Source organism: Silene latifolia, chromosome X (genome assembly GCF_048544455.1).
Source record: "Silene latifolia isolate original U9 population chromosome X, ASM4854445v1, whole genome shotgun sequence".
Classification (NCBI taxonomy): Eukaryota; Viridiplantae; Streptophyta; class Magnoliopsida; order Caryophyllales; family Caryophyllaceae; genus Silene; species Silene latifolia.
Window position 1 is genome coordinate 45,100,288 of NC_133537.1, and position 72,089 is coordinate 45,172,376.

Sequence of the window (72,089 nt, forward strand, 5' to 3'; positions counted from 1 at the left end):
AGTCAAATGGCATTCCTACCCAGTTCTCAAATTAGCTTTCTCATTTTGATATAACCTCATGTCCTCCTTATTAGACTTAAAATCCCCTTCTCCATTTGGCCTTAACACTACGCCTTTGTAGCATCAAGATTGAGCATTCGATTTGTTCGCATTTTAATTTCCACACTTGACCTCAAAGGTTTACGAACATCACGCGGAACCCATATCAAAACTACCCTCTCGATCTCTAGAAATTGTGCCTCATCAATACCAACGTAACTACCCAATTATGCCCCAATTCTTTTAATATTTGCCTCGTCGAATGATAATTGATTAATCGAGGTTGAGAAATGAGAGAAGGATTAATCTTATTGATCAGAAGGTCAAAGTATATATACAGCTTACAAGATCTTAACATCTCAACTGTATGCTATAAACAAGGAAAAGATAAGCTAAATATATGCACTACTTATTATACAAGAAAGCTATATACTTGAGACGATAATATCTTAGGATATTATACGGATATTATTCTCTTACTCCCCCTCAAGTTGAAGCACTTGGTAAACCAAGTCCCAACTTGTACTGCAAATGGTCGAATGCTTCACCTCCGAGTGCTTTAGTGAATAAATCAACGATTTGTTCCTTGCTTCGAAGATGAAAAGTATTGATAGTATTATTGATGAGATGTTGTCGAACGAAATGGCAATCAATTTCTATGTGTTTTGTTCTATCATGAAACACCGGGTTTTTTTGCAATATGAAGAGCTGCTTGATTGTCGCAATATAAGTGCATGGGTTTCGAGTGAAACACACCTAGTGAAGTAAGAAATGCCTTGAGCCAAATCAGCTCACTCGTTGCCCCTGCCATTACACGATACTCAGCTTCCGCCATAGACTTTGCGACCGTCGCCTGTTTTTTTGCTTTCCACGACACTGGTGACTCTCCAAGCGACACAAAATACCCACTTAATGACTTTCTCGTTAAAGGACAACTTGCGTAATCCGAGTCACAATATCCCTTTATTTGCAAATCTGCGTCATTCTTCATAATGATGCCCTTACTCAAATTCATTTTAATGTAGCGAACAACGCGCAGTGCCGCCTCCCAATGTTCTTTCCGTGGTTCATTGACAAACTGGGATAGCGTGTGTACTACATAGACAAGGTTAGGACGCGTAATGGTAAGGTAAACTAGCCTGCCTACTAGCCTTCGATACTTCATAACATCGGCTAAAACGTCCCCTCTTGCCAGGGCAAGACGATGGTGTTGCGACATTGAAGTGTATACCGGTTTTACTCCTTGCATTCCCGTCTCATCTATGATTCATAATGCATACTTTCTTTGATTGAGAAACAACTCCTGTGAACTGTGTGCCACTTCAATCCCCAAGAAGTACTTAAGTCGCCCCCAAGTCTTTAATTCCAAAACTCTTATCGAGAAAGTCTTTGAATTTTCCACAAGCATTCTTATTATTGCTCACAACTATCATGTCGTCTACATATACTAGGACTCCGATGAAAACTCCATCCTTATTATATGTAAATAACGAATAATCCGCCAATGACTGTACAAAACCGTACCTCTTTAAAGAAGATGTCAGTTTTGCGAACCAATTCCGTCCTGCTTGCTTGAGGCCGTATATGGACTTGAGTAGTTTGCAGACCTTGTTTTCCCCGGTTCTTTCATAACCTTGAGGTATTTTCATGTATACTTCCTCGTCCAATCCCCGTGCAAGAACGCATTATTAACGTCCAACTGTTCGATGTTCCACCTCTTGACCACTGCTACTGCTAGCATACATCGAACACTCGTCATTTTAGCAACCGGTGCATATGTCTCATGGAAATCCACTCCTTCAATTTGTGTAAATCCTTGAGCGGCGAGCCTTGCTTTGTATCGCTCAATGGTTCCACCAGCTTTGTATTTCACTTTGTATACCCACTTGCATCCAATGGGTTTTTTGTCTTTTGGTAATTGGACAATTCGCCAGGTTCCATTATTTTCCAACGCCTCAATTTCTTTGCTCATCGCTTCGTGCCATTTCTGATATTTCGCTGCTTCATTATAGGTACGAGGCTCTCGTATCTCATGAATGGCAGCCAAAAAAATTCTGTGGGAGGAAGAAAAACAATTGGTAATAACATAATTTGCTAAAGGATAGCGAGTACCTGGCTTAGCTGACTTCGATTAGACGTGGTGAGCATTATTGACGGGTTTTAAAACTCTCGTTGATCTGCACACGTAATCCTTTTTCCACGCAGGTTCAAATTTCTCCCTCGCTCCTCGTCCCAGCTTTCTTCTTCTTCTACCGCCTGTGTTTCTCCATCCACGGTTTGACTCACCAATTCTCCATCCTTGATATCAGTCTCCAATTCTACCACTTCCGTCTCCTCTGCCTTTTCATCATCACTAGTAATGGACATATCATCGCTCCCCCTGTCTCCTTGCAACGATGTCTGCCTTTTATCTTTACCACCTATTTCATGTGCCTCTATATCCAGAATGTCTACATGCTCATAATTAAGTGGCTGTGATTTTTTATTCTCAACGGGCTTTGACAATGGAAATTCGTTTTCGAAGAAATTGACGTCCCTTGAAACAAACATCCGTTTTTCAAAAAGTCGTACACCTTCCATCCCTTCTTGCTATGGGGGTATCCTAGAAAAATACACCGCTTCCCTCGCTTTCCGAACTTATCCCGAGGCTTGTCTTTGCTATGAGCATAACATAGGCAGCCGAAGACGTTTAGATTGGTCAAATCGGGCTCCTTGTTTACAACATTTCGTAGGGTGTCTTTCCTCGAAGTAGAGGTGTCGGGGTCCTATTTATTAAGTAAGCTGCGGTTAAGGCACATTCCCCCCAAAAATGGATTGGTAAGTCAGCCTAAAACCTTAAAGCTCGAGCCTTTTCGAGTATGTGTCGATGTTTCCATTCTACCCTTCCGTTTTGTTGTGGTGTGTCAACGTTAGTGGTTTGAAAAATTATTCTGTTCTTTTCTTAATAGTATTTCATGGGCCCATATAATAACTTCGTTCCAATGTCACTTTGAATAATTTTAACGGTTTTTTCAAACTGAGTTTTTACCATTTGGCAAAACGTTCTCATGAACTCTCCCGCTTCACTCTTGCTTTTCATGAGGTACACCCACACTGCCCTACTATGGTCATCGACAATAATTAAAAAATAATGAGCTCGAGATAAACTAGCCACCCGATATTGACCCCAAATGTCGCAATGAATTAAACCAAATAAGACTCTACATCATTTATTATTAAAGCTGAAATGGGGAACGAGTTTGTTTAGCCCGACAACACGGGTCACATGCATGACTAGAATTCCAATTTAATTTGCAACCAACTAAAGGAGAAAATTGAGACAGTATACTACTTGATGGATGTCCGAGTCTATTATGCCAAAGTCGAGTCTCCTTGGTCAATGATGCTTTCCTAACCAATTCGGCTTTCTCTGGCTGAAAGTGATAAACACCATCATGGTGCTCACCCCGTCCAATCTCCGTCCTCGTAACCCGGTCCAGCATAACACAATAGTCGGGATAGAATGTTATTAGACAATTATTTTCCTGTATTAGTTGCTTTACTGATATTAAATCACATGTTAACGAAGGGACGAATAACACGTCCTTAAGCACGAATTTTGAGCTTAATGTGACTTCCCCATGCTCCATCGCTTCTATACGTCGACCATCAGGGAGCCCTACCACAGACGGTGCTTCTGTCCAAACATTACTAAGACATTCCCGTCTCCCCGTCATGTAGTGCGAAGCTCCACTATCAATTAGCCATTCATTAACAAAGCTAGCTTTCATACCTGAAAGTTTTTCACTACCTTCCGGACTTGCGCTCAAAAGGGTACGGAGTCTCTCGATCTCATCGCTGGTGAAGGGTAAATTCTGTTTAGTCCCCTCTGTTTCCTTCGATCCTGATGAGTTGCTCACGGCATTGGCCTGAAAGGTTGCTTGCTGCCCACGTCCCCTTGAGTGCCCTCTACCACGTCCACGGCCATTTCCTCTACGGCCACGCTCTCGTTCACGGCTTTTTACCACTTCATACCCGTGCTTCTCATAGCAATTTTCTTCGACATGGTAATACTTACCACAGTGACTACACTGGGGTGGTGGTAATTCCTCCTCGTCTGATGCCTGCTTGTGAAAGGTACCCCTGCCTCTGCTCGCTCCATAGGATTTCATCGCCATGGCTACCTCGTTCCTCTCTTCTTTAACCCGTGTAATATTTGTGTGTCTTTCCTCTCGCAGTACCAAAGCATACGCCCTAGTGAGAGACGTAATTGGGTCCTCCATCAGCAGGTTTGTGCGCAAACCACCGTATAAAACCGTGTCCAATCCCATCAAGAACTGGTGAACCTTTTCTTCTTCACGCTCCTTGATTATCATTGCTCCTGCTCCACAAGTACACTTTGGGATCTTGCTGTAATTTGCAAGTTCGTCCCAAATCGTCTTCAACTTGGTGTAATATTCAACCACCGATTGTCGACCTTGTTTGCATTCATTGAGTTCGCCCTTCAATTGGTGTACTCTCTGGGCGTTTCCAGCCGAATAACGATCCCTCAATTCTTCCCAAACCTCTGCAACTGTAACCGAGAAAGTGATACTCGAATGTAGTTTCGGGTCAATCACATTCTGTAGCCATGCTTTCAACATCGCGTTACATTGTCGCCAAGTCAATAGTTCAATGTTGTCTTCTCCGTCAACAACTTCCGGCTTTTTGACCTCCCCTTCAATGAAACCTAATTTGTTCTTCGCATCTAGTCTATTCTTAACGGCATCAGCCCATAAGTCGTAGTTGTCACTGTTAAAGATGGTTTGCGTAAGCATAAGATTAGGGTTGTCCGATGGATGAAGGTAGAGAGGCGATGTAACTGGAATGAGATGTCGTTCATTGCCTTTGCTGCTGCCTATAGACTTTGCCTCGTCTCCTGGCATCTTGTATTTGTAGTTGGGTTATTGGAAAAAAAACGTGGATCACTGCCTGCTCACGATACCATGATAATTGATTAATCGAGGTTGAGAAATGAGAGAAGGATTAATCTTATTGATGATTAACCAGAAGGTCAAAGTATATATACAGCTTACAAGATCTTAACATCTCAACCGTATGCTATAAACAAGGAAAAGATAAGCTAAATATATGCACTACTTATTATACAAGAAAGCTGAATACTTGAGACGATAATATCTTACGATATTATACGAATATTATTCTCTTATCGAACGTCTCTTAATTAGTAATTCATATATTCTAGCCCAAATAGGGAGGTGACATAGAGTTGTATATTTCATTTTGTCGTCATTATTGGGTTCGTTTAAACATCAAACGAATTTCTCAAAGTGTCATGGTTCTGTAACACCCCCATACTCCAAGTGCCTTACCAGGACCACTCAGGTATAAGGATACTACCATCTCGGTTACCCGAGGCATGATAATCATAAGACAATGAAGAAACATACTTTATTAAATAAGTTTAAGTGATTACATTACAAAACCAACTGTAAGCAAAATACAACTGTTCTCAAACTATAAACCAACTGAAAGGAACTGTTCTAATAAACACAGCGGAAGACTAAAGACTCTGATATGTGATGACTCCATCCCCAGCTAGATCCCACGCGTATCCAAGATATACCGCAAGCAATCGCTCACCACCCCGAATGGATCACCACAGTTTTTAAAACATTTAAACGGGTCAGTACTAATCACACAACTTATATATATATATCAACAAAGATAAGATACACAGTCGGCTTAACCGTCACACATACACACAACAACTACTCAATCCCATCAATCTCAATCACCGACGTCCACTTTGGACCAGCCCCGCCGATGGGGGACCGCAGCCGTTCCCACCTAAGCCCCGCTCATCATACCGAGCGATAACCCTGTCCCATTAATGTGCACATCCCCTTCCGTGGCGGGTTCCACGAAGGGCGAAACTAGGGCGTGAAGTCACTCCCGCAAGTGACCCCACTCAGCCGAGAACGCATCTCGAGAACCATCAACAGCAATCACAACCACAAACACAGTACAATCATTATATCAAACAACCAAATACAGCACATCACCAATATCCCATTATGGGACTAATACTGAGTAGGAAATCCTACCTGGAAAGCATAATTATCAGACGGTCTCTACAGCTGTATCAAAAAGGCTCTTCTACAAAACCTCCTCCTATCATACAAACATACAAACACTACCGAATCACAATCTACACAAAAACCCCCAAATCCCTAAATTAGGGTTTAACCAAATCAAAGGAAATACAATAAAAAGGGTACATAGATCTTACCCTCGACGCAAGGAACTCAACGGTACGAACAACGACAAGAATCGACCGTCGAACTCCGGAATTGCTAAGAATGCGATTAAGAAGATGGACTTGTTTGCTTTCTCTCTTAAACAGGAATTTAGGTTTTGTAAAAGTGGTTTAGAATAATGACGACGAAGCTTAAATACCTTAATCGCATAATTAACAAAACCCGAGAAAACTCCCCGTAAAACCGGACACTCGATCGAGTACCCAAGGTACTCGATCGAGTACCCCCCTACTCGATCGAGTGCCTAAGGCTACTTGATAGAGTACCCCCTTACTCTATCGAGTACCTAAGGCTACTTGATAGAGTACCCCCTTACTCTATCGAGTACCTAAGGCTACTTGATAGAGTACCCCCTTACTCTATCGAGTACCTAAGGCTACTTGATAGAGTACCCTACAGGTCAGAAACTTTTCTAAAACGCAACTTACCCTTGCTCGACAGAGTAAGGCCTACTCGATAGAGTACCCCAAGACTTATAAATACGGAGTATTACAGGTTCCCCTTGAGTACTCGAATTTTATTTGGCACTAGCTATGTTACTCAGACACGGGAGAGGTGTATCGTATCCGATACGTATCGGTGTATCGGATACGCGATTGTAAAAATTCATTAATACGGGGATACGGTAAAATAAGTATTTTGACCAATTTTACAATACGGATACGACACCGCATCTCTAAATATTAAAGGAGATTTAATGCCACATGTTTTTTTTTACGAAAAAACTTGTTATTATATGTTTAATTATTATTATATGTTAATTTGTGAGAGAGAGTAAGTTATGAGTAGTTTAGTAGAGACAGGTGTATGGCAAATAGGCGTACAGCACAGCACCACTTGCAAGTTTAAATCAAAAAGTCAAAGAAAGAGAAAAGTAGAATTATAAAATATTATTGGTAAAAAAAGACCCCCCCCTTTAAATGAAAACCCTAATTATTTGAGAGCCGCTGTCGTTCACAAACAAGTCACAACTTTTACAGTAACTCTCCTTCCATTTATGCGCCTCCACTCTTTCCCTTCGCCGGCGACCGCCCTCTATCTGAGAGAAGTCCGACGATGTTATCTAGGTTTGGATGATTATTTATGAGAAAAGCAATAACCCAAGTAAGAGTGTCACATCATCTTCTATACCGTACCGGTGTCGTGTCCTTTTCCGGCATATCTGACACGTATCACGTGTCGTATAACGTATCTTATCGTATCGACACGTGATACCCTGGTGAGGTGCCGTTTCGGAGTATCTCTGGGCACTAGTAAAAAGAAAAGCAAAAATCAATCTTGTTACCCATCATCTTTCCCTAGTCTTCTATACCCTTACCATAGTATTGATGGTCGCCTTAATGTCGGTGGTTTTCGACAACCATATTTTACCCACGAGCATAGATTTTACTTCGCCTGAGGAATCCTTATATACATCCCAACTATCTACATCTCAACTAAAGATTTCAGGCTCCGGGTCATCACCACTATCTCCTCACCCTAACATTAACATTGACTGGATTCTCCCATGGCAAAAACCCCACCTAAGAGCAACAAACTAAGAGCAAATAACTCTAAATAAACTCTATCCTGCGAAAAAAAAATAATAAAAAAAAATGTAACAAGCAAATAAACTATGAGCAAAAAATAAAATAGAACTAAGAGATATGTATCTCCACTGCAAGACGAAGGAATCAGTCTCGAGCAAAGTTGGAAAAGACAAACAAGTAGCCTAGACGATGGGGAACCCAAGGAAAGGCACCAGCGGCGGCCCATGAGTTTGGGAGGCCCTGTTCCGAATATTAAGTTGAGGCCCCAAAATTATTAATCGCTATTTATTTGAGGTTTTAAACGAAAATTATTAAATCACTTTTCACCAAGCTAATTGATCATCGCAGTACATTTTTACGAAGTAAACTAAAAAATAAAAATTTGAGAAGAAAAAAAAAGGAAAAGTTAAGATATAAGGAGTATGAAAAGAAGGAAATGCTAAGATTTATTTTAGGCATGTGTAAAACAAAAGTTATATAAATAAGACGGTTTCACATCGTGAAATGGTTCGCTTTTGTAAAATAACTATTCTTTTATTTATAATAAATGCCTCGTTTTTCTGTATAACGAAACAGTCTCATGCAATAATTAACATAAAGTGTAAATATAAATAAAAAGTTTAAAGATCAAGATTGTACTCGAGTAAAATAACAAAAGAAACAAGAAAAGTGAAAAAGTGTACAATAAAACTAGTCTTAAACTCGCGTACTACGCGGGGCTGTTTTTAAAAATTGTAATATAATTAGTTATTAACATTTCGATCGACCCACCCATTTTTATCAAGGTCTAAACATGTAGACCTTGACCAGGTACCCTAAACAACTCAAACTCGCAATGATTCGAAAATTTACAGTCAAGGTATCACCTCGAAACTAAATTTATGTTAACTATATTTTCATTTTTTTTAAAATAAAAAGGACAAAAAATGACATGATATCGAGAGATATTTTAAAAAAAAATTCAAAAATAATAATTGTTAAAAAATTTAATATGATTAAATATTAATTTCAATTACAATTTAATATTAAATGTAGACCTCGTAAAAGCAACCTGACCCGAAAAAACTGACCCGAGACCCGAAATTGACCAGAACTACATCACTCAAATGTGTCCCGAAACCCAGATTGACCCGAGCTTTATTGACCCGTAACTGACCCGACCCGAAAATGATCCGATCTAAAGCCACTTAACCCGAATATGACCTGACTGAACATAACCCTAATTGAACCGAAAAGACTTGAAATGACTTTTTCTCTCTTATTCATTGACCTAGACCCGACTCGAAATAGACCTGACCAACAAAACAGAAACATACCCGAAACCCGAAGTGACCGACCCGACCCGAATTAACCCAAAATCAATGAGAGGCCTAAACTGCCCCGACCCAAACTGGCCCGACCCGATTAACCCGTCTACAAGGCCAAGTTAAAAGAAATGCGTTATAAACCATTTCTAACATGTATACTACTAATCCCGACACAATTCGAAACCTGTGTAATTTGAAGTAGGCGTGTTAGAGAGGCCCGCTTTTGTCGTTTCATATAAATTAGAATGTTTTTTTCTTAAAACAAAACAAAACCAAACCAAACCAAAAAAAAAAAAAAAAAAAAAAAAAAAAATCTAACCAAAAATAAATTCATGTACTTAATTAAAAATTGTGATTAAATATCTTCCATTAGAACTAATTACAAAATTTTGTAGGGCATAAGCATTATAAAACGCCATGCCTATAATATTTCATACCTTTATAAATTAAAGAATTCATTTCCTTCCATTCTTTCACCTAAATTATCGCTATCCATGTATTTGCTGAGGTCTTCTTTGTTGGACCATCTTTTCGACTTCATTCCTTTTGATGTTGTTATAACTCTTAGGGTGGATAATCATGGCAATATAAAATTGTAAGAAAGCTTTTGGTATTTGTTCAACATGATTGCCGTAAATGACTAAATGGTAGTACGAAGTAGTGAAGTACAAACAGAGTAGTACTGTAGTAAGATTAGTATATTTAAGATTTACTCCGTAAAATTTAAGAATGTGAGTTATAAGTGATTATGTGAACATAAAAATATTTGGGACTATAAATAAATGCATAAAATGAAAAATATATTGCAAAATATTACAATGTAATATAAAAGGTGATTCACCTTATTCTGATGATATTTCGTTTTTAAATTTCTAGTAAGTTTTGTTTCATCTTGAAAATATTTTGTATTAATAGAGAGAATCTTCCATTTATATTGGATAAACTTTGGATTAATTTAGGCAAATATATTCAAGAATAATAATTCTCGGTCAAACATGAATGAAGTTACGTAAATATAGCCAAGTATTTTGGGTAAATGAAGAGAAATTTAGTCAAATGTTTTAACTGACCTTAATTAGACCATGTCACCTAATATTATGAGATTTTGTTTAAGATTTAATTTGTTTTTTTTTATGGAAACGACACGTGGGAGTCAATAATAGCTATGTCACGTGGCAACCAAAGAGGCACCCGGTTTCAGCTTTAATATAATATATGATATGTGCCATACTTAAAAAAAAATAAAAAAAATAAAAAAATAAAAAATAAAATACCTATGAATGCCATGCACGTGTATTTGGGGGGAATACAACTAAGGTGTGGAGTATAGACTAGCATTGGATTGGGCTACTCCGTATAAGTCCGGAAAGAGGGGAAAGGCACAGTCATTCTCATTATAGTTAATTTCATTCAAAGAAATGGACTGGGCTTAGATTTTGGGGGCCTATTTTCTTTCAAAGCTTCTTGCTTTTGACGGGCTAATCCCATCACAAGCCGAAGACCTCTCACAAAAAAGGGAGAGGGGACAAGGTGGGGTACCCCCATGTGCTTCCCCACTCACCTCTCATGGGTATTTTGTGAGAGGAAATGGTATCCGTCACAAACTTGTGACGGATATCGCCGTCTTCAATGAGATTTTGTGATTTTCCTTTGGGCCCCTGTGCTGAGGATCGAACTGCACTACCTATGGGCCGCCCCTGAACGGCACAAGTCTTAACCCTATCTCCCTTATACTAAAAGAATAAGACTTTTCCAAAATTTTGCCGCCTAAATAAATTTGGTTATAATTGGGCTTTTATTATATTATATCTGTAATTGGACTTTTATTATATCATATCTGTTATTGGGCTTTCAGTATATTATATTTATATCTGGATTATACTGAACTTTTCCTCTTCCACCGTTAATAAAAAATATTAATAATAATAATAAATTTACAACTAAATTTCAAATTAAGTTAAATATCAGTTTTATTATTATTTTCTTTAATATTTTTATCTAAAATACCACGCATTCGCGCGGGATCTATACTAGTTCTAGTTATGAGCCAAACATGAATTATCTCCATCAAGTCTATCAATTTTAATTTTAGGGCATCTACCGGCGTGCGGCTCACATTCTTCAAATGGCCTATTGTGTATCACAAATTCACATTTATGACAGATATTTTTTGTCACAAGCTGCAAGTGGGAGAGGGGTTGTCAGAGGTCGTGACGGTCACGAGTAGACCTGGCAAAAGCAACCCGACCCAAAAAGGTTGTCCCGAGACCCGAAATTGCTCGAGTTACATCACCCGAATGTGACCCGAAAACCCGAATCGACCCTACCCGACCCGAACATGACCCGTATCTAACCCGACCCGAATGTACTCGAGTAAAATAACAAAAGAAACAAGAAAAGTGAAAAAGCGTACAATGAAACTAGTCTTAAATTCGCGTACTACACGGGGCTGTTTTTAAAAATTGTAATATAATTAGTTATTAACATTTCAACGACCCACCCATTTTTATCAAGGTCTAAACACGTAGACCTTGACCAGGTACCCAAAACAACTCAAACTCGCAATGATTCGAAAATTTACAGTCAAGGTATCACCTCGAAACTAAATTTATGTTAACTATATTTTCATTTTTTTTTAAAATAAAAAAGACAAAATATGACATGATATCGAGAGATATTTTAAAAAAATTTCAAAAATAATAATTGTTAAAAAATTTAATATGATTAAATATTAATTTCAATTACAATTTAATATTAAATGTAGACCTCGCAAAAGCAACCCGTATCGAAAAAAATGACCCGAGACCCGAAATTGACCAGAACTACATCACTCAAATGTGTCCCGAAACCCAGATTGACCCGAGCTTGATTGACCCGTAACTGACCCGACCCGAAAATGATCCGATCTAAAGCCACTTAACCCGAATATGACCTGACTGAACATAACCCTAATTGAACCAAAAAGACTTGAAATGGCTTTTTCTCTCTTATTTATTGACCTAGACCCGACTCGAAATAGACCTGACCAACAAAACAAAAACATACCCGAAACCCGAAGTGACCGACCCGACCCGAATTAACCTAAAATCAATGAGAGACCTAAACTGCCCCGACCCAAACTGGCCCGACCCAATTAACCCGTCTACCAGGCCTACTTAAAAGAAATGCGTTACAAACCATTTCTAACATGTATACTACTAATCCCGACACAATTCGAAACCTGTGTAATTTGAAGTAGGCGTGTTAAAGAGGCCCGATTTTGTCGTTTCATATAAATTAGAATGTTTTTCTCTTAAAACAAAACAAAACAAACCAAAAAAAAAAAAACTAACCAAATATGAATTCCATGTACTTAATTATAAAAATTGTGATTAAATATCTTCCATTAGAACTAATTACACAATTTTGTAGGGCATAAGCATTATAAAACCCCATGCCTATAATATTTCAACCTTTATAAATTAAAGAATTCATTTCCTTCCATTCTTTCACCTAAATTATCGCTATCCATGTATTTGCTGAGGTCTTCTTTGTTGGACCATCTTTTCGACTTCATTCCTTTTGATGTTGTTATAACTCTTAGGGTGGATAATCATGGCAATATAAAATTGTAAGAAAGCTTTTGGTATTTGTTCAACATGATTGCCGTAAATGACTAAATGGTAGTACGAAGTAGTGAAGTACAAACAGAGTAGTTCTGTAGTAGTTTAGTACTGTAGTAAGATTAGTATATTTAAGATTTACTCCGTAAAATTTAAGAATGTTAGCTATAAGTGATTATGTGAACATAAAAAGATTTGGGACTATAAATAAATGCATAAAATGAAAAATATATTGCAAAATATTACAATGTAATATAAAAGGTGAAAAGATTATTCTGATGATATTTCGTTTTTAAATTTCTAGTAAGTTTTGTTTCATCTTGAAAATATTTTGTATTAATAGAGAGAATCTTCCATTTATATTGGATAAACTTTGGATTAATTTAGGCAAATATATTCAAGAATAATAATTCTCGGTCAAACATGAATGAAGTTACGTAAATATAGCCAAGTATTTTGGGTAAATGAAGAGAAATTTAGTCAAACGTTTTTACTGACCTTAATTAGACCATGTCACCTAATATTATGAGATTTTGTTTAATATTTAATTTGTTTTTTTTATGGAAACGACACGTGGGAGTCAATAATAGCTATGTCACGTGGCAACCAAAGAGGCACCCGGTTTCAGCTTTAATATATAATATATGATATGTGTCATACTTAAAAAAAATAATAAAAAATAAAAAAATAAAAAATAAATTGCCTATGAATGCCATGCACGTGTATTTGGGGGAATACAACTAAGGTGTGGAGTGTAGACTAGCATTGGATTGGGCTACTCCGTATAAGTCCAGAAAGAGGGAAAAGGCACAGTCATTCTCATTATAGTTAATTTCATTCAAAGAAATGGATTGGGCTTAGATTTTGGGGCCCTATTTTCTTTCAAAGCGTCTTGCTTGTGACGGGCTAATCCCGTCACAAGCTGAAGACCTCTCACAAAAAGGGAGAGGGGACAAGGTGGGGCACCCCCATGTGCTTCCCCACTCACCTCTCATGGATATTTTGTGAGAGGAAATGGTATCCGTCACAAACTTGTGACGGATATCGCCGTCTTCAATGAGATTTTGTGATTTTCCTTTGGGCCCCTGTGCTGAGGATCGAACTGCACTACCTATGGGCCGCCCCTGAAAGGCACAAGTCTTAACCCCATCTCCCTTATACTAAAAGAATAAGACTTTTCCTAAATTTTCCCGCCTAAATAAATTTGGTTATAATTGGGCTTTTATTATATTATATCTGTAATTGGACTTTTATTATATCATATCTGTTATTGGGCTTTCAGTATATTATATTTATATCTGGATTATACTGAACTTTTCCTCTTCTACTGTTAATACAAAATATTAATAATAATAAATTTACAACTAAATTTCAAATTAAGTTAAATATCAGTTTTATTATTATTTTCTTTAATATTTCTTTCTAAAATACCACGCATTCGCGCGGGATCTATACTAGTACTAGTTATGAGCCAAACATGAATTATCTCCATCAAGTCGGTCAATTTTAATTTTAAGGCATCTACCGGCGTGCGGCTCACATTCTTCAAATGGCCTATTGTGTATCACAAATTCTCATTTATGACAGATATTTTTCGTCACAAGCTGCAAGTGGGAGAGGGGTTGTTAGAGGGCGTGACGGTCACAAGTAGACCTGGCAAAAGCAACCCGACCCAAAAAGGTTGTCACGAGACCCGAAATTGCTCGAGTTACATCACCCGAATGTGATTCGAAAACCCGAATCGACCCGACCCGACCCGAAAATGACCCGTATCTGACCCGACCCGAATGTACTCGAGTAAAATAACAAAAGAAACAAGAAAAGTGAAAAAGCGTACAATGAAACTAGTCTTAAACTCGCGTACTACACGGGGCTGTTTTTAAAAATTGTAATATAATTAGTTATTAACATTTCGATCGACCCACCCATTTTTATCAAGGTCTAAACATGTAGACCTTGACCCGGTACCCAAAACAACTCAAACTCGCAATGATTCGAAAATTTACAGTCAAGGTATCACCTCGAAACTAAATTTATGTTAACTATATTTTCATATTTTTTTTAAAATAAAAAAGACAAAATATGACATGATATCGAGAGATATTTTAAAAAATTTTCAAAAATAATAATTGTTAAAAAATTTAATATGATTAAATATTAATTTCAATTACAATATAATAATAAATGTAGACCTCGCAAAAGCAACCCGTATCGAAAAACCTGACCCGAGACCCGAAATTGACCAGAACTACATCACTCAAATGTGTCCCGAAACCCAAATTGACCCGAGCTTTATTGACCCGTAACTGACCCGACCCGAAAATGATCCGATCTAAAGCCACTTAAGCCGAATATGACCTGACTGAACATAACCCTAATTGAACCGAAAAGACTTAAAATGACTTTTTCTCTCTTATTCATTGACCTAGAGCCGACTCGAAATAGACCTGACCAACAAAACAAAAACATACCCGAAACCCGAAGTGACCGACCCGACCCGAATTAACCCAAAATCAATGAGAGACCTAAACTGCCCCGACCCAAACTGGCCCGACCCGATTAACCCGTCTGTAATACCACGGTTTTACGAAACTCTGGTTACTCTATCCAGTGGGCCTTACTCTGTCGAGTAAGTGTGTTTTGCGTTTTAAAATAGTTTCTGACCTGTTGGGTACTCGATCGAGTAGCCTTGGTACTCGATCGAGTAAGCGGCACTCGATCGAGTACGTTAGTTACTCGATCGAGTAAGTGTGTTTTACGGGGTTGTTTTGACGGGTTTTGCTAATAACGCGAGTTTGATATAAAAGGTTTCCGTCAGTTTATTTCATCATTTTTAACCTTTCTAAACCTTTCAAAAGAAAAAGGAGTTACGTAGTTCTCTCTCGTCGCGTTGTTGGCAAATCCCCAAGGCTAGGAGTTTATTTCATCATTTTTAACCTTTCTACATACCAATTTTATAGTATTTAGTTAACTTTGTTTAAACCCTAATTTTGGGAATTGGGGATTTGTGTTAGTTTTGTGATTGTTAGTAATTATGTGATTATATGTTAGGAGGACGATTCGTAGAAGATGAATTTTGATACAGCTGTTGAGACCGTCTGATTATGCTGCTGTTCCAGGTAGGGTTTCCCTACTCAGTATTAGTCACATGATGTGTTGATTGGTGTTTGTGATTGTTGAATATTATCATACTCGTATTGTGACGGTTGTTGGCTTTGATTGTTGGTTGTAGCTGTGATTGATTGTATCTGTCTGTGTTCTTCGGGGTGTGTCCCTGGCTGAGTGGAGTCACTTGCGGGAGTGGCTTCACGCCCATGATTCGCCTTCTGTGGAACCCGCCACAAAAGGGATGTGCACATTAATGGATTTGGGTTTATCGCTCGATGGAGATGAGCGGGGCTTAGGTGGGAACGGATGCGGTCCCCCACTGGCAGCGAGGAGTGACTGTTGCGATGGGCACTCTGGCAGGGCTACACACTTTAATGTGTAGTCAGGATTGTGGAGTTGGGTTTGGAGTTCGGAGAATACCTGTGATGATTGAGCTGTTTGTTTTACTGTGTTGTTGTTTATATAAATTGTGTGATTAGTACTGACCCCGTTTAATGTTTTAAAAACTGTGGTGATCCATTCGGGGGTGGTGAGCAGTTATTGAGCAGGTATGATATGACGCGTATGGGATAGATGGGATGAGTCATCACGTGGCAGTTATAAGTCTTCCGTTGTGTCAGACGATGTTTTATAGCTTGATAGTTTTAGCAGTAGATCGTCTGAGAATCTTGTATTTCAAATTTCGTTTTGGTTTTGATCATGTAATCACTTTAAACTATTTTGTTATTTAAATTATGTTTCTTCATTGTTATTTGATTATCATTGCCTCGGGTAACCGAGATGGTAGCACTTCCATGCCTTGAGTGGTCCTGGTAAGGCACTTGGAGTATGGGGGTGTTACAAAATGGTATCAGAGCGACGATCCTGAAACCTGTAATTAATGAACCTAATGAATATAGGGAGTCAAATTAAAATGAACCCGGGGTAAAAGTTGTAGGAGCTAATGCAAAGGCTTGGGAGACGTCCTAAAGTCGCGAACTCGCCCTACATTTTTGAACCGGTCATCATGGGATATGAGTCGGGATCGCTATGTGTTTATTTTGTGAATTGTGTACCAATATAGTGATGTGTGGCATGAATAAGTGTGATTTTATATGTTGTTGGTTGAAAGCATGTTGGATGATAGTTGGTTTACCATGTTGATTGGAATAGTTGGAAAAGTATGTGAGAATGACGAATGATGTGGCGGAAAAAGGAAGTATTTCATATGTGATAATATGTGATGAATAATGATGTTGCAGGATGAATAATTTATAATGTGTACATACTAGTAACTTGTGATTAGGGGATTTGATATGATTTTACATAATTCTGTTTGCGTAAAGTTAGATAATAAGTTCATATAATTGTCTACCGTGGTATCATATGCACTTGTAGATGAAGAATGTGGTTGAAATAGATGAACTGATTGGAAAAGATGGAGTGTCAATTGCATGAGAATATGGATTTTGTGAATATGAATATGTTTAGATGATGAAGTCGATTTATAATATTGTTGCGTTAGTAACATGGAAATAGGATTTGTAATGTATGAGAATGTTTTGTGTTACGAAAAGTTATAAAATTAAAGCCTACGGTTAGTACATGATTAATAAGTTAAATAATATATGTGCATGATGGATGTTGTTGCTTGACTTTTGAAGATAGTAACATGTGATTAGCAATACTGGTTTTATGAGTACTGAGTTATTTTTGTCTACCTTGTTGTTGTTTAAGTCGTTTGGAAGTAAAAATCAAGTAGTTGTGTTTTTCGATTATAAAGAGGTTGTCTTTAAACTGTTATAACTTGAGATGCATAAAGGATTTTGATGTGATTCCAATTGGAGGTGATATCTTGTTCATTTACGATTCTAACGATAGGTCACACGCCCAAAATGACCAAGAAATGAGTGAGTTATGACCGTTTTACGAAAACTGGACAGTGCTGAGAAATGCGTAGGGTACTCGATCGAGTGGCCCCTACTCGATCGAGTGCATCTTGGTACTCGATCGAGTACCCCTTACTCGATCGGGTAACCCTAGTAAAATTTTTATATACGTCTCTGACTTTCACCTACTCGATCGAGTAAGTCATTTACTCGATCGAGTGGCCTGTACTCGATCTAGTGACCCCTGTTTTGGGTCATATGTTTATCTTTCGACTTCGTTGCATATCATGTTTAATTCAAAGGTGTTATCTTGCTTCTTTATGCATTGTTTTATATGTATGTTGATCCTGATGCGTAAGTTACCCTATCTTATGATGTAAGGAGTGGCATCTGTGGTGAGTATGAGTTCGGTGGGAGGACATGAGTTATATGTGGTTGTGATAGATAGTGGAAAAAGAAAAGGAAGATCGTTATGGCTTAATTGAGACATAGAGCATGTTTTCTGAGATGAGATGAGTGATATGATTGTGTGTTGAGTAACGTAAAAGTAAGTGAATATGGGCAAGGGATGATGTGAGTCTAAGGAACGTGAGAATAAAAAGATTCAAAGTAATGATGTGGATAGTGGCAGCTTGAGATGTGTAAAGAATTATGGAGGGAGATGGTTAGGAGTCGTGTGGGTTAAGGATATATGTAGTGAAAGTTCGTTTTAAAGGGGTTGAGAAGAGTGGTATACAGTGAACGTTGATTTTATGGATAGATTAGTGGCAAGTGTGAATAATAGCATAATAAGAGAAGATCCATGGTAAGAAAGAGTGAGGTGATATCGATACAAAATAATGAGATTTGAGTTTTGGAGCGATGAGAAGGTAATTGGAGCACTAAAGGGTTAGGTAGAAGTAATAAGGAGTTGAGATATTAAATGGAATTGTTGAGTATAAAGAGAAAAGAAGGATAAAAGTAAGCTGAGAAAAATGTTCACCGGAGTTATGTGATATAAAAGTAAGAAATCATCGGGATGTATGATACTACCAAGAGTAAGTGAGTTAATGGTTATACAGTGATTAATCATGAGTTTCGTGGAATTAAGGGAGTAAGAGGTTGATTTAGTATCTGCACTCTATGAGATTTTGGTGGAGAGTTAGATGACGATACAGTTCGGGATAGTATTGGGAAGAATGTTGAGGTAATTTTGTTGATGGATTTGATGTGCGTTATTTGGGATGTTAACCAAAGATAGGAAAGAAAACATGATGTTTAGAGATGAGTGTAAGAGGTTTGATGTCCGGACAGTGGTGCTGTTATGGTTTGTGACTAGTGGTTAAGGGTGATGGTATATTAGAAAGGTAACAATTCTAAAGAGGTTGATTTTGTATGGACCAGATTGATAAGTATGGTTATGAAAGAGTATAAGATGTGGTTATATGAGGCGGTTGTTAGTAGTTGAGTATTAATGGTGTGGCTACATTTGGCAGAGGGTGATGGATATACGAATGGGAGAATATGTTATGAGGTTTATACGAGTTAAGCTCGGGTGAGAGGTAACTTTTATCAGGTGGTAACTTACGTGATCAGGATTGACTGGTTGGATGTGATTACGGGTCTATGATATATATATATATATAAATGTTTGTGTGAGGTTTTGACCTCACAAGACGTGGTATGGTGTGATTATCATAAAGTTGTTATTTGAATGTTCTGTAATGCATGTTGGGTACGCTAATCTAATTGAATGATATTCAAAAAAGTAATAGTTTGAATGATCTGGCATGTATAGTTAAAATGGTATGTGTATTGATGATACATGTTTATTCCGTGAAATGGTAAGGATGATGTTCATGAGATTCTTGTCAGTTCTTTCCGCATAATATGTTGTGTTATAATCTAATAAAACGGTTTTGAGTGAGTTTTCTTGTTCGAAATGTCATAGTGATCAGTGTTTATGGGAATTATATGTGATTGGAATGTTTATCGATGTGGTTGTGTGCCTCGAGTGGTGATCCAGGCATGGTACTTAATGTCGTGATGCGGGTATTTTCGCACTGCGGTGTGGTTGTTGGTGGCGGTGTTGCGATGCCGTCACCGGTTGTGGTGGAGTAGGCGAGATGATTATGAAACGAGTTCTCAAAAGTACATATCAGTTATACATAGTTGTTGTTTTGTTTGTTGTTGTTCCCTGTGAGTTTCAGTTTAGACACATAGATTGTTGTTTTGTTTGCTACTGTTCCTTGTAAGTTTTGGTTGAATAGGTAGACGGTTGTTTTGTTTGCTGATGTTTCTTACCAGTTTCAGTTTGAGAATGAGGGTAGAGTATGATATGAAAGAGAGTGTCTTTGTTTCCGTGGTTGTCATGGCATAGGGATATTCTGTTGATGGGACACAGTTGTCAGAAGTTATTACAGTACATTTGATCTTGTTGTAGATGAGACATCGGTGCACATAGTCATGGCAAGTGATTCGTAGAACATGTGGGGTAATGATCTGAAAGCAGCAGGTGATTCATAATCTTTCGTTGGGACAGTGAGGGTAGGGTGTTTGGATTTAGTGTCATGTTAAGTCATGTATGAGTTTTGCAGTAATGAAAGAAAAGAACTTGAGGATCTTGTGTGAGTGTACGTAACAAGTGTGGATTGTGAGTTATGCTTTTGGCGATAGAAGTTTTATATAGTCTATATAGAGAGCTATGTCATGTTGCGGTAATGTGGAAGAGTTGAAGTATTGGTTATGCTAAGGGTTTTGCGGTATTGGTTAGATGGAGTGCAGAGTGAATTGAAGTATGAGAACTGTTTAAGTAAGAGAGCCTTTGAAATAGGAATGGTTATAGAAATGAGGTTATAGGCGGTTATCTTTGACATGTGGTGGTGATGAGGATAATGAGAAGATATAACTAAGGATTTAGTATTAGTGAGTTACGAGGACGTAACATTTGTCTTAAGAGGAGTAGGATGCGATAAAAGAGAGTTTTATGGTTGTGCATGTTGTAATATAATTGGAAGTAGAGTGTTAGCGTAGCGTAAAGGAGGGATTTGTTTTGTGGATGATACTGTTAAAAGGCCATGGCCGTGCTTGTAGTAGTGTGATGTTTAGGAGTTCGAGAGTTTTGATAGTGGCATGATGATGTTTATGAGTGTAAGTAAACTTCGAGGACGAAGTTCCTTTTAAGGGTGGTAGAATGTAACATTCCGTTTGATGTTATGAGTATCTTGATATTGGATTATCTAGTGGATGATATTTTACGGAGCTAGCAGCGTTTGTGTTGGTAGTGTATGGGGTTAGGATCGAGAGAGATATAATGAAGTTGGTACGATATCGTGAGCCATGTTGTGGAAGTAGGAATAGTTGGTGGAGTTGGGGTTACGAGTTCATGTTTGGTCGGTTGGGGTTTTGTTTTGAGTTCTTAGTTGGTTGTTGTGTCTTGATCGAGTTAGTATGTTTGTTTTTGGGTATGTGTTGAACTTCGGGGACGAAGTTCTTTTTAAGGAGGGAAGACTGTAATACCACGGTTTTACGAGTCTCTGGGTACTCTATCGAGTGGGCTTTACTCTGTCGAGTAAGTATGTTTTGCGTTTTAAAATAGTTTCTGACCTGTTGAGTACTCGATCGAGTAGCCTTGGTACTCGATCGAGTAAGCGGCACTCGATTGAGTACGTTAGTTACTCGATCGAGTAAGTGTGTTTTACGGGGTTGTTTTGACGGGTTTTGCTAATAACGCGAGTTTGATATAAAAGGTTTCCGTCAGTTTATTTCATCATTTTTAACCTTTCTAAACCTTTCAAAAGAAAAAGGAGTTACGTAGTTCTCTCTCGTCGCGTTGTTGGCAAATCCCCAAGGCTACGAGTGTCGGATCATCTTGTTCTTTGCATCATAGTGTTCCTTGCGTCAAGGGTAAGATCTACATACCAATTTTATAGTATTTAGTTAACTTTGTTTAAACCCTAATTTTGGGAATTGGGGATTTGTGTTAGTTTTGTGATTGTTAGTAATTATGTGATTATATGTTAGGAGGACGATTCGTAGAAGATGAATTTTGATACAGCTGTTGAGACCGTCTGATTGTGTTGCTGTTCCAGGTAGGGTTTCCCTACTCAGTATTAGTCCCATGATGTGTTGATTGGTGTTTGTGATTGTTGAATATTATCATACTCGTATTGTGACGGTTGTTGGCTTTGATTGTTGGTTGTAGCTGTGATTGATTGTATCTGTCTGTGTTCTTCGGGGTGCGTCCCTGGCTGAGTGGAGTCACTTGCGGGAGTGGCTTCACGCCCATGATTCGCCTTCTGTGGAACCCGCCACAGAAGGGATGTACACATTAATAGATTTGGGTTTATCGCTCGATGGAGATGAGCGGGGCTTAGGTGGGAACGGCTGCGGTCCCCCACTGGCGGCGAGGAGTGACCTGTTGCGATGGGCACTCTGGCAGGGCTACACACTTTAGTGTGTAGTCAAGATTGTGGAGTTAGGTTTGGAGTTCGGAGAATACCTGTGATGATTGAGCTGTTTGTTTTACTGTGTTGTTGTTTATATAAATTGTGTGATTAGTACTGACCCTGTTTAATGTTTTAAAAATTGTGGTGATCCATTCGGGGGTGGTGAGCAGTTATTGAGCGGGTATGATACGACGCGTATGGAATAGCTGGGATGAGTCATCACGTGGCAGTTAGAAGTCTTCCGTTGTGTCAGACGATGTTTTATAGCTTGATAGTTTTAGCAGTAGACCGTCTGAGAATCTCATATTTCAAATTTGGTTTTGGTTTTGATCATGTAATCACTTTAAACTATTTTGTTATTTAAATTATGTTTCTTCATTGTCATTTGATTATCATTGCCTCGGGTAACCGAGATGGTAGCACTTCCATGCCTTGAGTGGTCCTGGTAAGGCACTTGGAGTATGGGGGTGTTACACCGTCTACCAGGCCTACTTAAAAGAAATGCGTTATAAACCATTTCTAACATGTATACTACTAATCCCGACACAATTTGAAACCTGTGTAATTTGAAGTAGGCGTGTTAGAGAGGCCCGCTTTTGTCGTTTCATATAAATTAGAATGTTTTTTTCTTAAAATAAAACAAAAAAAAAACTAACCAAATATAAATTCCATGTACTTAATTATAAAAATTGTGATTAAATATCTTCCATTAGAACTAATTACACAATTTTGTAGGGCATAAGCATTATAAAACGCCATGCCTATAATATTTCAACCTTTATAAATTAAAGAATTCATTTCCTTCCATTCTTTCACCTAAATTATCGCTATCCATGTATTTGCTGAGGTCTTCTTTGTTGGACCATCTTTTCGACTTCATTCTTTTTGATGTTGTTATAACTCTTAGGGTGGATAATCATGGCAATATAAAATTGTAAGAAAGCTTTTGGTATTTGTTCAACATGATTGCCGTAAATGACTAAATGGTAGTACGAAGTAGTGAAGTACAAACAGAGTAGTTCTGTAGTAGTTTAGTACTGTAGTAAGATTAGTATATTTAAGATTTACTCCGTAAAATTTAAGAATGTGAGTTATAAGTGATTATGTGAAAAAGATTTGGGACTATAAATAAATGCATAAAATGAAAAATATATTGCAAAATATTACAATCTAAAACCCTTATAAATGTCTAAACTTCTAAAAATTGGTAGCTTATGAACAGTAGGACAGTGGATTTTGTGCTCCTCACGTGAGGCACAGTTTTTGCACTGTTGCTCTCTATTTTTTCTCAGGCTGCTTTCTTCCTTCTACTCTTTCATTTTCCTTTCTCTTTACTACGTCCTCTGCCTTCGTTCTCTCTCCATACTCTTCCTGCACTCGGGTTTATCGGAGATTGTAGATCAGTAATTCGTGCATAGGTAATTTATTCTTCACCTTTTTCTTTTCCTTTGAATTATTTGATTATTTTTTTGCTCCCCACACTTTTTTGTACTTGTGGTTGGCTATTGAGATTTAGGGTTTTCATTCTCCTTTTAAACATTAATTTTCCAAATTCTTCATCTGTTCATCATACATCAAAGTTGAACTAATTGTAATTTCTGATTTTGATACAAATTCTTCATCATACAATAAAGATAGAACCAATTATTTCTGATTTTGATAATTTCTTACTCGAGTTTTGGTAATTTTTGGAATTACTTTTGATTCTAAATTATTACAGTAACTGCTTATTATCTCATGTCTATCGCTGCTTAATTTCTGATTGTATAGCGATGACGCAGTTTTCTCGATATCTAATAGTGGGGTTTGAATTTAATTTATGTTTGTCGAATTTGGTAATTCCCGGAGTTATTTTTGTTGCTCATTTTTTGGACTAACTAAATTAGTTAGAATAGTAATAGCTATTTTGATGATTCAATCCCTGATTGATTGCAGTACTGTTGTTGGTATCAATTGTATCATTGCGCTGTGGCGAGAAGTATTTGTGTTGAAATACGTTTTGAGTTTGAGAAATGATGTGATACATGACGAGACAAAATGTGTTAGAGGATACTTAACTCATTTGATGGTGTACTTTAATAATCATTTATTTAGAAGAAATAGGGTCTAATACATGTAAATGAACTTTACGTTGTCTTTTGTGGGATATGTGAGTATGTAACGAGTAATGGTAGTAAATGCTTCAGGACCTCTACTAGCAAGGATCCAAGAACAAAAGCTAATATATGTTCTGGAGTCGAAGTTCTGAGCTTTGTTGTTCTTAGAACCTGACTTTCAGGAATTGTATAAAATTCTGTATCTCTTCCATTTTCGCCTCTATGGGAGAGCCTTTAAGCCGTTCCTCAATTCGAACTGATAATATGGTGTTAAGCTTTGTACTTAAAGACGGGAATGCATCTACGTCTCTATGTCGTGTGATCTATAATCTATTTGGTTGATCATTATTGTATGAGCTTTACTGCATTATTGTTTTCTCGTCTCTCGTCTCTTATCTTGGTTAAGTGGTTTCTTGGCTTGTATATGATTGCTTTCTTATTCTTATCAAAAACTATATTTTGTAGAGACAAAATCTACCAATGTTGTTGACAACATGGACACTGATGCTCTTGAGAGGTTTGGTATTCGTGAGGAGAAAAAGTTGCCATTCCTGGGCAAGTAAGTTTGAGCTCAACTTTTAACATCTTACTTCCTTGCTTCAGGTCATGTATCTAATGCTTTTACACTGCCCCATGCTGTCATGTATCTAATGTTGTTGACAGCATGAACACTGATGCTCTTGAGAGGTTTGGTATTCGTGAGGAGAAAAAGTTGCCATTCCTGGGCAAGTAAGTTTGAGCTCAACTTTTAACATCTTACTTTCTTGCTTCAGGTCATGTATCTAATGCTTTTACACTGCCCCATCACATACAGAGATCGCCGGGATGCTAAGAGGAGACTCCCAAGTGATCCACATTATGATCCGAAAACTCTTTACTTGCCCCTTCAATTTCTGAAAAGTCTTACTAGCGGTCAGGTAAGTTATCACTTAATGATCCTCTATAAGAAGTTATGTCTGTCTATTCGAAGTTGTTTGATTTTGAAATGTGTTGCCCTTATGTAGCGACAATGGTAGGAGTTTAAATCAAAGCATATGGACAAAGTTATATTCTTTAAGGTAGTTCATACTCGAGTCTTTATATCAAATTACCAAACTACTTTCTAGCAATGTCAGTATATTGATGGTAATTTACATGTTTTAGATGGGCAAATTTTACGAGCTTTTCGAAATGGATGCCCATGTTGGCGTGAAAGAACTTGATCTTCAGTACATGAAGGTGCGGATATAGCTTATGTCTTGGCCATGTTCTTAAGTTCCTCTTGTTGAATAGTTTGTCTATTCCTTTTATTCTGAACTAAGTTGCTCTTATTGGCAGGGAGAACAGGCTCATTGCGGGTTTTAAAAGAATTTTTCAGTTAATGCGGAGAAACTAGCAAGAAAGGTCATTGTTCAAATTCATTGTTATTTACATCTAATTAAGTGCTACTTGTTAGGGTTTATTGGCACCTCATTCTTGAATATGAGATTGAAATTGAAGCTTTATTTTTGCTTTCTTCTTTTCGGATTGATAGGGCTATCGAGTATTAGTAGTGGAGCAAACGGAAACTCCGATGTTTGGAGATCCGTAACAAAAAGGAAGGTTCAAAAGATAAGGTTTGGAGGATACGTTGTTTTTTTTACTCAAGTTCAATATCTCATCTGGTTCACATTTTCAGTGTGCACATCTGAGCGTGCATGCCGTATTCGAGTAGCATGGGTTCGACTACTATTGTTGTTCACTCTCACACCACCAAGACCAGGTGCGTCGGCTACATAATTATATTTTCTCAATTCGTTTCCTCCATCAATTTTCTTGGTCTTTGCCACCACTATTTTTTGCCACCACTATTTCTTGGTCAATTGTTGTAATCGCCTTAATTTGAACTTGACCGTCACTGATCGATTGATTTGAAACTTAGTTCACTTTCTTCTGGAAATATTATTGTCTATATACCTTGAATGTTCCGTGCGATGCTTTTTCACATACTGATTTCGTCATAATGCAAATATACAATTCCAGTCAATACCAATCAAATTACAACAAAATTAAAATGAAGCACTCTAAATTGAATTGGAAAAGGATAGGATATACCTCAACAAAAATTAGGAAACGGTATGGAATTCATTTGAAAAGATGGAATCCTTTTTAGTGAATAGATGGTAAATCTGAGATGGAATACTTACCCAGTTGAGTTGAAACGCTAAATGTGTGCAGAATTAAAGTAGATATAGGTCATTTGAGGTGTGGCTATTGAATTTGTCCTTTAACAAATGGTGTGGCAGGAACCATCAGTGTGTGTGTGAACATTTTCTTGCATTTTTTTTAACGAATCCAAGTTGTTGTTATCCTTTCAAATGAGACGTTGATCTCTGACTTGGAATTGCTAATTGCATAAACAAGGAGATCCCTTTGCTGTTTAGAGTAAGTGTGGATGGATGATTAGTGAAAATGCCCATTATAGTACCCCATAATCCCATATATATGTTCGCTTTGGCTCTTAATGATTAAATGGAGTTCCATGTGTCTTTTAATTTTTTGTTGGTCAAGTTATTCGTCCATGCACATTCGTAGTTGGAGGAGTTTTGAAGGTTCGATCCAACTTCGTTATTCTCCGAGTGGCTCTGATTTGATTTTTTAGTAGAGCCAACTATAGCAGATCCCGAGATTATACTAAAAATTTTGACGGAAATAGACCTCAAATTTATACACAGTCGTAAAAACTTGGTTTGGAAGTGATTACTAAAAAGTGTTGACTTGTGAGAAAAGATCTAAATGCCTACTTAAAACTTAACATCCAGCAATCTTCGATAAGTTTTGGTCGGAAAATTGGCTAGAGGTCTTATTTTTCTTGCCTTAGGCTGAAGTAGTCATTTACTTTGTGTGGGTCGGATTGTGTATATCTTGACGTACCAAATGAGCTAATCTTGGACTAGCTAAGTTGCATGTATCTCAAAATTCCATGAGATTGTTTCTTAACTATAAGATGTGTAGCGTTATATTCGCATACACGCAACTATAGGATTTCTAAAGGTACTTCCAATCAATTCTGCTCAAACTTGGCTATTTATGACGGAATTTGATGGTTTTTGGACTACAATGAGCCAATGATGCATGAGTAATTGAATATGCATCCCAGTATCATCTATGTCGACACGCGACACTAAAACTAAAGTGAAGTGTTGGACAGTTGGAGTAGCGCAGCTTCTGAAGAACTATATTTTTTTTTATCTTTGCAGCTGAGAAAGGCCACTACACTATAAGAGATCCAATTGTAGCCTTGAAGGAGTACTTATTTGAAAACAACTTAGCCACTGAAGCTGACCTAAAAGCCATTGAGAAGAAACAATTTGGATTCGTCAATAGATGATTTGGGTTAAGAAAAAATGATGTCCGAGTTTAACTGACCAAAGGAGTGTTGGAGAGGAAAAGAAAGGAGAAGCAAAAAATGAATGAATGGGAGGAGATGCAGGTAGAAAATGAATGGAGGACAAGTTGTACGTATTATTCGCCTTTTCAAGTTAGTGCTCTGAATTAGTTTGATTTTGTGTTTATCTGATGTAGAATTAGCTGAATTAGCTGATCTTGCTATCTGGACCCTTATATGTCGTTGCGTGATTATACTTTATAAGTGCATATTTGCATAGAACGGAAATTTGCATTATTAGATGGTGTTTTGACCAAACCTGTTTGATAACGTCACACTATGGAAGTTAATCCGTGTTCATGAGTATATATTACTAATTTCTCTTTTGCTTCAAATCAGAGGTTTCGGGAAGGTGTTGCGGCTTTGAACGGAAAGTCGACCGAGATGGCTTTCGTGTTCCCTACCGTTGATGTTTGATTGTATAGTACTCATATATCATAATTACCTGATATTATCTACACTCTTTTAACTGATGTTCAGGTTACGTTTTAGTAGAGAAGTTGCAGATACGGATGAATGGTGATGTAGAAATGAAAGACCTAGAGGCTATAGGTAGTAAAAGATCCAAAGATGAAAGCCTGGACAGAGATGATGAGTCGGAGCTTTTTTTTCTCTTTTTTTTGTATAGTTGGGTAACCCATTAGATTATGGGCGTCTTAAACTGTTTATCCTTGACATGTACAACTCTTAAAGGTCAAATTTCTTATTTTCATTTATCCTCATTTATATCAAATAAACATTTAATGGTTAACATGACTACTTCATCCTAATGAAACTTTAGAATCAATAAAAAATGTCACCAATAATCACTTTAAGTGAATCCATTGTGCTACATTATCATTTAAAATAATGACCAAGTGATTTCCATTCTCTTTCGACACTTAAAATGGCGTCAAATGAATGAAATAAAGAGGGTGGTTTATTAGTTATGGATGGATAGCTTGCATAAAATTTTGCAAGACATTGTTTCTACAACAAATTATAAACAACAACGACAACAAGTTCTATAAACTTACTGAACGTTTGCTTTTCTGTGATTGTTGTTGGCTCCGAAATCCTCAAGGAATCTTGTGTTACCCTCAATGTCGAGCAAGACACATTTGTGTTACTTACACGGATAATTGTAAAGAAATTGTTCCCTCGAGCCTCTATTTTTGAATGACAATTATATGCTATTAATTCCTTTTCATTTTATTATCTATTTATCTTTATACACGAAGGCGATAATGTTTCTTGCTCGAATGGAAGGATTTTTTCCATTTTAAGATTGTAAGATGTCTTTTTTTTTTTCTTAGATAACGTTGCGGTTGTGAATTGTAAAATGGTTTTTCTTTATTCCGATAATTGGACACTTCAGTTAAATTGACTTGTGGTAATGTTTGAACACACCAAACCGTTACCAAATGGAAATATATGAGGGTTGAGAAAGAGAATGAGGAGAAAGAGAAAAAAGGCATATAAAAGAGAAAAAATGTAAGCTACAAGAGGAAAAGGAGAGTGGAAGGGACAAGGAGGAGAAAGAGGAAGAGAAAGATAAGAATGGATAGTTCGAGGACAAAGTGAAGGCCGCAGGAGTATTATGCGGGAAAGTGAAGGAGAAAAAGAGGAGAAGGAAGTGGCTAGGACGCGAGGACGACGTCAGAGATAAAATGAAGAGGAGGAGAGGAAGGGGAAAGAGGAGGAGGAGGAGGAAGGGGCAAGAGAAAAATGGCGAGTAGTACAAGGAGAAAATGGAGGAGGAGTATTAGTAATAGGAAGAAAATTGATTCTAATAAGAAATTCAAAAAAAAAAAAAGGAAAACTCTACTTAAAAAATAAAATTTATTAAAATTAATGAATTTCGTTTTCATTAATGTATTAGTTAATAGAGACAATCGTAATCAGAATGTCATTTTCTTCAAATAGTTATAGAGATACTAGACAGAAAAGCAGGTGGGGAGACATGAAATAAGAGGGGGGGGGGGGGGGGAGGAATATGAAGGAGACAAGGAAGATGAGAAGATGGACGAGAATGAAGATTAGGAGGCGGTAATGTTAAAGATAAAAAAAAGGGGAAAGATGAGAATGAGGGGGAGAGGGTGAAGAATGAGGGAGGAGAAGGAGGAAGGGCTAAGGGGAGAATGACAAATAGTAGAAGGAGAAGAGGAAGAAGGAGAATACGAATGAGGGGAATGAGAAGGGGAAAGGGATGGAGGTTTAGAAAGAGAATATGAGGAAAAAATACGAGGTAGGGAGAGGGAAATAGAAGGATTTGAACGAAGAGAAAAGAAGGGGGAGGAGAAAGAGAAAGATATAGAGGAGTAGTGCGAGGAAAAATGGGAGTTGTAATATGAGAGCAGGTGGAGGAGGAAGGGAAATAATGGTTCTACGAAAAGTATTGAGTTTTCATATGACTATTTATAACCTTCAATTCCAGATTTCGAACATCCATGGTCAATGTGAAACATCCTCTTAAATTTAAGAATTTGGAGAGTAATGGTCAACTTGAAACATCCCACGTTAAATGCACCGAATTCAACACAAACTAATTGTTCAGTTGTTTTTATTTCATATCTTTATTCAATGAACAACCTTAAGTGCATCAAAGTTAAACTCCATGTATTATTAATGTTAGTTCGTATACTCATTCACTCAATTATGAGAATTGCGTACGAGACTCAAAGTATTTTTATTTTGAAGTAACATACTAACATAGAACAATGAACCAAAGAGAAAAAGAAATGTTCTGTTCGACTAAAAATGATTATAGAACTTCACAACGAATATAATAACTATTTAATTACGACATATGCATCTGTTAGTAAAAGGTCATTACGATTGCCTTTGCTATGGATCATACGAAAATATTTCAGTTATGTAGTTTCTTGGTACGGCAGATGCTTCGCTTTGGGACATAATTCAATATCTGTATTACCAAATATGTCAAGACGAATAAATAGAGTGTGTCTAAATCTACAACAGACTAAACAACAACATGGTACATTAAGGAGGCCGCAGTTAACATTAGACGTAAATAGGATAGTTTCGACAACAAAACAAAACGCGTCTTGGATCTCCACGCGCATTAAACAACCTCTTAAATTTAAGAATTTGGACAGCAATAGTCAAATTGAAACATCCTATGGTAAATGCACCAAATTCAACACAAACTGATTGTTCAATTGTTTTAATTTAATACTTGTATTTAATGAACAACATTAAGTGCAACAAAGTTCTCCAGTTCTATAATTTCTTGGTACAGTAGATGATTTGCTTTGGGACACACGTGAGTATTGTATTGCCGAATATGTGAAGACGAATCAATAAAGTCCGTCTAAATCTACAACAGTCTAAACAACTAAACGGTAAATTAAGGAGACCACATTGAACATTAAACGTAAATAGGATAGCTACCACAACAAAACAAAATGCGTCAACAAGAAGGCACATTAAGGAGAATGCAGTAAGCATGAGACGTAAACAAAATCACTGCAACAACAAATGGAAACGTGTCTTGGATCTCCGCGCGCAACGCGCGCGGAGAGACAACTAGTGTAATATAAAAGGTGAAAAGATTATTCTGATGATATTTCGTTTTTAAATTTCTAGTAAGTTTTGTTTCATCTTGAAAATATTTTGTATTAATATAGAGAATCTTCCATTTATATTGGATAAACTTTGGATTAATTTAGGCAAATATATTCAAGAATAATAATTCTCGGTCAAACATGAATGAAGTTACGTAAATATAGCTAAGTATTTTGGGTAAATGAAGAGAAATTTAGTCAAACCTTTTTACTGACCTTAATTAGACCATGTCACCTAATATTATGAGATTTTGTTTAATATTTAATTTGTTTTTTTTATGGAAACGACACGTGGCAGTGAATAATAACTATGTCACGTGGCAACCAAAGAGGCACCCGGTTTCAGCTTTAATATAATATATGATATGTGCCATACTTTAAAAAAAAATGCCTATGAATGCTATGCACGTGTATTTGGGGAATACAACTAAGGTGTGGAGTGTAGACTAGCATTGGATTGGGCTACTCCGTATAAGTCCAGAAAGAGGGGAAAGGCAGAGTCATTCTCATTATAGTTAATTTCATTCAAAGAAATGGACTAGGCTTAGATTTTGAGGCCCTATTTTCTTTCAAAGCGTCTTGCTTGTGACGGGCTAATCCCGTCACAAGCTGAAGACCTCTCACAAAAAGGGAGAGGGGACAAGGTGGGGCATCCCCATGTGCTTCCCCACTCACCTCTCATGGATATTTTGTGAGAGGAAATGGTATCCGTCACAAACTTGTGACGGATATCGCCGTCTTCAATGAGATTTTGTGATTTTCCTTTGGGCCCCTGTGCTGAGGATCGAATTGCACTACCTATGGGCCGCCCCTGAAAGGCACAAGTCTTAACCCCATCTCCCTTATACTAAAAGAATAAGACTTTTCCTAAATTTTCCCGCCTAAATAAATTTGGTTATAATTGGGCTTTTATTATATTATATCTGTAATTGGACTTTTATTATATCATATCTGTTATTGGGCTTTCAGTATATTATATTTATATCTGGATTATACTGAACTTTTCCTATTCTACCGTTAATACAAAATATTAATAATAATAAATTTACAACTAAATTTCAAATTAAGTTAAATATCAGTTTTATTATTATTTTCTTTAATATTTCTATCTAAAATACCACGCATTCGCGCGGGATCTATACTAGTTCTAGTTATGAGCCAAACATGAATTATCTCCATCAAGTCGATCAATTTTAATTTTAGGGCATCTACCGGCGTGCGGCTCACATTCTTCAAATGGCCTATTGTGCATCACAAATTCTCATTTATGATGGATATTTTTCGTCACAAGCTGCAAGTGGGAGGGGGGTTGTCAGAGGTCGTGACGGTCACGAGTAGACCTGGTAAAAGCAACCCGACCCAAAAAGGTTGTCCCGAGACCCGAAATTGCTCGAGTTACATCACCCGAATGTGACCCGAAAACCCAAATCGACCCTACCCGATCCGAACATGACCCGTATCTGACCCGACCCGAAAATGACCTGATCCAAAACCACCCAACCCGAAAAGGACCCGACAAAACATAACTCTAATTGAACCGAAAAAACTTGAAATGACTTTTTCTCTTATTCATTGACCCAAAAATGACCCGACCCGAAACAGACCCGACCAACAAACCCGAAATGACCCAAATTAACTCGAAATCAGTGAAAGACCGGAAATAAGCCGACCCGAACTGACCCGACCCGAACCCGACCTGATTGACCCGTTTGCCAGGTCTACTAATCCAAGTCCGTCACAAGCGAGACTTATTAATTGAGTATTGACTCCTAGGCGATAAGTACAAGAAAGTTATCAACCCACTAGGATACAAAATTAAAAGAAATTATCAAAATGGAATACTTCTCCAATAGATTACACATATCATGGTCGTTATCCGCTAATTGCAAAGGTCAACCATAATTAACAAATGAACCGTACTTCTCTTATATTCATAAAATGAGACAAGATCCATACCACAACCAATGTCATCAAGTTGACTTTTAACAAATTAACCGTAGTTATCTTCATCCTTGGTCAAATTAGTTACTTAAGCATTACATAAACTTATTAGAATAATGAATAATGATGCACATTCTGGTATTTCATGTCAAACGTAACACCAGACCAAATCAAAATGACAGCAAAACTTAGAAACGTGAAAGGGGGATACACTTGAATTCGATAATCAAATAAAATTATTATACTCGTAACAGTTTTCGGTTTGATTGTTCGTAGGACAACTTTACAACTGTAACAAAAAAACTCGAGAAATACAAATACAAAGATGTACAATATGAGAGACAGACAAACTCACGTTAGAACAGGTTAACAGCGTTGCCCACCTTTGTGTTAAGCTGCCAAATAACTGATTTCATTCATTTATGATTCTTATGTGAACAGCTCAATTTGCCTGTACATCATCAAACAAACCACATGAGCTTCCCATACATTATTGTCACTTGTCACTACCATGTTCCCCATTCCCTTGATATTGGATTTTAACTTGAGTTTTACGGAAACAGTCTCGTAAGGATGTTGACACAAGAATAAGGTTGCAATACATCCAATTAGATTTGCCATGGGTCGTCTAGGCCAGGTCATTTCAGGTCGGGGTTAAGGTTTTTGTATCTATTTTGTCATTTTGTATCGTTTCAAGTGTTTTCAGGCTATCACAGACTGGGTTGATTCGGGCTCAGATAGTTTCGTATAGGATGGTCTACTTCACGGTCTACATTTTTGGTCCAACTCGGGTTTGTATCAGACTAAAAGTCGTTTGGAATGTATCAGTTGCGTCGGGTCTACAACAAATCCCCTTGTCCGTTATTTGTGGGAGGTTCTTAGAGACTGTGCACTTGCTGTATTTTAGCTTTATTTTAATGACCCTACAAAGTCAGGCTCAAAGCTATAGCTCACGGATTGATGGGTTTACATTGCAAGAATAAGATAATTATACAAATGATAAAGCCAAGAACATAACATTAAGGAGGGGGCGAGGGGTGATTGATGATTTTTACGTACCTAGAATAAAAAGGAGGATCAATCATATTGACATAAGAAAAATCACGGCTTAACGTAATCCACACTACTGCGCTTTCTTTTGTTAGACTGTGGAAAGCAGCATATTTGTGCCCAGCTCGTCTTCTGTTTGATAGGATGTGTTTTAACATCTCCGTTTGCAACAAGATCAGCCATGTACTGAACAACGGCCTGCGTGATCCAACAAATGAAGGTTGTTAGCATTGCATGCATCAACAACTATCTCACAAAACGTTAGAAGAGCGGTTTACCAGTTAGACGGTTAGACCCCTCCATTAAAGCTATAACTAATTAGGAATACTTAAAAAATTACGATCGTCTCACATGTAAGACAATCTAATAGAAGATTAGGAAACATTAATAAGTTTTCTACACACCTGTGCACCCTTATCAGCAATCTGCCTTGGTGGCACTTCCAAAGGATTCTGATCAGCATAAAGCACATTCAAGCGTGACAACAATCCAAACGAGTCAGGGAGGAAACGTATTTGGTTGTTGCTGATATCGAGAAATTCCAGCATCTCAAGGTTCCCAATCGACCTTGGAAGGGATCGTAAATCAGCAAAGTTGTTACTTATATTTAGCTTCACAAGTGTAGTGGCAAAGCACAAGCTCTCGGGTACTGCCTCAAGTTCATTGAAGCTCACATCAAGCTCCCTCAACTTGACCAGGGAAGACATAGTAGTAGGCAGTTGTTTTATATTATTGTACCTCACAGTAAGAACTGTAAGAGACTCAATCTTTCCCACAGCCTCAGGGAGGGCTTTAAGCCGGTTATAGGCAACAAGTAGTTCTTCTAGGGACGAGCATTGACCGATTGTATGAGGGAGCTCATCGAGATTATTAGTCTCCACATTCAGTCTTTTGAGGTTGGTCAAACACCCAATAGTATCCGGGAGGGAAGATAGATTGTTTGACCTCATGTCGAGCTCCTCAAGATGAATCAATCTACCCAAACTAGGAGGAAGTTTAACCAAGTTATTACCACTTAGGTCAAGAAAAATAAGGCTCAACAATTCCCCAATCGACTCTGGAAGCTCATTGATTTTGTTAGCACGTAAATCCAATTTCGATAGCGAGGAAAGACCTCCAATTTTAACAGGCAAAGAAACAATCCGGTTTTCTGATAAATCGAGAGTGATCAAACTCGATAGCTTCCCTATCGAATCAGGTAACCATTCGACTTGATCAGACAACCTGCTACTTAAGCTGATCTCGCTAGTTCCCTTTTTCGCAGACACTTCTATCAAGCTTGCCAACTTAATCAAGCTAATTTTCTCGCCATCTTGAGCTGCAAAAACAAAGCAAAAAAATATCCAATAAATATCATACCCTTTCAGAATATTATTTTTCACATTTTTCAAGCAATAACTAATCATCAGTTTTGATCTAATATTCTAAATTTCTAGTCCTATCAAGCAAATTGCAAAAAACTAATAGACAAGCTCATACTAGTGTCGTTAAATGCACACGACAAAAATCGTTAGGTCTTTGGTTCAACGTGAAAGGATAAAACTTTCGAAAACTTTAAACTCACATGAAAAGATAATTCATATGAACTGGATAAAAGCTATTTGGTTGGAAGATGAGGATTGCAATTCATGTGATAACTAACTTATCAATAGATCTTGGTATAGACGGGTGGGGCGAACAGACGGATAAAGACCTCTAATAAAATGGGTAGGGGGGACAAGGTGGGGCACCCCCATGTGCTTCCCACTTTATGGTAAATGGGTATTTTGTGAGGGGAAATGGTATACGTCTATACGTATAGATGGATAGTGTCCGTCTATAATGAGAATTTGTGCTAACTTATCCGGTGAGGTTAGATACGTGACTTCCTTTATTAGTTTTACATAAAAGTTCTACTTCCCATTAATGTGACAAGTAAATAAGAGCTCATTTAGTTAATTCCTACAATCTCCAAATTCCCATAAATTGGGAGAACGGAGAAACACCCATTCGTGTTACACTCCTTCTATCTCGATCATTTGTTTAGGTGTGATTAATATACCTCTCACGAAGTTTTTCTTAAAAAAATCTCTCTCATGAAAAAAAATAAGTAAACAGATGGAGACGGAGGGAATATATTAGTAATGAGTAATGACTTGGCCCTTGTTTGGAAACCAAAAAATGGAGGGTAAGGGTCAGAACGAAAGGAAAGGGGAGAATCTTTCCTATGTTAAAGGGGCCACAATTTGGCTTGGAAATGGAGGAATCCATTTTCCCTTCCCTCCAAATCCTAGAACCCTCATTTTGGTAACCAAACAAAGGAGATTACTTCCTTCCAAATCCTCAGACAGGGTTAATGTATACATACAAAGGTCTCAGACAAAAACAGGGTTACCGTATTCGATTGGGTACCCTTCAAATCACGAATCGTAAAGAGCGAATTCTACCCTGTAACTTACTGAAATACATATAACACACATTCTATAAGAGGGAATCGCAAACCAATAAGGGAGTGTTCATAGCGAATTAGGTAACCATTGACGAAACGAAAAAAAGAAACAATACCAAAATAACACACACTAAATTAACTACAATGAAAAAGTTTGTTACCAGAAAGAGTAGATGTTTTAAGGGTGGAGTCATGAATCTGAGGAGCAACAACAACAGGAGCAGTACCAAATCCATCAAGATACAAACCATCTTTCGCCTTCATAAGATAACTATCATCCCTAGTAACCATCTCATTACTCACACCCTTCTTCAATATCTCCTCCTTCAATATCTCCTTCTTCTTTTCCACATAACTCGATTGCCCTTTCCTAGTATCACCATTACTAGGCAAAACACACTGAGAAGCTCTCTGAATAAATTCATCGAACACTTGGTGTTCATTCTCGAGATCAAGAAGTTTAAGAGCATCCCTCTTTTGTTTTTTACTTCGAAAATTTACCAATGTCCTCTGCATCTCTAAATACAAGAAGAATAATTCTTCAGGTACTACTTTTCCCTTGGTTTGTCTATTAATGGCTTCCAATTTTGACTCACAGTCTCTGTCTACGTTCGATATCAACGCCTTCGCCGCGGCCACCTCATCAATATCCGGCCGCGCTGGCAGGGTTTTGTGCATCCTCATTATCTCCTCTACTACACCTTCCATTGTCTCCACCGCCGTGATGTTTTCCATTTTATATTTCCAGAATTGAATACAAACACACGAGAATTATGGTTTAGTAGCCGTCGGTGTTAACTTCCGTAACATTTATGGAAGCAATTTTGGAAAAGAAAGGAAACCCAATTGAGATTAAGATTAGAAATGAAGTGGGTAGAAGTTAATTCTTGGATTTATGAACTAACGAAAGAGATTGAATTATGATTTCATTTCAGGGAAAAAAAAGTTTGCTGATATTTTAATTAGAAGCTCGATAAGACAATAATTGTAAAAATGAACAAGGAATTCTCAGCTGCGAAGATCCTGCTCTTCTCGAGATACTAAGGTTGAGACGGTAGGGTAGGTATTTAAATAGACAAATTCTGAAAACGGTCGTCTTATGCAGCTCAAATATGTACACGTAGGATGAATAAAAGCAAAAGCAAAAGCAAAATGCATATATAGAGGTAAAAATTTGTCTTATATGGAAATACTCCCTTCGTCCTGTCATTTTTCATATTAAAGTGTCTCCATTAATTGTTGTCATTTCTATTTTATGACTAAACTTGATGAACATTTTGATCATTCATACTCAATTTATTCCACTTGTCATTTAGTAGTTGGTTCACTCCTCTTTTCTTGGTCTTTGTGCCAAAACCAAAGGACAACAATTGATCGGGACGAAGGGAGTAATATTTAACCTGTTTTAATATTAAGACGGATACCTACGTTTTAAGGAAGACTAATTGTTGTCGACAATGGTTCATGATGTTTTATAACTTATAAACGAATTCGATTTACACAAAATGGACGAGTAAAGCATGAGAATAACTATGATAGATAAATTTTTAATTAGGATTTTCTATTATTTCTGTGGAGTAAATGGACGTCTTCTCATCTAATTTACGGTTTAGAATGAATCCAATAATTAAGAGATAAAATGAAAATACAATAGACTTTCCCGAGATAAATTCGGATCATTGATACTAATGAAAAGGCATACATCATTAATTGTTTTTTTATGCTCCCCCAAATCCGATCCAATGTTCTATTAGGCCCGGGTACAAATTTAATGTGGGATGACTTTCTAGTATTTTTTGGGGTTATTTTTGGAAATAATTAAGTTAGTTGCAATGCAATCATTGTAAATACCAAAAATAGAAGAGGATACTTATGTTAATTAATTTATCAAATAAGGAAGGGAAATTTGAATTGAATTGAATTGTAAAAAATGAAAAGTTGGAACATTGAATTAGATTAGTCTTTGAAAGTAAGGTAAAAAAATGACCGGATAGAGAGGCTAATATTTTTTTTTTTGGTGTAGGAGAGGCTAATATTTGCGACGACTATTGAGCATTTGATTATAAATAAAGAAATACTCTCTCCTAGTTTCCATCTTCTTCCTTATTGTCTCTTTGGGCTAGTGGGAAGTTCTTCCTTATTTCCTTATTTGAAAGCTTTGTGTGATCCAGATTCAACTGCATGTCGGGTAGTGTATTTTGTGTGGTCCAATTTCACTTTCTTAATCTTTAACATTTTATTTCATTTAGGCTATTTTGATACCTTATACCTTGAATATTCATTTTTTTCAAATCTTATACCTAAGATAATTTTCTGTCAAAACTTATACCAAAAATCCCATTTCTTTCATACTCGATATCAAATCTAACGAATTGATCATTTTACGCTTACTATTTACCCATCACCACCCTTTGGCCACCACATTATGTAACAACCCCGATTATATAATAAGAAAAAGATGTATTATAACTGAAGAATCAAAGTACAACAATGATAATAAGGTAAAGGTGGCGAAAACACCTGATCAATCTGGATTGAAACTAAATCCAAAACCAAAGCCAACACATTATTCAAATGTTCTCAAACATAAATCAAACTCTTAAACCATTTATTTAACTCGCTTCGCACATTCCCCAAGCAAGCATCAACCAGTCAGCAGGAATCTGAACAACCTGATGAGAATGGGGGTCGATAATCAGTCGGGAATAACTAGATGTTCTCCCAGTCATATTTACAACAATTGAATATAACCAACAATCAGTAACAATTGAAATGCATAACCAGTAAACATGTGAGACCATCCATACTTATGACATGCAACCGAACTTACCATATCTTATCAGCCTTCACGGGCTCTTTATGCAACCTAGACTTCATGCAACCACTAGACCATGGACACATGTAAACCAAAGTAGCACACGATTCACAGCAACATAACTTACATAAGGCACAAAGCTAGCATTAAAGCATAGCGAATAGAGCGAACACCGCTAGATCGTTTAATTGACGACTCTAGCTGACAGAGCGTTTAACTGATGATTCCATCGATGTGAAGTATTTAAATGATACTCCACGGTACTATGCATAGCCTGTCACCACTGCATATATTCCTAAGACCTGGTCAGACCTCTCGGCGTATTAATTGTGCACCGAACGACACTCGGGACCCAGAACGTTTAACTGGCGAATATGGCCACCCCCGAACATACACCAAATAAACCCCCGAAGGATGGCACTAATTCATTCTGATAGTATTTAAGTAATACTGCCGTCATCTATTCGACTAGCCAACAACAAATGCACAGTTTAATTGACTACACACAACATGCATGAACCACATCACGACTCAAATCACTAGAACAGCTTAACTGATTGTCCAGTTTATCATACATATGCACAGTTAACTGATTGTACAATACATGCGTGAAAAACATCACGACTCAAGATAGTAGAACAGTTTAACTGACTGTCCCACTAACATATGAATAAGAGTAACCAATAACAAATGGAACTACAAGGATATAACACATTGAATACAATACAACATATGAATCAAGTATAAACAACCAAGGTTATAGTAACCTTAGTCATAACATGAACTCTGGTTGAGAGGTTATATTGACCTCGACTATAACTTCAACATGTAACTTGAGGTTATACTAACTTCAGCCATAACCTTGACTCATAATTTCAAGGTTACATTAGCTTCAGTCACAACCTTTTATGATCTCAGAGTTATACTAGTTTCAGCTATAACCTTGATTCATAATTTCAAGGTTGTACTAGCTTCAGTTATAACCCTGGTCACAACTCGGGGTTGTACTAGTTCTAGCCATGACCTTGAGTCATAATTTCAAGGTTATACAAAAGTTAGCCATAACCTTACACTACGCCAAATTTGACCATCAATAACGAGCGTATCACAGCAGTTTAATGCATATAATAATGACACTTAGATTACCGTTTTTAAAATATTGGTGGAAACCTAGACCGCGCTAATAAGAATAACGGTTTCCCTCGAAAACCGTTGTTATTATAATGTGACAACGGTTGTTTAACAAACCGTTATAAAAAACGTTTAACGGTTTCCAAAAACTCGTTATAGAATCACCCTTATCAATGGTTATTAGACAACCGTTACCAGTTTAAGAAAACGGCGTTTCGAAAACAGTTACTAAATTAACACCAACAACGGTTTTTGGTACCCGTTGTTATGTTATAGCACCTTGTCTCTTGTAACCGCTATCATTTTCTATAATGAAAGAACGGTTCCTCTGTACCCGTTGTTATTTATCATTTACGGGTTAAAAATAACTGTTGTATACTTTTTTCAATGTTTAATATTCAACCAATGCATGTATGATAAATAATGAACTGTTGCTGCATTGTTTTGTTTGACCATTATTACTATCCGTCCATTATTATATTCACACATGCTGCCATAACCGGCTCGCTTCTTCCTCTCGCTAACAAACTCGTTTCTACATTCGCTAACTAGCTCGCATTTTAATTATTCAGGTTCTAGACTCGCCTAACTATCTATAAAGGACTACACTCATTCATTGCGCTCGTTCCGTATTTTTGGATAAAAATATCCTATTTTTGCCAATATCAGAGATGGGAGACATATGGGGATGAAGCTCATCTACTCACGGACTTGCGTATTTTTAACAAAAAGGATACGAAGTGAATCAATTACAATCCTCGGGGGAAGGGCTCTTCCCAAGCGTAGTGGGCGGAACTGCCAAAGCAAGATCATCTGTGCACCGGCATCAGCAACAGTTGAGGTTTCTGCGGAAAAAGAAGGACCTTTCTGATTGACTTCAAGAGGGAATTAGCATTCCTGTATCAACTTTCCTTATGTCCAAAGGCACCCCAGGAGTCATCGTTTAGTAGTCATAATTTCTGTAAGGAACGAAGGTATGAATAAATATGAATTCCATGCATATTTGCTGAATAAGAAGAGTCTTCATTCTATTTACTATGAAATCCTTAAGCTTAAGTAAGTAGTTATTTTTTTTAATTAAAAGAAAGAAAGGAATTTTAATGTTAGAGTTGCGAAGTAATGTTAGTTGTTTGAAATCGTCCCAAATCGGCGAGGGAAGTCAAACCGCAGGTAGCTTGCGTGCCTAAGAAGCTAAGTTTCTTTAAACTTGTTCTGGAACTTCAAATCAAAAAATGCAAAAAGTAGAATACGAAAGAAAAGTGTTGATGAGTATTTACGTATAAATCTGTATTTACATTATAATTTAATTTAAATATTCTAATCTAAGTCGAGAATTAAATACCTCACCTCGCTTCTGAAAATAAAAAATAACAATGGTAGTGCCTGTTTTTAAGAGTATAATGCTACAAGATTGCTTATATTATATATCTATAGCCGGGCCCGGCTTGAACTTAGTATTAGAAAGCTCCCGAACAATCTAAGTACTTTCTGAAAAAAGCACAAGACGATTTGACATATTATATTTTTGATGGGAAGTTCTCGACTAGACTCTGCCTATACCTATAAAGTACTCTATAGAGGAGAGGTTCTTTCTCTGTTCGATCTCTTTCTTATAATAGGTGAGGCGAAGGCTCTCAAGCGCGGATAAAAGGGAGCTGACTACTCTTGCGCGATAGGAAGAGAAATTTATGCTCGATAGGCCCCACCGGGAAAACGGAGGCTTTCCCTGTAGCTTGCTTCGTTTACTTTGTCTGACTTCAAGACTTCATACCATATGAAGTGAATGAAGGCGATATATGGGATTATGTTTATATGGGCGATTGGGAGAGATTAGCGCGCCTCTAGTAGTCCAGTCTATTTGTTGTAAAGCATGACATGGCAAAAAAGGTCCAGAGAATCACTGGCGTCAGTACACACACGCAACAAGTATATTAGCAAGAAGAATTTCAATGAAAAGGGGCGTCTTGTATAAGGATAAAGACAGTGTCTTGTATGTAAAAGGGGAAGCTTCCTCTCGGATCGACACAGAAGGGATTCTTCTTGGAGCTTCTAGCATGTCCCAGAGAAAGATAGTCCACGAACTCAATTTTCAGCATGGTTTCGCTCATATTGATGCGGATCGTTACATTCTCCCCCACCAAATCTGTTGACAACCTCGTCACGGTTTCTCATCGAAACACCTGATTGCATCCTTGAACTGCCAAAGATCTTCCTCTTTCTCTCATGACGCTTCGCTTTCAGGCAGCCCCTTCCATCGGATTAAGAACTCTCTGGTCCTTGGGACTCCTCGTTTCCTAATGACTCGGTCGGCCAAAACCTGTTCAACTTCCCTCTAAAAGGAAGTTACTACTGCGGTGGGAGCTCTTCGTGACTCCCGACGACTCGGATCCTCTGTGTCCCTTATGGTCAAAACAAAAGAGTATGGCTTCAACATGCTAACATGAACACAGGGTGAATCTTCAACTATAAATATCACTTATAATGTGATCAATTAACCATATTCACCAATTCAAAGTTCAATTAATCATAGCCTATAATTTAATTAAAAATATTACACTTCGATCACCATGTCGTCGTCTTCTACACCTGCCGAATCACAATCAAATACCCGCTATGTCCATCCTATTACCTGTATTATACACAACCTTCCAATTAAATATGATGACAATGGTAAGGCTTTTTCGAGAAATTTTACTTGGATGAGAGATATGCTTCGTCAAGGTGGCTATACGAACATTAAAAAGGTCCACCCAGCTTGGACTAAAGTTCATGGTTTTCTTGGTTACACAATGATCGAGTTTGAAGGCTTGGGGAAGAAGCTGGAATCTTTTCGTCAAGCAAAAAAAATCCAGGCAAGATACGAGGATCATGATGCTGGGAAGAAAAATTATTATACGGATGATGTGTTACAAGCGCAATATTTATGGATTGCAACCGATTGTGACATTAATCTATTAAGAACATATCGGCGCTATATTGACACTGTGCCTCGTTCATGGGAGACGGAACAAGTGCCTCCTAATAATCCACATATTGAATTCCCAATATTTATCTCAATCGCAGGAGAATTACAAGATGATTATGTTGATTAATTATTATTATTCTAATTGATGTTGTTGAAACCGCGCGTCTTTTAATTTCTTGTTATGACTGTGTTTTTCTTGAATATATGCGTTGTAGAGTATTTTATTTTCTAATTATTTATTGCAAGTTACGTAGGTTTAAAATGTTTGTTAATAAGTCAACTTTTACATTAATTAGGTAATTAATGTTTAAGAATTAATTACCAACGATTTTGAAAAACGTTATAAATGTGACTATAAATGTTAAAGCATCCATTACTAACATCCATTAATCAAATCACAATATTTCAACCCCATTACACAAATTTGAAATAACATGGCAATGAACCCTAATTTTATGAACAACGAAAAATGGCTTACACAAACAATTGCAGATGATGGGAAGGTTCTCGCTGGGCTTCCCGCCGATCAACATCCATTAATCAAAGCATCCCTTGAACATCAACATAATTATTGGATTAAGAGGCGTGAAACAGTCCGGCTTGTCAACCAAGCCTCATCATGATCATCATCTTCATACCCTCGTCTATTACTCGCAACTTGGCTGCAGCGAGAGGTATGTTGAGTTCTACTCTTCCAACCTTATCTCCACATGCAAGTCGTGTCCTTGCATATATTCAATCTATTATTGCAAAATATGAAGCCAATGACCCGGAAGTTAGCGGTATACCAAAGTGGCGTAATTGGTGGCAGGTTGAGAAGCGCTTTTTACTCTTAACCGGGGTTGTTCCGGCTTATTATACATCTTTTGATTTCTGATAAATGTTGTAATGTATTTGATTTAAAATTAAATGAAATGATCATTTTGAAAGTGTTGAGTTATGCTTGTTTGATTTGCTTCCATTTTTTGAACTCCATAGATCAGTCATTAAATAATCAAGATTGTTGCTACATAATACTCATTAACAACGGTTCACCTACAACCGTTGTAAATTTGTTCATTAACAACGGGTCACCTACAACCGTTGTAAATTTGTTCATCAACAACGGTTCACCTACAACCGTTGTCAATCGTGACGTTCTAACTTCAACGTTGATACGGTCATTATGTATCAAAAATAAATACCTAAATATAACTAACAGAAGTTAGTGATAAGTAGGGTCGATCTCCACAGGGAGGCAAGGTATCTATCTGTAAGTCCGTCTATCTAAGTCGCAAATGGGGGGTTTTGAATTTGGTTTCTAAAACTACTAAAGATTAAAGGGAAAGAGAAATAAAGCAAGAGCAATAAAGTAAGAAAATAGTAGATAGGTGATCAGATAAAAGAATTATGTCAGGATTTCGGTTCACCGTGGTAGTTTATCGACTCGGTCATAAATAGCCTAGACAATCTGCTGTGAGAAGGGCAAGGGAAAGGTCCTTCCGGTCTGCTATCCACTGTAGATTTCCACTAACTTAACTTCCGTCCTCATTAGGGTAGTCTACTGTTCATAGCAGGTCTGTTTATTCCAATCTTCCGATCTAGGAACAAAGTAAACCAAATTAATGTTATTTAGAAGCGTGCACTCAACTAAATATGTTACAGTTATATTGCTATGGTGACAGATGCTCACAAGTAAATTACCTAGTCTATTTACTACATCGTCTCATCACTACCATGAATCCCCTAATTCTAACATCAGGGGATTAGCTACTCATGTTTTTAAGATTAACGATAATAACAATAATCATGACGATGCTAATGGAAGACATAGTAAAGAAATTGAGATTAAGCATAAACAAACAAAAGCAAGGATAATAATAAGAGAACGAAAAACAAGAACAAGCAAGGTATTAGATAAAGATTAAGAGGGAAGAAAGATTACAATCTAAAGAATCCACCGTAAAGAACAATCCGCAGTAATTAAGAGCAAAGGTACGTGATTAAGAGCAGTTCAGAAGTGATTAAGAGTAGCTAAGAGATTAAGAAGTGATTAAGAAGTAGAGAAGTCTGTTTAGACCTAATTATGACTTCCTTATATAGGGAAGTGTACTTTTACAAAAATAAACCTAAACACGAATCAGCCAACCCATGTATTATAGCAAACTATTCGATCGAGTCATTTCAGACCACTCGATCGAGGATTTCTTCAGCCAAACTGTTCGATCAAACAAAAAGTCCTCTCGATCGAACTCTTCCAGTTTAGCACATTTTGATCGAGCATATAAATCACTCGATCGACCTTCAGCTTCTGCCAAAACACTCGATCGGACTCCAGAACATCTTGATCGAGCATTTTCTACTAAGATCAGCCTTGACTTCGTCTTGGCAGCTTCATAAGACCTTCCTTCACGCATTCTGAGGTACGACTATCGCTCTAAATCTCTGTCTTCTTACAATGCATGCTAAGTGGGACGAATAAGATGCGATTCCACTACGTTTATGTCCATTTCTGCAATTAAGATGAAACAAACCAAAGTAGCCAATTCGGGGCATTTTGCAATACAAAGCGATACAGATAGCATAAAAATGCGTGCAATAAAAGGCTAAAAAGTCTATATAAATTGCACGTATCAGATCTCCCCAAACTGAACCTTTACTCGTCCTCGAGTAAACTAAATGCAAACTAATGGAACGGATATGAAAACTCAGAGCTAGCTATAACTTGTCCACTTAAACCATTTAATGCAATCAGAAATTAATAGTTACAGCTACAGCAGTCAATACGCAAACGAGTTGTATGATGTCTATAAATAAGCTGACCTGTCGACCTTGCAAGACCATAAAAATCGAACTCTCACGGGTCACTCTTCTCTCATGAAGTAAAGGGTGAATATATATATATATATATATATATATATATATATATATATATATATATATATATATATATATATATATATATATATATATATATATATATATATATAGTGTCGGGTCAAGTCGGAGTGCGAACTAAAGTACGGTGCGAACTGCATTTAACTAACCCAAATCAATAAAACACGCGCTGACATTTCAATTTTAAACTATTCTTCCACTCCATCTCATATTTGCTCCCTGACATTCAATTATTAATATCCTCTTCCTCTCTCACCCCAACACACAGGCCACGACCTCCGATAGCCGACGTCGGACAACCAATCACAGCCGGAAAATGCAGACACACCCACAACGACCACCTAATCTAACAGCTGAAACAATTAGACACCCTCCCACCACACACACTGAACTTTGATCGCCTCCCACCACTTCCACTGCTAGCCGTCACTTCCACCGCTGGCCGTCACTACCACTATCGGTCGCCACTTCCACCGCCACTCCTACCATCTATATTTTCGTCAATGACCCTTTTCAAGAACGGATTTTAGTCTATTATAGCAAAAAGGTTAGATTCAATTCTTATTTTAATCTTTGTTGTTTAGTATTTTGAATCTATTCAATTGTAAAGACTAAAGAATTAGTTTAGTGCGAAAAATAAGATTACAATAAAAAAAAATTGTTTTAGGTGTGAATTTTAATTAAGAAACTGGGTTTATAAAAATTGGGAAGATTTGACTATGTACATTTGTGTGAAGTACTGAACTCATGGTGTTCCAGGCATGAATCTTGACACTGTGGACTCGAGTAATAGAGAAGTAATCGGACTGGTTCATGAGTATGTAATATTGCTGCAGAATGTTGATTGAGGGTAGGTGTATGATTCTCTGATTAAGTAGCTTGTAAAATTAGTTTGACTATTGATATTGACTGCCGGAACACAATGAATGAAACAGGGGTCATGTGGATCATGCTGGTCTTTCAGTACCACAGGTGCATTGGAAGGTGCTCATTTCCTCGCCACTGGCGAACTTGTTAGTCTCAGTGAGCAACAACTGGTTGATTGTGACCATGAGGTCTCTTCTTTCTCCTGATTTTGTGTATTCTCGACTTCTCGTTTCATTTCCCTCATGTTTACTTTTACTCTCATTCATTTGAAAAGACGTGCGTCAGAGTAGTAGGCTCGTTTGGTCGATTTGGTGCTCGTCTCCAAATTGATATGCTTGTTGACATTGAGATAAGACGATCCTATGATAGGACTTGGTAATATTGTAGACACGGATTGAGCTTGAGGTTTCAAATTGAAAATTCATTGAAAAGCGTGAATTGTGTCCTGCGTTACCGAAAAATTTTCCTATCCAATGTTTGATGTAACCTTTTCATGTTTTCATAACTTGAAGATGTTAAGCAAGTAATTTTGGTTTAATCAACTTAGGTGTCATAAGGTGAAGAATAGGTCAACATTTTGAATTATGTTGAGCAAGCAAAGCATTTTCGACTGTTGATCCCTGCTTAATAATATGGTATTGGCGTAGTATGATAAAGGGACGACGTGGGTTACGTTTGATTGCCTTTCTGATAGGATAATTTCATTATAATACGCAGTGTGATCCTGAAGAATACAATTCATGCGATGCTGGCTGTAACGGAGGCCTGATGAACAATGCTTTTGAGTACATTCTCAAGGCCGGTGGTGTTCAACTTGTCAAATTCTTTCTTTCATAAGTTCAGCCGGTGTCACACTTGCTCTTCCTAGTGAATTGGCGAATCATGTTAGTTTCCGAAGGGACTAAGGCTGTTACTAAGTTTACTAGCTTTTGATTAATTAGATGTGTATTATGATATATTAGTAGTATAGTAGTTGTTGATTATAGTTGTTTTCGGAAATTGGAGAATGTTGAATGGAAATTAGTAGTATAGTAGTAGTTGAAGATCTGATAAATGATGTGCATAATATGGGATCTTATAGCAGGAACCCAACACAATTATTGTTATTTATCATGCTTCTCTGCTTCGTTTCATGTATGGGGAAGAGATGTGTATATTCATGGCAAGGTAAATTGTATTTAGTAAAGCAAATGAGTGTATCTAGCAATCTAAAAGAGTGTATCTAAGAAAGGTAAATAAGTGTATCTAGCAATGTCAAGGAGTGTATCTAGCAAGATTAAGAAATGTATCTAGCAAGATTAAGAAGTGCATTTAGCAATCTAAAAAAGTCTATCTAGCAATCTAAAAGTGTGTATCTAGTAAGGTAAGAGATTGTATCTAGCAATCTAAAAGAGTGTATCTAAGAAGGTAAATGAGTATTTTTTTTTTTGAAGAGAAGGTAAATGAGTGTATCTTGAATGCTAGAGATGTGTATCTAGCAAGGTAAAAGAATGTATCTACCAATCTAAAAGTGTGTATCTAGTAAGGTAAGAGATTGTATCTAGCAATCTAAAAGGGTGTATCTAGCATTCCATAGACGTGTATCTAGCAAGGTATGAGTGTATCTAGTTTGCCGGAAATGTGTATCTTGAAAGGTAAAGGAGTGTATGTAGCAATCTAAAAAAGTGTATTTAGCTTAGGAATGTAAAAGAGTGTATCACTCCTACTCAAGTCGTAACCGTGGCCAAATTTTTCTAGGAGTAATTACAGTTTATAATTTAGATATAACAACTTTTTATATTTTTGTAGAAATACAATCATTATTTTATCTTAATTGAATTTATTAAAAATAGATAATCAAATCACACCCAAATAACGAGCCAAAATGACACATCCTTGTAATAAGCGATATTAGGCGAATTTGAGAGACTTCAACATATCCCATAGATTCACATGCCATGGTTGGGGACCATGATTAATTGACTATTCTAAATCTGAGATCTCATGTATTCATAAAGGCAGATCGACTACATAGCTAGCAATAGAGATAAGTGGAGAGTACAAGTCATTGTTGAAGTATACAACAAAAAGGCCGGTGGTGCTGGTGCTTCTTTGTGGGGGTCCTGTTGATGTTACCTTTGCGAAAGTTGATACTCGTATAGGCAGCATTATATGGGCTGGTTACCCTGGTCAAGCCGGTGGTGTTGCCCTCGCCCAAGTCATTTTTGGAGATCACAATCCAGGTATAGGGATTCTCTAAATCCAATATTGAACAGACACAAATCCGTTAAGAACAACCCAAAGTAGATCCGACTTCAAGTGACCTAAGTCACCTGAGCAAACACAGGAGACAGTCTGTATACGTAACGTAACAATGCACACAATATCAGCTTAAACTTCAGACTTGCAGCAAAACTAACCAGCAGAAAGTTCAGTCATTCTAAGAATTAGGAGCTGATGATGCACGCCTGTCTCACCTGAACAAATCTGTTAGTCTTCCGGAAAAACGTTCTCAAATTTCAACTCCGCTCTACTAATTAAAATCCCCACCTGTACCCATTAAACCATAAAAAGCTGAATTTTGAGGAGTGCCTTGATTATTTATGCAAGCATTCTGTTTTTTTAACTCGAACTCAGAATAATTCTGTTCCAAGTACACAGATATGAGCATCAACTGAGCCGCACAACACGATAACTGGATAGCAAGAGCTATCAATAAAAGAGCCACCCGGAACAACAACAATTAGAGGAGAACATTAATTACAAGCGACCATCATCATCAAAATCATCATCGAAGAATTTCAGCTCACTATTGTTTTTAATTTGTTGTTCTCATTTCAAATTTTAATGATAGATCCGCAAAATTCAAGGTAAAATACCTAAAAATCAACCGCACCAAAGATGTTGTCAGATTATTAAGAATCGATCACAGGCCAAAGTTGGCTTCACCGGAAAACCTGCGATTTGATCGTCGGTGAATGAGAGGACAAATTGAGAAATAAAGGCAGATTGGGTAGACAAGAGTAGTTCCAACGAAACGCCGGCAGAACAATCAACGGTGAGGCCGCCGGCGAAGGGTGGTGGTGGTTGGTAGGTGAGGATGATACAAAGTATTAATGTGGGGAATAATTTAATGATAGGGATAATGTGAAAGGGGAGTGCGGGAATGGTTTGTATGTGCGTGTGTTTGGGTGAAGGTTTTAAGTCAGTTCGTAAGTTCGCACCGAACTTTAGGTTCGCACAGGATCCTATTTCTATATATATATATATATATATATATATATATATATATATATATATATATATATATATATATATATATATATATATATATATATATATAGTACTAGGATCATGTAAGTCCTCCTCTTACATGTGAGTCCATAAGTCTCATTGTGAGCCTTTGGATCATGAAGATGAAGGGTGGAGATTAAACACCCAAAATGGTCATTAATAAGCTAATATACCACTCTCTCACTACCTATACTAATTAATCACTAACTCTTCCTAATTAACTACTAATTTAATATATATACTTTTCCAAACACCACTTCTCTCTCATATCTCATAATTTCACTCATTTTTTATCTCTCAAAAACCTCTCCTCTCTAAAAAACCAAACAAATTCAAAACCTAAAAAATAAAAAAAAATTCCCCCCTCTTCCTCACCAACCCTCCCCACCGGGCACCACCCACCCCCACCGCCACCACCACAGCCACCCTCACCCTCACACGACCACCCCACGAACACCCCACGACCCCAAAAAAATCACCCTCTCCCACTCACCACCACCCACCCCAACCCGTCACTCACCAGCCCACCACCCCGCCACCCACCAGCCGCACCCGCATCCCCACACGACCACCTCTCCTCTCCTCTCCACCCGACACCACCACCACACCACCCACCGCATGCTTCCCCTTCCCCGTTTTCCAGATCTGGGTTTTTTTTTTCTTTTCTTTTTTTTTTCCAGTTTTGTGCTTTTTTTTTAAAAAAAATAAAAAATAAAATTTGAGTTGGTGTTGTTGGTTGTTTTTGGTGCTTTATTCTTCTTCTTCTTTTCAATAATATTTTCCAGATCTAGTTTTTTTTTTTTTTTTTCGTTTTTGTTGTTGGTTGTTTTTGGTGTTTAAATGGGTATTGTGGGTGAACTCGGTTTTCATATCTCTTTTCATTTTTCATTTTTTTTTTCAGTTTTGGCTGTTTTTTTTTTTGTTTTTTTTTTTGTGTTGTGTTGTTGTCCGTGATGTTGTTGGATGTCGTTGGTGGTTTTATGGGTGAACTCGTTTTTTTAAATTTTAGATCTCACTTAATATCACTTTTCTTTGAGTAAAAGTTGTGTTGGTGTTTTTATGATGTTGGAGAGTTGATTTTTTTAAAAAAAATTTTAATCTTAGATATATTTAAAATATAGTCTTATTTTTAAGGTATTACACTTTTTCCATTAAAATTACACTTTTTTTTATTAAAATTACACTTTTTTTTTTTGCTATAATAACACTTTTTTCGGCTAGAATAACACTTTTTTCTGCTAGAATAACACTTTTTTCGACTAAAATTACACTTTTTCTGCTAAAATTACACTTTTTGTTGTTGTTAGAATTACACCTTTTTCTGTTAAAATTACACTTTTCTCCATTAAAATTACACTTTTTTCTGTTAAAATTATACTTTTTTTTTGCTAGAATAACACTTTTTTCGGCTAAAATTACACTTTTTGTTGTTAGAATTACACCTTTTTCTGTTAAAATTATACTTTTTTTTGCTAGAATAACACTTTTTTCGGCTAAAATTACACTTTTTGTTGTTAGAATTACACCTTTTTCTGTTAAAATTATACTTTTTTTGCTAGAATAACACTTTTTTCGGCTAAAATTACACTTTTTGTTATTAGAATTACACTTTTTGTTGTTAGAATTACACTTTTTTCTGTTAGAATTACACTTACCTCTATTGGACTAATGTTACACTCTCAATGGACTTGGTCATATTCTCATATTCTCATTGGACTAATGTTACATTCTCAATGGACTAAAATTACATTCTCGGAGACTCAAATTATACTTTTTTCCGGACTAAAATTACACTTTTCTGGACTAAAATTACATTCTCCTTGACTAAAAATAACAATCTCATTGGACTGAAATTACACTTACCTGGACTAAAATAACACTTTTTGTCATTAAAATAACACTCGTAAAATGCTAAATTACAATAACTTGTGATAAAATTACAAAAATTCAAAATATTATTCGTTAAAATCACTCGGAAAAGATTGAAGTTAAACTTGTAAAACGCTAAATTCTCGAAAATATTCCTTAAAATTACACTTTTTGCTGTTAGAATTACACACGTAAAATGTCGAAAACTTGTCTCGAAAAAAAAAAATGAAAAAACCGAACCAGGAAAAATGTTAACATAATTTTCACAAACTTTGAAGTATAAGACAAAAGGTGGTGTTAATTGTGTATGATAATGAATTAGTGAAAGTATTACTAAAACTAGAGAGAGAAGTAAATTAATTAGTGTTAAGTGTGTTTCTTGCTTTCAATCTAAACCTTCTACCATTCATGATCCAAGGGTTGTGGGAGGGACTTATGGACTCAAAATATATAAGGGACTTAGGAGAACTTTGCTCTCTCTCTCTCTCTCTCTCTCTCTCTCTCTCTCTCTCTCTCTCTATATATATATATATATATATATATATATATATATATATATATATATATATATATATATATATATATATATATATATATATATATATATATATATATATAGAGGAAGGATCAACTAAGGTCATCTATATATTTGAGTCCATAAGTCCTATTGTGAGCCATTGGATGGAGGGAGATGGATGGCCAAGATCAACCTCCAAAAGTGTGTTTATGTACTAATATCACTCATTCTCTCCTCCTTCACTAATCCTTCTAATTAATCACTAATTCACTATAACTTCTTTTCCTCTCATCCACTTCTCTCATATATCACACAACTCATCTTCTCTCTAAAACCCCAAAAAATAAAAACCCAAAAAATCCAAATAAATAAAAAACCCAAAACCCAAATAAATAAATAAAACCCAAAAAATCCAATTAAATCAAAAAACCCAAAAAATCCAATTAAATAAAAAAACCCAAATAAATCATTCATTCTTCTCTTCCTCATTCACCACCACCCACCACTATCCCACCCGACACCAACTCACCGCCCACCACCGCCGCCACCACACCGCCGCAACCGCACCGCCGCACCGCCGCCAACTTTTTTTTTTTTTTTTTTTTTTTTTGCCTTTTTTTTTTTTTTTTTTTTTTCGTTTGGTCTTTATTTTCATGTTTTGAGTTGTTTTTTCCATTCATTTTTTGTTGTTGTCTTTTATTTTCTTTTATTTTGTTACTTCTCCTTTTTTATTCATTTTCTCAAATCTCTTCTTGTTATACTTTTTTTTAAGATTTCGGGTTTTAAATCTTGTTATTTGGTTTATTTTAGATTTCGGGTTTGGTTGGGTTGTTGGTTTTTTGGTTTTATTATTGTTATTTGGTTTTTTGTTTTTGTTATTATGAGTTTTTTTGTTTTTGTTATTATTTTTTTTTTTCATATTTTTCATATTTATTGTTTGATTTTTTTACTATTTACGACTAAAGTTATACATTTTATGACCAAAGTTATACAAAAAAAGACTAAAGTTATACAAAAATTGGACTAAAGTTATACAAAAAATTGGACTAAAGTTATACAAAAATGAACCAGAGTTATACAAAAATGAACCAAAGTTATACAAAAATGAACCAAAGTTATACAAGAATGGACCAAAGTTATACAAAAATGGACTAAAGTTATACAAATATGGACTAAAGTTATACAAAAAAAGACTGAAGTTATACAAAAATAGACCAAAGTTATACAAAAAAAGACTAAAGTTATACAAAAATTGGACTAAAGTGATACAACAATGGACTAAAGTTATACAAAAATGAACCAAAGTTATACCAAAATGAACCAAAGTTATACAAAAATGGACTAAAGTTATACAAAAAATTGGACTAAAGTTATATAAAAATGAACCAAAGTTATACAAAAATGAACCAGAGTTATACAAAAATGAACCAAAGTTATACAAAAATGAACCAAAGTTATACAAAAATGGACTAAAGTTATACAAAAATGGACTAACTTTTGTATAACTCTGGTGCACTTTTGTATAACTCTGGTGCATTTTTGTATAACTCTGGTCCATTTTTGTATAACTTTGGTTCATTTTTGTATAACTTTGGTTCATTTTTTGTATAACTTTAGTCCAATTTTTTGTATAACTCTGGTGCATTTTTGTATAACTCTGGTCAATTTTTGTATAACTTTGGTTCATTTTTGTATAACTTTGGTTCATTTTTGTATAACTTTAGTCCAATTTTTTGTATAACTTTAGTCCATTGTTGTATGACTTTAGTCCAATTTTTGTATAACTTTGGTTAATTTTTGTATAACTTTGGTTCATTTTTGTATAACTTTAGTCCAATTTTTGTATAACTTTAGTCCAATTTTTTGTATAACTTTAGTCCATTTTTTGTATAACTTTGGTGCATTTTTGTATAACTCTGGTCTATTTTTTTATAACTTTGGTTCATTTTTGTATAACTTTGGTTCATTTTTGTATAACTTTAGTCCAATTTTTTGTATAACTTTAGCCTATTTTTGTATGACTTTAGTCCATTTTTGTATAACTTTTGTCCATTTTTGTATAACTTTAGTCCATATTTGTATAACTTTAGTCAATTTTTGTATAACTCTAGTCCTTATTTGTATAACTTTAGTCCTTCATATGTATAACTTTAGTCCAAAATCCAACTTTAATCCAACAAACTTATAACTTTTGTCCAAATGTATAACTTTAGTCCAAAATTGTATAACTTTAGTCCAAAATTGTATAACTTTAGTCCAAAAATTGTATAACTTTAGTCCAAAAATAAAAAACCAACAAAACTGAAAAAATAAAAACCAAATCTCGCCAATACTAGATCTAAAATAAAAAAAAACCCGTCTAAGAAAAAAACCAAATAACTAAAAAAACCAAATAACAATGAAGAAACAAACTAAACAATACTACATTAATCCATAATAACAAAAAAAAATCGTAAATTAAAGAAAAAACCAAATAACAAAAAATTATAAATAGTATAACTTTAGTCGTAAATTGTGTAACTTTAGTCGTAAATTGTATAACTTTAGTTGTAAATTGTATAACTTTGGTCGTATAGCCCAATTAAATCAACAAATTATATATATAACAAAAAATGTCATTAAAATTTAACAAAAAATCACCAATAGATATGAAGAAAATTAATACCAAATCTAAAATAATAAAAAAATATCTAAACCAAAAAAACTATTAGAGGTAAAGAAAATCAGATCTAGCAAACACAAGGAAATAAGAAAAAAAAAACAAAAAAACAAAACAACTGTCAAATACAAAAACCAAACTTTCAAATACTCAGACGGTTTTTGTGAGTGGAAGTGCTGCCAACTTGAGCTAATTTTCGAGATGCATTAGCCAAGCAGATGAATAAGGAACACATCAAATACTACAAATAAACTCACAATCCCATTCCAAAGTATCCACCCAAATAAAGTAAAACAAATAAAACTAAATCCGAGTATGTTTCTCACCAAACTGCAAATATAATGTGATACGGTTTTTGTGAGTGGGGTATCTGAGTATTCAACTGTCAAATAGCAAAACCAACTGTCAAATACTCAGGCGGCGAGGGGGTGGTTATCGCCGGTTCGGTAAGGCGGCAGGAGGATGGTGGTTGTGTGTCGGGGTGGTGTAGATCTGGCAGAGGAAGGCCGTGATGCGGAAGAGGTAGGCGGCAGTGGTGGTTGTTGTCGTCGTCGTCGTTGTTGTTGTTGTTGTCGTGGAGTTGTTGCGGTGGAGTTGTTGGCGTGGTGGATGGTGGCCGAGATGCGAGGGTGGTGTTTGTTGTGGGTCCGGTGGAGGGAGGGAGGTCGTGAGGTGTTGTGGTGGGTGATAAAGAGGAGAGGAAGGAAGGTGGTGGCCGGGTTGGGTGGTGGTCAGCCGGAGGTGTGGAAGAGGGAGTGGGTATTTTTTGGTTTTTTTTTTTGTTGATTTGTTTTTTTTTTTGTTTTGTGAGAATGAGAGGGAAATGAGAGAGAATGAGTGAATGAGAGAGAAGTGAGAGGGTGAATTATGAGGAAGTGAGTTGGGAGATTAGAATGGTGGTAGAGTTATACACAATTAGGTAGAGTTATACACAATTAGGGAGGGAGATTAGGGAGGTTCATTTGTGACCCTTGAATGAGATGTAATCTCATCCTTCCATCCCTTCCATCCAAAGGCCCTTATAAGGACTTAGGGACTCAATGGATGTAAGGACCTTAGAAGAACCACTCTATATATATATATATATATATATATATATATATATATATATATATATATATATATATATATATATATATATATATATATATATGTAAGAGAGAAAGAGAAGACGGTCACTCACCTAAACTGCGACTTACATAATATGCATGCAACAAAAATGATAGACGATTCAAGTACCATACATACATTCCAACCAACAATGTCCGTCACAGCCTAGGGCTTACAAAAGATATGGGAAAGTGAGGTTACAGGTAAGAAAAGGCAAAATAGATTATGGAAATGTGGAGGTAAAGCGTCAAGCTAGCACCTAAATAAGACCATTTACGACCATCCAATTCTCAGCTGTCTAAAAATCAAACACAAGTGCCCTTTGTTGGCACAAAACTCACTACCCAATACACAATCTCCTCAAAAAGATATAGATAAGAACGGAGGAATAAGACCATCACAAACTTCCCTTTTTTAATACGGTCTCTTTTCTATTTCAATGTTTTTTTTTTCTTTCTTCTTTTTCTGTTTCTCACGTTTTTCCTTTTTTTTTTCATTTTTTTTTAATTTTCTTTCCTTTCCACGTTTCTTTTTCTTCCCACATTCTTTCTTTTTCTACCAACTCCGTACAAATAAGAATGAGCCAAACTCGCAACAAAATGAAATATACCGCAAAAATTACACTAAACTAGCTTGACTGGAAGGCTTAATTTGGGTGTAGCTAATGGGTCAAAAGGCTATTTTTGGCTAATGTGGAGCTAAATGGGTGAAAATGAAAGAAAGGGGGAAATTGTAAGCACCTCCCCGCATGTGACACCGACCATAAATCCGAATGTATGCAAGCAACAAGCAATCGAATTTCATAAAAGTGCAAAAGTGATAAACATGTTATGCAAGGAGTACTACTCTTAATTCCTACATGAACTGGTCATGAATGACACCAATTATATGGCTCTAATAACTCAGAAATTGTAAAGTAGTTTGCCAATTTATCAGGTCAAGTCTACACAGTCAGCTATATTTTCAACATTAACTCGTAGATATGCGCATGACTAAACTAATAACTGCCAATTAGATGCAAGGCTTAAGTGATAAGACAAGTTAAAGTGCAATTTCATCATGGAAATCTACCGTTCCGACTTAACCTATATGCAAAATGAAACGTGAATAGTTTTTGAATTTTTGAAATTTTCTAATTTTTTATGATGAGTTTTTTGAAATAAAAAGAAATGCAAGCAGAAAAATAAACGTGAATGCAAAAACAAATGCAAAATGCAGACTGAAAAGATGCAATACCCTCCCCAAACCAAAACAGATAACGCCCTCGTTGTCCTCCAGCAGATATATAATGGGAAAGGGATCAATACAACCGATAAATTAATGAAAAACAATAAATAAAAAGGAGACGGAAATAAAGAAAAGAGCAAAAAGTACATACAAAATGACGAACTTCCCCAGACCAGCCAGAAAACTGGGGAAGTGAGTAGACCAGTAGCTACTCGTCAGCAGTCTCCTCCTCCTCTCCCACCACGAAGTCAGGATCTCGCTCGTGCTCCCTCCTCCTCCCCTCCTCAGCTCGGGCTCTCTTCTCCTTCTCAGCTGTGTCCGCCTTGCTAGCTGGCTGTGGGTACCCCTCCGCCGGGTACCGGTAGAAAGAAGGGTGTGGCCAGCAATCAGGAATGGGGCGTCCTCTCCTCATGTGATACTCGTACAGAGGGAACAAAGTAAGTGCAATGTCCCGCTCCATACGAGCCTGCCTGGTAAGCAACTCGAGAAGCAAACTGTCACGACGCCCTTGGTCAATGACCTCGGACGCCTCAAAGGGTGGAGGAGGAATAAAATTAGCCAATTATACCGGCTGTGTAACAGAAGGAGTGGGAATAGGGATCAGTGGAGGCGTGGGCGTGGAAGACTGCCCAGCCTCGATCTGTGTGGATACCTGTCCAGTCTCAGGTCTCTTCCGCTTCTTGGAAGCGGAAGTAGTGGTAGAGGGAGCGAGTGGGAGGTGGTAGAAAGGCAAAGGTGGAGGCAACCGACCCCTAACAGTGGTCAAAGGGACAAGACGGGGTAGGTCGGTGGAAGGTAGGACCACGGACAAGGAACCACAAATCTTCCAAGTCCGCTGGTCAGAAGCTAGCCAAAACATTGCCAACATGGCAGAGAGATCTAGGTACCTATCAGTATCTACATGTGCCAGGTCACGAGAAGTCAGGGAAGATAGAACGAGCAAGGTAGGTGGCTATGCCATCACAGACAATGGTGCCCAACTTCTTCTTTCCAACAGTATTAAAATACTGAGCAGTCAGATAGGCGATGTTAAGAACAAAGGGGCCCTCGCTATCAATGTTTAGATAGCCCCCGAGAATCGACAACTCAACATTATTAATGTTGTTGGGCTCTTTACGGCCGAAAATCGTCCCTCCAATGAGACGTAGAAAGTAACGGGCCGGGGGGAGGTGGACATGAGCGAGTCTGCGCTCCTCAAAGGGTGTCTGTGCCAAGGTCCTCCATAGTATACGTAGGACCTTCCTAGGAAGGTCCGACTCACCGTGGGAAGACAGACCTAACCTACTACCAAAATCAGCTAAGGTCCAGGTCGTAGTCCGGTTAAACAACCGGAAGGACACACACGAGTAGTCTGGGTTAGTGGCGTAGGCAGCAGCAGAAAAAGTGAAGAGATGAAAAATTCAAGGGTCAGCTCCTTATAGGTCACGACACTCATAGTGGTCAGTCCAGTCATCCCCGCCCCATTCAAAATCTCGGCTACAGGCTCGTAAATACCCAACTTCTCAAAGGATTTCCGACACAAAAATTTAGTAGACGCAAAGTCACAGCTCTCTAAGTCGTAAAAGCGGGTACAATGAATAGAGTTAACAAAACGTACCTCTGGGTAGTCAGGATGCGGGTCCAAAGACTCATCGGTACGGAACGTGGCACGTCCAGCAGCAGGAGTGCCTCGTCCTCGACCCCGTCCACGCCCTCCAGTACCCGAAGAAGAAGCCATCCGATGGTAGGCGGGGTACTAGGCGACCACATGCAGCAACATTTGTAATAGCCGGTGACGACGCAGCAGGGGTCGTCACCGTAGAAGATACGGTACCAGCAGTAGAGAAAGTGGCAGCGGCAGTACTAGCAGTAGAAGCGAGGGTGTCAGCAGCAGGGACAACCGTTTCAGTCAAGGATGGGGTAACAGTAGAGCTAGTCGACGACATTGTATTACTATCCATCCTAATCAATCAAGTAAGGGCAAAAACTAATCAATTAATCAAGTAAACACGGTTTCCCTAAATTTTTCGAAAAATCGAAACCCTAATCCTTCAATTATAAGTCGAAAACAGCAAGTAATTAACAAAAGGAGGGAGGGAATCACTTACTTGATTGATAAACCACAAGAATAAGCAAAGAAATCGACAAAAAGCGCAAGAAATTGGTCGAATTGAAACTCGACTCGCAAAAACCCTAATTCTTCAATTAAATTGCAACAAAGACGAAATTGGAAGAGGGAATAGGGGGTTAATGTCGAAAATCAATCTATAAACACAATATGGGTGGTGATTTTGGTAAAAAGAGAAGAAAAAGGAGGATTTGAGGATTTTTGTATGGTTTATCGCAAGAACAAAGAGGAGAGAATATGTTGGAATGAAAATAGAAGTCGAAAAGAGGGACTTCCTGTGTGATATAAGCACATTCACTCGATCGAGTGATTTGAAACCACTCGATCGAGGACTTTAGCATCCATTCTGCTCGATCGAACAAAAATCCCTTCGATCGAGAATTCCTCCTTTTTGACAATTCGATCGAGTGACTGAAACCACTCGATCGAACACTTTTGCTGGAAATTCTCTCGATCGAGTACAAAAAGCACTCGATCGAGGTGTTTTCCTATGGCACACGTCCCAAAGCAATATATCTTCCCCAAACCTGCATAGAAACACGCAAAAATATATCCCGCAAATACCAAATCACAAAAATAAGCAGTCTATATTCGGTTTTCGCTAAAACTAACTACGCTACTGTCTAATAGTCTAAAAACTCAATTAAAAAGTATTAACGGAAATTCAAAATTACAAGTTGTTAGAACGGGGCATTCCCCGCTTATCGTCCAAAACACTGTAATAGCCCACAAGAGGGTTTCTGACTGGAGGAGGTCTCTTCAGCATCTCGGACCGTCCTCTTTGATCGCCACGAGCTTGTACTCAAACTGATGGAAGGAGAATAACTAGTGTCTACGTACGCCTTAACTTTCTTCTTCCCCTTGACATTCCTATCTGCATTGGCGGCATTCCCATCACTTGAATTGACTTCAACTGTACCATGACCGATAGCATCTCCAGCTTCCACTCTGTCTGTACCTGCAGTAAGGAAAACAACAGAATGGTCCTCTTTTTCGCTCTCAGTCTGAGGCGGAGGTGTTACTATAGCGGTGCAATATTCAATATTCTGAGCTGGAGTATCTAAATCTGGGTCAATAGAGGGTAAGGCATGGTAAGGTTGAACTTGCATGGGCGCCCTACGAGATTTGGACTGATGAAATATTAGCTCCTCATCTCCTACCTGGAAGGTAAGGGTCTTTCTCCCGACGTCAATTACTGCGCGAGCAGTAAATAAAAATGGTTGCCCTAAAATAATAGGGGTATGAGTGTCCTCGGGTATGTCTAAGACCACAAAATCTACGGGAATAAAGAATCTCCCGATCTTCACTGGTATGTCCTCTATTACTCCTAGTGGTCGTGATATACTACGATCGGCCATCTGAACGGTCATATTAGTACAGTTAAACTTGGTCAAACCTAGTCTCTTAGCGAGAGACAAAGGTAAGACACTCACGCTAGCTCCTAAGTCGCATAGCGCGCTATCAATCAAGTAGGTCCCTATATGACAAGGAATTGAAAAGCTACTCGGGTCTGATTGTTTGGGTGGTGTCTTATTCTGAACTAAGGCGGTCCCTACTCTAGTTAAAGCCACCTTTTCGTGGTCATTTATATATCTCTTACGTGATAAAATTTCTTTCATGAATTTCATGTAAGAGGGTACCTGGGTAACCAATTCTACGAAAGGAACGTTGACATGAAGGCTTTTCAGGATCTCAGCAAACTTCCCGAACTGTTGGTTGGCCTCATTGTTCTGCAATCGCCTTGGAAAGGGCACCGTGATAGGAATTTCGAGCCCTTTATTCCTTTCTTCCAATGTCTCGACAGGGTCAAACTCATTTCTACTCGATCGGTCTCTTTTACCTCTCGATCGAGGTCTTTCAGCAACTTTTTTACTCGATCGAGGATTGTCAGCTACTCGATCAAAATCTTCTTTATCAACATTGCTCAATCGAGGCATAATTTCACTCGATCGAACACTTTTCTCAGAAATTTCACTCGATCGAGGAATTTCACCCTCTCGATCGAATCCCTGATTATCAACTTTACTCGATCGATCCAAAATATCACTCGATCGAGTATTATTTTCAGCAATTCCTCTCGATCGACCTCCAGAAATGAGTCGAACGAGTATTTTCTTCGGATTAAGCATAGTTTCGTCAATGGATGACTGTTCGCTGCCTGCAACATCGCGTTCCGGGTCTGATATGTCCTCAACAGTTGACATTTTGGGTCCTTCATAAGAAATACCACTGCGCAAATTTATCAGATTTATCGTCTCATGTGGATTCTTTTCAGATTTAGACTGTAAATGGCCCGACTTCCTTGTAGATTGGCTAGCGGCCAGTTGAGCTACTTGGGTCTCGAGTGACTTTATTGATGCTTCTTTCTGTTGGTCACTCATCTGCAACTGCTTAGTCAATGATTGGATCATCGACTTCAACTCAGCTAACTCACTAACTCCACTAGAAGAAGCTCCTTGATGCGGCGGTGGAAAGGATGGAGGCTTTTGAAAGCCTTGTTGAGCTTTATGAGGAGGAACATAAGCTTGTTGCTGCTGCGGAGGAGGGGTAGGATTGAGCACATTCTGACTAGTCCATCTCAAGTTGGGATGGACTCCACTCTGATTATTATAATAGGAACCTCCTCCTTGCCTATATTGCTGAAAGGCAAGGACTTGCTCCTTCTCTGTTAGACAGTCAATAGCAGTGTGACCGTCATTACTCCCACATCTCTCACAAGTAACGGCTTCCTGTCTAGTCAACAAGTGAACCGTTTGTTGATCACCAGCAACTTGCAACTGTAGCTTATCAAAACGGGCATTCATGGCTTCCAGCTTAGCCACAACTGCACTATCTACTGAAGAGACAGTACAAATACCTGCTCTCGGGTTCCCATACTCAGCACAATGAGTAGCCATTTCTTCTATGATACCCCATCCTTTATCATCGTCACTGTTCTTCTGAAATCGCCAATTAGATGAGGCGTCCAATATAGCACGGTGGTGTAGACACCTCATTCCTTCACCTCCCGCAAACCACCCGGTGATGATTGGGCCGCATGTTTGGTACGCGGAACGATTTGTGACAGTTTGTAAGTTTATCGTCAAGTGATTGCTCACACACTAATGTCTACCTCTTAGTTGTCATCTACGCGCCGATACGGTCGTTTTTTGATAATTAGAGTACATTTGGAGTCCGGCCTAAAACCGTCTCCATTTTTAAATCGATAAGTAAAATCCCGAGTCAGAATGTTCTGGAATGTTCCGGATATTTCTATTCCATATTTTATAAATATTTCACAATCTTTATTCTTTGGTAAACAATTTCCCGTAATATTCATACAAAATATTAAGGAAAACCAAATTATTCCGTCCTTCCATAACTTACACACGGAAATCTTTCTTCCGCAGGAGGAAACCACTTGGGAACAGACGCAGCAGGTGCTGCGCCTCTTCCAAGGGACGTAGTGCATGCTGCACCTCGTCCCAGGTCTTTTTCTGCGTATTTTTCGTATCTTTTTCATATCTTTCCGAGATTCACTTCCAAAGTCTCTCCGAAAACCCTATTCCTTCACGTGATTAATATAAATAGGAGTCTTCGCTCTTCATATTTCTCACGCGAGTGTCCGCCCTTCTCTTCTCCCTTTGCATTCTAGACCTTTGTTCTTACTTTTTGGCGTCTACGTGCTTGAACATTCGACCACGTAAGCTCGGATCCTTCCGAGTACCAGCCTCGTTTGCATGACCGACCAATTTGACCAACTCCACATCAATCAACTTAATTAATCTAATCGTTTTTCCTCTTACGAGGGCACTTTCGTCTACATTCGAGTCGAGCATCACTAATCGATAACTTAGTTCTTCTCGTTTCGTCAAACATGTAAGTCTGAGGGTGTAAATCTCTCTTTTATTATTGTTATTTACTTTTTTGTATCATCATTAATGTAAAGTTTATGTCGAAAACATCTCTTAAAACCGATTTCTAAAACCGTGCTTCAAAACCCCTTTTTACGGATTTCCAGAAGACAAACCGTCGAGAAAGGACGCAGCAATCGCCGCGCCTCTTGAAGGAGCGCATTCCCGCGCCTCTTCGTGAGGCTGCCGCAGTTCCTGCTTCCTTTCTTCTTCCTTCGTCCTCTGTAATTCGTCAATCTTTGTTTGTTTCGTTTGTTTTCTTTAATTTTTCGATACAATAGTCTAATAATCTCATGTATATTATTTATCATTCATTCACACGTATAATTCATCATTAAATCCGACTTAAATCCCTTATAATCTCATATTTGCGAGTTTTCGTCATTAAATTCAACCCGGATTGTAGGAATTCGATTTGTTCATATTGGGTTTCTGGAATTCGATCTTTGATATATTTTCATCTGTCTTTTGTCGTATTCGTCATTAGTTTGTCATTAATTCGTCATGTTTAACCTATTTAGTTCACCTATGTCACTAATCAATCGTTCATTCATGTAAATAATTCATTTTAATCCGTCTCATCCGGCCATGTTTCGTTGCTTTTATGACCATTAATCACATGTAAATAACCTATTAATCACTTCCATCCGAGTCAAATATATTAATTATCCATTAAAATCACCAATTTACATTAACGATTTGCAGTTCCGGCTTCACAACCAGAACTCACCCTTCGAACAGACGCAGCAACTGCTGCGCCTCTTCCAAAGGGCGCAGTCCTGCTGCGCCTGTTCCAGGATGATTTCTGTGTCTGAACTCCGTTGTTGCTTGACCTAGTTTAATTAGCTTACGTATAATTGACTATTACTCGTATTATCACCTTCTGATCTGTTCGTTAATTCGTTCGTTAATTCTTTCTCTTATTCTTTTTCTCAAATTATCCGTTTCAAAGCTATTTTCGACATAAATCAATGAAACCCGATGTAATTATTGTAATGTTCATTATTGTATTTTATTGTGTTTCTTTTCTTGTATCATTTGTATGCTTTCGCATGTAATTGAGCATTAAATCTTACTTTGACATTAATTGTATGATTAAATTACGTGTTAACCGACTTAGTCTAATTCTCACATGCTAGGATTAAAACTTGGATGTTGCATTGCATGCATATAATCGACGATATATCGAGTATAAATGATGTCCCTAATCATTAGTAGAGGCCGCTATCGAGGCGGGCGGGATTAGGTGTTCGATCAAAAGAGCTTCCTAGTACGTACCCTCACCCCTTACTCCAGATCTCTGTGAACATCCGTGTTCATTGGCATCCACGAGAGTCATTCTAGATATAGAATGCTAAGGGTAACGATTGCTTAGTGTTCATGTCTCTACTTTGTGTCTTGACATGACACGAGGTATTCGAACGGTTCCAATTTCCCATAAAAATTGGTGGCGACTCCACAAAATGCAAACGCTTGTTCTCTCTCCCAAGCGCCCCCGTGGGCCCTGTTGTCCACAGTTTGGCGACTCTGCTGGGGATAATACACTTACGTGTAGCCAAGGGTGAAACTTGAACAAGGTTAGGGAATAATTTGTACAAGATAATTGTCGGTTTTCATAACTCGGTCTTCCTAGACCGTTTTATTCGGCCTTCCTAGGCCCAACCCAACCCACTCGACCAATCGTCCCGTCTAAACGGTCCTAATTCTTATTTGGGCTTAAGGATGGATAGCGATTGACGTCATCCATTCCATGATGCTTACTCTTGTTTGTATCAAGGACCTTCACTACTTGAGGAAATGGACTAGGAATCGGCCTTACTCTTGTTCGGTACGAGCCTCTCCACAGACTTCGGGTTTGATTGTTCGGTATGGCAACCCACCCTTTAAACCAAAACCCTTTTAAATGCACTCAGCATCCCGTTATAATGCTTATATGAATGTTTGTACCTTACGTGATCACCATTTCTAAACGAAACCATGACGATTTTTGTAAAAATCAAAACCCTTTTTTAAACAGAAATTTCGAAAAAGGCCATTGATTAGCGCAAAACCCAGTCAAAACTCTGTCCGTTTGTCGAGTCAAAATTCGGGCCCAAGCCCATTTCAAAACCTCACTTTCAGTCCACTCCTACAACTACACTATAGTTGACTAGGATACACGTTTTCAAAACTTTGTCCTTTCTTCAAAGCCCACTCAACACAAGTGGCACACACCCACTTTAAGAGTCAAAAAATTTCTTCTCTTTACAAGTGTGTTAGAATGGTCGATCGTGTTTTGATTCGTCGTCGATCTCTTATCCAGTTTTCAAGATGCCTGAAAGTGACGCTAACTTCAATCAACTTCAAGATGGTAATGATCGAATCCTAGCCGCATTAGCTCAAATCCAAGTTACCCAAGATCAGGTGTATGATCGTCTTGACACCATCGAGGGCCGGATCTACGCCGTAGAGGGGAGGTTGCCTCCTCAAGAAAGTGAAGTAGTAGGGGACTTCGCGAGTGAATCCAAGGACGAAAATCCCCCCATGGGAATGACTGTAGCCGAGAAAAGACTCCAATACTTAGAGGAGCAATTGATGTACCTTAAAGGAGATGACATTTATAGGGAGAACAACCGCAAGTATGAGGCCGTCAATTCCAAATTGCCAACCAACTTCAATATGACGGATATCCCTAAATTCAAGGGGCACGAGAACCCTTTGAACCACATCCGTGCCTTCAAGGATTATATGTCTATCAAAGGCATCAAACCCGAGATGTTCTTAAGGATCTTTCCTTCATCTCTTGACTCCATCCCCAAGCAATGGTTCTACTCTTTAGAACACAAGAAAATCGCTACTTGGGAAGATGCCGCGATCGAGTTTGCTAAGCAATATGCGGATAATGCCGAGATCCAAGTTAACATGCGCACTCTAGAGGTTCTTACCCAAAATGACAAAGAAGGATTCACCGACTTCCTAAGTAGGTGGAGAAAGACTAGTACTCAACTAGTTGAACGCCCGGATGAGGCTACCCTTGTGGAGAAGTTCGTGGACAATCTCAAACCCATCTATGCCAATCATCTGAGATACCAAAACATCAAAACTTTCAAGGACTTAACCGTACTAGGAACAAGGATTGAAGATGACATCCGTAAAGGGCTCTTGTCCAAAACGGTAGGTCGAGGATATCAAGGCTTAACAAGTCGTTCATACGGCTCCACTAGCAAGACCGATGAGGTTAACCTTCTCGAGCCATCCAAGAAAAGTACCCCACCAAGGAAATTCACAAATCTTGGGGACACTTACTCCAACGCTCTTAAGAGGTTAATGAAGCAAGGCAAACTCCAACCCATAGGACCTACTCCCGAACCCGAAAAGAAATCCAAGTTCTGGGACGAGAACTCGTACTGTGAATACCATAGGGGCAAGGGGGCATGACACAGAAAAATGCTACAAATTGAAAAATGTGCTTCAAGACATGATTGAAGATGGTCGACTACCAATACCGCCGGGAGGTAAACCCAACAACACTCAGAACCCTCTTGGGATTCTAGTGATCGCAAGTGAAGAATCTACCTTAGATTGTTCACACCTCATTTCTCCAATTGAAGATGAGATCCACGCGATTGAGAATGAAGGGTTCTACTCTACTATCTCCCCTACCATTTCCGACTTCATCACATGGGCAAGGAGTGTGGATAGACAAGTTTGGGAATTATAAAATGTGGTGACGACTTTACATGATCCCAACGCAACACCCAAGGAGCATGTGCCACTAATCTTCTCTAAAAACGCTACTATGCAAGAAATAGTCGTCGTGGTTGATAAACTAGTCGACCAAATCACACGACTAGAAGACGAGATCATGAGAATGAGGGAACTAGCTACAATCAATGGAGCATGGGCCGATGATGACGAGGACGAGTATCTCATTGAAAACTCCCTAGTCAAAGAAATAGTCCAAAATGGTGAAGACCAAGATGTGGACCACCTAACTCGTTCGGGCCGTCCATATCAAAGCACTACTCAAAATGGTCCAACCAACGTTGTCACACTAAATGATAACGAAGATGGTGTAACACCCCCATACTCCAAGTGCCTTACCAGGACCACTCAGGTATAAGGATGCTACCATCTCGGTTACCCGAGGCATGATAATCATAAGACAATGAAGAAACATACTTTATTAAATAAGTTTAAGTGATTACATTACAAAACCAACTGTAAGCAAAATACAACTGTTCTCAAACTATAAACCAACTGAAAGGAACTGTTCTAATAAACACAGCGGAAGACTAAAGACTCTGATATGTGATGACTCCATCCCTGACTAGATCCCACGCGTATCCAAGATATACCGCAAAAATCGCTCACCACCCCGAATGGATCACCACGAGTTTTTAAAACATTTAAACGGGTCGAGTACTAATCACACAACTTATATATAGATAACAATAATAAGATAAACAGACAATTTGACTGTCACACACACACACACACCACCAACCAATTCCCATCATCTCAATCGATCGTCCACTTGGACCACCGCCGATGGGGGACCGGCCGTTCCCACCTAAGCCCCGCTCATCATACCGAGCGATAACCCTGTCCATTAATGTGCACATCCCCTTCCGTGGCGGGTTCCACGAAGGGCGAAACTAGGGCGTGAGGTCACTCCCGCAAGTGACCCCACTCAGCCGAGAACGCATCTCGAGAACCATCAACAACAATCACAACCACAAACACAGTATAATCATCATATCAAACAACCAAATACAAAGACATCACCAATATCCCATTATGGGACTAATGCGAGTAGGAAATCCTACCCGGAAAGCACTGTGATCAGACGGTATCAACAATTTGAGTCAAAAAGCCTCTTCTACGAACCCTCCTCCTATCATATAACACATAGAGGCTACACATCACATACTACACACAAAACCCCCAATCTCTAAATTAGGGTTTAACCAAACTTAACAAAACATTATAAAAATTATATTAAAAGCTTACCCTCGACGCAAGGAACTCAACGACACGAATAACGACAAGAACTGACCGTCGAACTCCGGAATTGCTAAGAATGCGATTAGGAAGATGAACGGTTGCTTTCTCTCTTAAACAGGGTTTTAGGTTTTGTAAAAGTGATTTAAAACAATGACGACTATGTTTAAATACCTTAATCGCATAATTAACAAAACCCGAGAAAACTCCTCGTAAAACCGGACACTCGATCGAGTACCCAAGGTACTCGATCGAGTACCCCCTTACTCGATCGAGTACCCCAGCTACTCGATCGAGTACCCAACAGGTCAGAAACTATTTTATTTCGCAACTTACCCTTACTCGACAGAGTAAGGGCTACTCGATAGAGTACCCCAAGACTTATAAATACGGAGTATTACAGTCTTCCCTCCTTAAAAAGAACTTCGTCCCCGAAGTTCAACCCATACATAGAAACAACCATACTAACTCGACCAAGACACACAACAACTTAACTAAGAACTCAAGAACTCGACCGAACATAGAACATGAACTCTTAACACCCACTCCACCAACTATGTTTACTTCCACAACATGACTCACGATATCGTATCTACCACATATATATCCCTCACGACACCAACTCCATACATAACCAACTACCATCCTCTAACGCTGCTAGCTCCATAATATCATCCACTATCAAATCCAATACCAAGACACTCATAGACATCAAACGGAATGTTACATTCTACCTCCCTTGAAAAGGAACTTCGTCCTCGAAGTTTACTCGGACTCTAACATCATCCTTCAACCTGTCAACACTATATAAAATATTCCTACACTCAAGCATCACACTACTACAAGCACGGCCATGGCCTTTTATAAGTATTGTCCACAAAACAAATCTCTCCTTTACGCTACGCTAACACTCTACTTCCAATTATATTACCGCATGCACCACCATGAAACTCTCTTTTATTGCATCCTACTCCTCTTAAGACAAATGTTACGTCCTCGTAACTCACTAATACTAAACCCTTAGCTATATTATCTCATTATCCTCATCACCACCATATGTCAAAGATAACTGCCTATAACCTCATTTCCATAATCACTCCTATTTCTCAAGGCTCTCTTACTTCAACAGTTCTCATACCTCAAATCAATCTGCACACCCCTAACCTATACCATAAGGCTCGTAGCAAAATCACCATACTAACTCTCCATTATCACTGCAAACCAACATACCTCGCTATGTAAAGCACTTATCTTCCAGAAGCATAACTCCCGATCCACACTCGTTACTTATACTCACACTAGATCCTCAAGTTCTTTCCTTCATTACCGCAAAACTCATACATAACTTAATATGACACTAATTCCCCCAACACCCTACACTCCTTTGTCCCAACAAAAGATTATGAACTACTGCCGCTTTCGAGATCATTACAACACATGTTCCACGAATCATTTTCCATTACCATGTCTACTAAAGCCTTATCTAGAACAAGATCAAAATTACTGTAACAACTTCTCACAACCGTGTCCCATCAATAGAACATCACTATACCATGACAACAACGAAAACATATTCAACTCTATTTCATATCATACTCTACCTCATTCTTAACTTAACCTGGTAAAGAAAACATCAATAAGCAAGACAACTGTCTACATGTTCAACCAAAACTCACAAAGAACAACAAAGAAACAAAACAACAATCTATGTATAATGGTATGCACTTTGAAAACTCGTATCATAATCATCCCGCCTACTCCACCACAACCGTAACGGCATCACAACACCGCCACCAATGACCACACCGTAGTGCGAAAATACCCGCATCACAACACTAAATATCGAGCCCGGGTCACCACCCGAGGCACCACAACCACATCGATAGACATCACAACTACATACAATTCCATAAGTACTGACTCGGAAATAACCTTTCGGACAAGAAAACTTACTCAAATCCACTTTACTCAATCACAACGCAACATATTATATGAATAAACAGATAAGCATCTCATGAACATCATCTCTACCATTTCACGGAATACACATGTGTTATTAATACACATAAAATTATAACTAGCCATGTCAAATTAATCAAATTATTACCTTTTTGGATATCATTCAATTAAACTACCGTGTCCAACATACATATTACAGAACATTCATAAAACAGCTTTATAATTATCACACCATACCACTTCTTGTGAGGTCAGAACCTCACACAAACATTTACACATATCATAGACCCGTAATCACAACCAACTAGTCAATCCTGACCACGTAAGTTACCACTCAACAAAGGTTACCTGTTGTCCGAGCTTAACTCGCATGCCCCTCATCACATTCTTCCATTCGCATCACCAAGACTTCCTCGCCATACATAACCATACAGCTAACACTCATTATGAGAAACCACCTCCTAAGACTATGTCTTATACTTCCTGACAACCATACTTTTATCAATTCAGTCTTTACAAAATCAGCCTCTTTAGAATTGCCACTTTTCTAATATACCCTTACCCTTAACCACTAGTCAAAGACCATAACACTACCTTTGTCCAGGACATCAAACCTCTTCACTCATCTCTAAACATCATGATTTCTTTTCTATCTTTGGTTAACATCCCAAACAACGAACATCGAATCCATGAACAAAATTACCTCAACATTCTTCCCAATATTTTCCTTAATTGAATCATCATCCATTTCTCCACCAAAATCTCATATCATGCGGATATTCTTCTAACTTCTTACTTTCCTTAATTTCTCGAAACTCATTATTAAACATGTTGTCCTGAAGCTCCCATATAACCATTAACTAACATCCTCATGATAATATCACACATTTCGATGATTCCTTACCTTTATATCACATAACTCCGGTGAATATTTTCCTCGGCTTACTTTTATCCTTCTTTTCTCTTTACACTCAATAATACCAATTAATAGTTCAACTCCTTATTCCTTCTAGCTAACTCTTTAGAAATCCGATTACCCCTTCGTTGCTCCAAAACTCAAATTCCATTATTTTCTACCGACATCATCCCACTCTTTCTTACCATGGATCTTCTCTTATTATGCTATCACTCACACTTGCCACTAATCTATCCATAGAATCAACGTTTAATG

The 72,089-nt window shown here is 37.7% G+C and overlaps 2 protein-coding genes and 2 long non-coding RNA genes across 4 annotated transcripts; 1 reads left to right on the forward strand and 3 right to left on the reverse strand.

Annotated features, from left to right (window-relative positions):
• Window positions 1-712: 712 nt before the first annotated feature.
• LOC141617283 (secreted RxLR effector protein 161-like) lies at window positions 713-1,258 on the reverse strand. The gene has a single exon (XM_074434465.1). The coding sequence runs from the start codon at window positions 1,256-1,258 to the stop codon at window positions 713-715; it is 546 nt and encodes a 181-aa protein (XP_074290566.1).
• A 4,201-nt stretch (window positions 1,259-5,459) lies between these two features.
• Window positions 5,460-10,068, reverse strand: LOC141621376 (uncharacterized). Its single transcript, XR_012532270.1, has 3 exons — window positions 9,612-10,068; window positions 6,126-6,192; window positions 5,460-5,656 (listed from the first exon to the last, which is right to left on the reverse strand). It is a non-coding gene; the product is annotated as an uncharacterized LOC141621376 (long non-coding RNA).
• Window positions 10,069-33,409: 23,341 nt separating this feature from the next.
• On the reverse strand, window positions 33,410-37,765 carry LOC141623278 (plant intracellular Ras-group-related LRR protein 4-like). The gene is made up of 4 exons (XM_074439371.1): window positions 36,828-37,765; window positions 34,643-35,556; window positions 34,248-34,436; window positions 33,410-33,639 (listed from the first exon to the last, which is right to left on the reverse strand). Exons 1-3 carry the CDS (start codon window positions 37,399-37,401, stop codon window positions 34,290-34,292), a joined length of 1,635 nt encoding a protein of 544 aa, XP_074295472.1. The 5' UTR covers window positions 37,402-37,765; the 3' UTR covers window positions 33,410-33,639; window positions 34,248-34,289.
• Window positions 37,766-46,704: 8,939 nt separating this feature from the next.
• Window positions 46,705-48,166, forward strand: LOC141621378 (uncharacterized). The gene is made up of 4 exons (XR_012532271.1): window positions 46,705-47,001; window positions 47,214-47,304; window positions 47,390-47,509; window positions 48,039-48,166. It is a non-coding gene; the product is annotated as an uncharacterized LOC141621378 (long non-coding RNA).
• Window positions 48,167-72,089: the final 23,923 nt, after the last annotated feature.

What these genes read in the sequence shown, in the direction of transcription:
- LOC141623278 (XM_074439371.1), bottom strand. Translation starts at nt 37,401, where the DNA reads ATGGAAAACATCACGGCGGTGGAGACAATGGAAGGTGTAGTAGAGGAG. An exon ending in TAAAACATCTACTCTTTCTG is followed by an intron (nt 35,557 to 36,827) that starts GTAACAAACTTT and finishes TTGTTTTTGCAG; the next exon opens with CTCAAGATGGCGAGAAAATT. An exon ending in TTGCTGATAAGGGTGCACAG is followed by an intron (nt 34,437 to 34,642) that starts GTGTGTAGAAAA and finishes TGGATCACGCAG; the next exon opens with GCCGTTGTTCAGTACATGGC.
- LOC141617283 (XM_074434465.1), bottom strand. Translation starts at nt 1,258, where the DNA reads ATGTCGCAACACCATCGTCTTGCCCTGGCAAGAGGGGACGTTTTAGCC.